This window comes from Cervus elaphus, chromosome 19 (genome assembly GCF_910594005.1).
Source record: "Cervus elaphus chromosome 19, mCerEla1.1, whole genome shotgun sequence".
In the NCBI taxonomy this organism is placed as follows: domain Eukaryota; kingdom Metazoa; phylum Chordata; class Mammalia; order Artiodactyla; family Cervidae; genus Cervus; species Cervus elaphus.
The window spans coordinates 11,945,045-12,017,133 of NC_057833.1; the positions used below are offsets into that span (position 1 = coordinate 11,945,045).

Consider the following 72,089-nt stretch of genomic DNA (forward strand, 5'->3'; position numbering starts at 1 on the left):
GGTGTTCGTTGGAAGGACTGATGCTGAAGCTGAAACTCCAATACTTTGGCCACCTCATGCAAAGAGCTGACTCATTGGAAAAGACCCTGATGCTGGGAGAGATTGAGGGCAGGAGGAGAAGGGGACAATGGAGGATGAGATGGTTGGATGGCATCACTGACTCAATGGACTTGGGCTTGGGTGAACTCCGGGAGTTTGTGATGGACAGGGAAGTCTGGTGTGCTGCGATTCATGGGGTCGCAAAGAGTCGGACACGACTGAGCGACTGAACTGAACTGAACTTCACATTCATATGTGACTACTGGAGAAACCTCTCTCATAACCACCCCACATATCCTGCCTCAGGACTGGACGTCACCAATGTCCCCACAGGATGGTAAGAGTATCATCATTTTCTCTGTCTCTGGTTCCACTCTACTACAAGCTGGCCTCCCTATTGCTTCCAATGGAATCTTAATAAAATGTAAAATGATCCTGTCTTTCCCCTACTTATAACCCTAACTGAGTCTAAGAGTTTCCAGAGACCATGCACCTATGGTCACCTAATCTATGACAAAGGAGGCAAGAATATACAATGGGGCAAAGACAGCCTTTTCAATAAGTGGTGCTGGGAAAACTGGACAGTTAACATGTAAAAGAATGAAATTAGAACACTCCCTAACACCATACACAAAGATAAACTCAAAATGGATTAAAGACCTAAGTTTAAGACCAGACACTATAAAATTCTTAGAGGAAAACATAGGTAGAACACTATTTGATATAAATTGCAGCAAAATCTTTTTTGACTCACCACCTAGAGTAATGAAAATAAAAACAAACATAAACAAATGGGACCCAATTAAACTTAAAAACTTCTTCATAGTGAAGGAAACCATAAACAAGATGAAAGGACAACCTTCAGAATGGGAGAAAATATTTGCAAACTGACAAAGGATTAAACTCCAAAATACACAAACAGCTCATGCAGTTCAATATCAAAAAACGACCCAAGCAAAAAATGAGTGGAAGACCTAAACAGGCCTTTCTCCAAAGTACAGATGGCCACAAAAACAGGAAAAGATGCTCAGCATCACTAATGATTAGAGAAATGTAAATCAAAGCTACAATGAAGATATCACTTCACACTGGTCAGAATGACCATCATCACAAAATCTACAAACAATAAATGCTGGAGAGGATGCAGAGAAAAGGGAGTTCTCTGACACTGTTGGTAGGAATGTGAATTGATACAGCCACTATGGAGAACAGCATGGAGGTTCCTTATGAAACTAAAAATAGAACCACCATCTAACCCAGCAAATCCTCTACTAGGCACATACCCAGAGAAAACCAGAATTCAAAAAGAGATATGCACCCCAGTGATTATTGCAGCACTATTTACAACAGCCAGGACATGGAAGCAATCTAAATGTCTATCAACAGAAGAATGGATAAAGATGATGTGGTACATATATACAATAGAATATTTTTTAAAAGAACAAAATCGTGCCATTGGCAGAGGCATGAATGGACCCAGAAACTGTCATACAGAGTGAAGTAGGTCAGAAAGAGAAAAACAAATATTGTATATTAATGTATGCATGTTTGTGGAATCTAAAAAATAGTATGTGCTGTTCTTTGCTCAGTCACTTCAGTTGTGTCCAACTCTTTGCAACCCCGTGGACACTATGATGTCCACCAGGCTCCTTTGTCCATGAGCTCCTCCAGGCAAGAATACTGGAGTGAGTTGACATTTCCTCCTCCAGGGGATCTTCCTGACCCGGGGATCGAACCCACATCTCTTACACCTCCTGCATTGAAATGAGGGTTCTTTACCACTAGCACTACCATGGGGCTTCAAAAAAAAAAAAGGTATAGATGATATTATTTGCAAGCAGAAATAGAGACGCGGACATAGAGAACAAATGTATGGATACCAAGGGGGATGGGGAAAGATGAATTGGGAGATTGGAATTGATACTATTGATACTATGTATAAAATAGATAAATAATAAAACACTGGGAACTCTATTCAACACTCTATGGTGAACTAAATGGGAAAGAAATCCAAAAAAGAGAGGCTCTATACAAACATATAGCTGGTTCATTTTGCTAAATGGCAGAAACTAACACAACACTGTAATGCAAATATACTCCAATAAAAATGAATTTATAAAAAAAAAAGAACCTGGAAAAATAGTTTCCAGAGAAAGTCAAAATTCCTTGGCCTAACACCCAAGCACCCAAGCCCTCTATGGTATCACCTGTGATTCAACTCTCATCTCATACTGCTCCCCCAACATCCCATGCACTGTTCCCTCTCACCACATGAACTGTATAAAGCAATGTATTTTCAAGTCTATATCCTTCATACATGCTGCCCTCTACCAAGAATAGTAATTCCTATTTGTTTTTCAAAACTCAATTCCAAAAAACTCACACACACACACACACACACACACACACGTCAGGCGTGGGTTCCATTTCTTAGTGAGTCTCCACAGTACTTCCTGCATGCTTGTTCAGTGTACCTACCAGAGTGTCTCATAAGCGGTAACCTATTCTCTTACTCTTTGATTAAACTAAGCTCTTTGAAGGTGGGGATTTTGCTTCAGTTGACTTGGAATTTTAGTATCTGGCCTCCCCCAGTATGCAGCACAAAGGCATTCAATAGATATGGTTCTCTGGTTTAACCAGTATTTTATAGTTTAGAAAACAACATTTTAATGGCTTATTGGCGCTCATAATTAGGACAACTGCCAAATCATAAAATTAACTCACAGCCCTTTAGAGTTTCTGCTCACAGATTAATCTCCGCACCTTAGACCCAACTTCTTGCTCAAAGAAAGCTAGAGTGAAGCACTCTGAGCTCTTAGGATGAAAAGAACTTTAGAACCGCAGAGCATTGTTTGGATTCTCCTGCAGCCCTGTTATGCCTTTGCTGCCATATGATTCCACTTTGAGCTGTATCTGTCCCATCTTTTATGGATCCAACATTGCTTCATTCCTACCCTCCAGTCCTTCTAGAGACTCTGAGGTCTCCAGGGTGGGCCTCCTTCTGAAGTCACCTGATGTGCCAAACCAAGATGGTTCCAGTATCTGCCTTGACATGCAGTCCTAAATCTTTAAGACATCTGTAAACAGTACTCTGAATTTCCATCATCATTTTATTTTGTCTACAGGAAGGGATAAGCACAGTGAATATTGTTTTTTGTGTGTTTTTTCTTTTTAAATATTTGAAGTCTTTTCCATGGTAGCAAATAGTGTTCATGTTTTCTCTCTTAATGGTTCTCCAAAATACAAGCCATTAAATACCTTTGGAAAACAACTGTTCTTAATTCCTGTTAGATTTTCTATAGTGGGAGTTAAGGTCAAAATCTGAATTCTAAATACAGAAAATCACCAGGTCAGTGAATTCTCAATGATATGTGGCATTTTCAGGCTCTGTCTCATCTGGTTCCATTCATACAACTTATTCACATGGTCATTCACTCAACAAAGATTTACTGGGCTACAGTGCTCAGGAATTGTGTGTTGTGGGTTACAGATACCCAGAGGGAACAATGCCCTCCCTGACCTTGATCGGGTTATGGCTTATTGGAGAAATAGACATGCAAAACGTTACAGCATAACATCCTGCTTAACTACAGAGAAGCCACTCGGTCCATGGGAGCAGAAACAGAGGACTGCACTTTGGGGAGAGGTAGTGGTGGAAGCAAAAAGGGGTCAGTTCAGCGTTTCAGAAAAAAGAATGATGCCTGAAGAATAAACAGATGCTGAGCATGAGAAAAAGGGTAGAAAGGGCAGACCAGAAGAGAGAAAAGAAAGAACACATGCAAAGGCTTAAGGGTAAGGGGTTCCAAGCTGTTCTGAATTGCTTGAAAAGAATAGCAGTAATGATGCTATTATTACTAGCATAGTAATAATATGGGGAGGTGGTCATGGGCCAGGTAGGAAAGTGTTTGATAAGCCATGTAAGGGGTTGCAATTCCTTCTGGCAAGAGACAGGAGCCACTGGAGAATTCTGAGTTTGAAAATGACCCAAGGGGACCTTTGTGATAAAAATGTCACTCTGATGACTGGGTGGAGGGTGACTTGGAAGTAGGCGAGATGAAGGGCATAAAGTAAAGGGAGCTGCAGTCCATGAAAGGAAGACAAAGCTGGAACCAAAGCAGCAGTGGAACTGGAGAGGAGAGGCGAGAAAGGAGAGAGACTTAGGAAGGAAAAGGGGCAGGATGGTGCAGTGAAGTCAATGTGGGTATTCAGAAGAGGATTCACAAGAAGATTGCAAAGTGGAAATAATCTGAACCGAAACCAACCATGTGACGGTTTGTTAACATCACCTGGACCCGGCAATCTTTAGGAGACGAAATGTAGGAGAGCCATTCCTTTCTTCACAGGAGTCATAATTTCTTGCATCCTTTCCTGATTACTCAAGTATCAGAATTTAGCACCTATATATACCAAACCCAAATCAACACATTTATCTACGCATTATTTTTGCAAACAAATAATGCAGGATGGGGTGGGGGGTGGCCTGGAGAGAAGGGATTAGTATTTCCATGCTCTGCAAATCAGCTCAGTTTGATTGGAGTTCTTTTTTTAATTTTTTTAAAATTTATTTTATTTTTGGCTGTGCTGGGTCATCATGGATGCACCTGGACTTTCTCTACTTGGGATGAGCAGAAGCTCCTCTTCATTGCAGTGCTCCGGCTTCTCACTGCAGTGACTTCTCTTATTGTGGAGTGCCGGCTCCAGGAGCACGGGCTTAGTTGCTCTGCAACATGTGTGATCTTCCAGACCAGGGATCAAATTCGTGACCCCTGAATTGCCTGACAGATTCTTAACCACTGGACCATCAGGGAAGTCCTGATTGCAGTTCTTTTATCTCCCAGTTTTCCTCTTTCTTACAGGATACTGCTAAGAAGTGGACCCACATTGAAATGGTTCAGTTGTCCAAAAATGGCCATCTTGTCATTGTTTTTAAAAATGCACATCATTTTTTTTTTGTTCTCAATTGTCAGCATGATTTAGCTCCCTTTTATACCATCTCAGATAAACAGGGAAATCTTTAAAAGTTTTTGTACTCTTAAATCCTTGAAATACTTTAGAAAATTTGGTTTATTCCAGTGCAATGATTTTAAAGTGTTGATAACTCAGGAGGTAGAAATATTACTTGCCTGTTACACTCTTCTGTTTAAAGAAATCAAAACTGTGTGATCCCAGAATTGTGCTCCTTCCTTGATCTTCCTAAAAGGCATAATTGTCCTAAAATATTTCTTTTTCTTTTCTAGTGTAGTTTACATTTTTTTTATTCAGAAATGATGGCAAACTAGAAACACCAAATAAAGCAGGTGGCATGTTAAGTTTAAACCCACTGAGAGCAGAAACAAGGTACGAATCTTGGAGGTAATGTATTCCTGGAACGGTCTATAATCATGGCAGCACGTTATGAGTGAGATATATAAACCCAAGCTCAACAGCCTTGCACCAATTCAGCCAATATCCATCAATTTTTTTATTCCCTGGAAATAGTGGTGATTGGAAGAAAGATGCATAGACTCAGAGAAAGATGCCTTATTGTAATCCAGACGGAAGATCTTTTCATTAAAATTGAGCCTAAAAGAAAAATTTAAAGCTTGCCTTTGCTTTAAGCCAACTAAAACACATGCTAACTTTAATTTGCATTTTTATACAAATAGTTTTGGGTACAGAAATAGCATAATTTTGCATTGGCAAATTCTCTCTGTATTCTTCTTTGATAATTCATTCTCTTGAAGGCATTTTTCAACTCTTAAATTTAATTTTTTTAGAAGAGTAATTCTACCTTCCATACAAAAGACAGGCTTTCCATTTATAAACCTGTTACCTAGAGGCACAATTAAAATGAAACATTAAATAGAAATAAAACATAATTCTTCAGTTCTTTTCATCCACCAGCTGGCTCATTTCATACGCTTCCTCTTCAGTGAGTTCCAAATACATCAGTAGTTAGTCAATTACCTATTTGCATATCTTTCAAAATATAAAATTTAATTGTCCGAGTTCCAATTCAGGTAATCCTAAATGTTTTCATTTTATAAATGAAGCTTTTTTGTGACTGTGATCTGAGACTTTAGACCAAGTTTCTTAATCACTGTTTTCTCTAGATAGATCTTCTCATCCCCCAATCTTCAAGAATTCCCTGTTGAGCCCTCCTATTCTCTCTCTGGCAGTGAGCCCACTGCAAAAATTCACCAGTCACTGGAAGTTTCTCATTAGCATCTCAGAGAAAATTGTAAATTGTTCAGAACAAACTTAAAATTAAAATATTCCCTTTTCTGTAGTGTAGAGAAGAATAATACTGATTATTTTTATTTATTTTTATTATTAGGCACCTTGAGGTGCCTCTGATGAGACCACACTGCATTGATTTAAATATGTGGTGTTGTGATAGCTGGTTATGATTTTCTGATGTCTTTCTGCAACTCTAACCATATGTAATTTTGAATTAAATGAAAGTTAAGTACTAAAACATTTTGCCCAAAGGGAATTCGGATTCTCAATGTGCTTTTAATAACTGTTTGTAAAACATTTAGGAAAATCTATGGCAACACATTTAGGAAAAAATCAAATTACTATTGCCTTAAGATGTTATTCTAGTGTCTAAACTTTATGAAACATCCTGTGTGGCCCAATTGTTGAACTAATCTAGTCAGTAATACTTTAGAATATACTGTGTATATAGAATCTAAATTTAATTTGTATAATATTTTTTAATAATATTTCTTTAAGAAACCTCTTTAAAACTCATTGAAAATGTTACATATGGTGCAAAAGACGTCTTGTCAAATATTTCTAGAAAATTGCATATAAGGTCTAATTAGAAAGCATATGAATTAATTAGTGGAACCAAATTAAAAACCATTAAACAATCACTTCTTTTTAAAAAGAAAAGTATATAGAGGTCCTAAGACATCTGCAAAATCTAAAATAAAATGTCATGGTGTATCCATGGCCTAAGATAAACAAATAGAATCTTCAGTGGACATTGGGACAGTGGAAAGGGGCTTTCCGAAAGGCTAAAGCTACCAGTTGGTTGTGTCGATGTTGCTTCTGAAGGTGCAATTTGAAAAATGAACTCAAGTTGAAATGTGACCTGAATTTCCATTTTCTCTCTCACAGTGAAATGACTATGTACCTAATTTGGGAAAAATTCAAACCATAACTTTCAATGTACGGCCCAGAATCTGGGCTAAAAGAGAATACTGGAATCACTTTTCATCTGGAAAGAGTGTCCTTGAACCTAAGCAGGAGATAATGAGCATTCTTCTCCTTACACTTGTAATCCCTCGCCCAAAGCATCGTTAGAATACAACCATCTCATACTATGGTTAAGTCATTTATTTTGCTATTTGTGCATGTCCTTATTTCCATCTATAGCCATTACAAAAACTTGTAAAATTTGCAATCCATATCTATCAGGAAACAAGTGAATTATGGTGATCTAAAACAGAATGGCAGCAAATCAGCTTTACTCTGAAAAGATCAGATTTTCTAAGTAACTGATATGTCAGAACCATCCCCAGTGAGAATCTGACCAGAATTTTTATCTATTACTCATTAAATCATGACACCGTGTGACTTTTTAAGTCCTGACTGAAACAGCAACCTTACTAAAAGGTTTATTTTTAAAATAGTTGGAAATATGGATATTCTGTTTGTTCTTCACACACTTTTGTATTATTTGGATGTTTTTTTAACAAGAATATATCAGTTCACTTTAACTGCAGTTCCTTTACCTCTCAGTTATATAACACTTTCAAATGTTTGTCATGCCTAAACATTGTTAATTGTTGAAGGTTAGTTTTAGGCACATGTGGGTTCATGTGTATTCTCCCTGACCTTATGAATCATGGGTATTTGACAATATCCATAATAAAAAGTTTTTATAGGATGATTCATTTTGGTAATTTAAAATGTGCAATTCTAGGGAAATGGATTTTCTGCAGTCTGTACAAGTTTATAACTTGACAGTATGCAAGGTGTTCATTGTAATTCCTTCTTTGTTTTAGAACTTGAAACTTGTATGAAATGCTTCCTTTGACATGCTCTCTATGGAAGGAAAAGTCAATAATGCAATCATGAAAATAAACTCCAAATAAAGTTGTTTACAAATATTGACATTTCATTGACTTGAAGCAGGTGTCTGAAAAATGCACTCTGAGGCTGGTTGAATTACCCCCAAGACTTTAAAATCTCTTGCAATGGGCCACTTAGGGTGTGAATACCCTTTCAGCCATTACCATAAAATGCCTGATCTTGCTGGACGTTTTAAGCACTCTATCTAGTAAGAAGAAAAGCTAACACTTCCCGAGGCCCCAGTGTGTAAGGTGTGTGCTAAGTGCTTCATAATCATTACCTCTTTTCATTCTTATGAAACAATAGAGTAAGTATTTTTATGCTCATTTTACAAAGGAGAGAACTGAGGTTAAAGGAGGACAAGAATGGAAGATCCCACAGCAAATCAATGCTGGATTGGGATTGTCCACAGGCAATCTGGCTCCAGAACCAATGCTCTTAGCCCAGCTGAAAGAGGGTAAACAAAATAAAAATAATTGTATGTGGTAAAGTGAGGCCAGACAAATTGTATGTGGTAAAGTGAGGCCAGACAACCTTAACAAAATATGATGAAAATAAATAATTAGCAAATGTGAAGTGCTCTAAAAGAAATATCAGTTTAAAGTACTTCCAGGTAGATCATCCCTTTGATCTTAACACTTATCACAGGTAAGGCAGAGCTCCCAGATTGCAGTCAGGCAGGGTAAGCTAGGAGCAGACTGGCTTATGAATATTTAGCAAGGACAGAGTCTGAATGCTCACCCTGGTCTTCTGAGTCCAAATCCAGATCCAACTCCACAACTTCACAGCTACCTTGAAAGCACGGCTTTCAGGGTGTACTCTTAACTTTGTGTTGTAATTATTTTGGCCTGTTTCTTCCCATATCTTTATAACCTCAAGTACTAAATTCTGAAAAATCTATTTTGAGGACAGGAAACAAGGCCCTCAGCCATTTCTGCATTCCCAAAGTCATTTGAGGTTCTGGTCTGGGGCAGGACTGGAAGGGTATTTCTTTAAAGGCTATTTCTTTAAAGCTCAAGAAATGATGCTGGTGGGCATGCTGGGTGCAGAGGTCCTGCTCCCAGAGGATAGCTGACACCCACCCTGCAAAGTTGAGTTACGGTGGTCTGGGAACCATGCAGAACATGTGAGAGAAACTCATCTCACAGGCATCCGCCTCAGGCCCAGGGAAGAAAAATAAAACAGCAGATCACTAGAAAAGTATATCTGCCCTCTTAACTGAGGGCACACAGAGACTCCTCCAATCCCTTCACATTGGGAAGGGATAGAGGAGATGGTAAGCACTTCTGGGTGCCCCGAGGGACATGCTTACTGATGTGACTATAATGTCATTAAAGTCTGATTATAGAGTTTATTCATTCTAAACTGGTATACTTTGTGGTCCTAAAAGCTGCTTGTTCTAGTCTGCAACATGGGAAACCAGAGCATTTGTAAGAAAAACATGAGCATCTATGAAGAATAGACTGCCAGGACTTCCCTGGTGGTCCAGTGGTTAAGAGTCTGCCTTGCAATGCAGGGGATGTGGGTTTGATCCCTGATCAGGGAACTTGGATCCCATGTGCTGCGGAGTAACTGGGTCCGCGCCCTGCCACTACTGAGCCCCTACACCACAGCTAGAGAGTCGTGCCCACAATGAAAGATTCCACATGCCACAACTAAGACCTGATGCAGCCAAATAAATAAATAAATAAAATTTTTTAAAAAGAACAGGCTGCCAAAGGGGATTAACATTTGAATCCACACCACATTATTTCTTGACTATTTGTCTGCTAAGAATTGGTCAGCAATTAGATTTGATACAAGCGAAAATATCTGCAGTACTAGTCCAGCCAGCTAGAGGGACAAATTGGGGAGAAAAATAATAAGAGGTTAAAAAGGAAGGAAGGAAGTAGGCCCTGAAAAGGGGAGAAGCATATCTGTTATGAGGGCTGAAATCTAAAGATGGACATCCCAAGTCTTGGTGAGGATGCAGAGAAATTGGAACTCATATATCACTGGCGGGAATGTGAAATGGCACCACTGCTTTGGAAAACAGTTTGGTGATTTCTTAGAAAGTTAAACATCCACTAACTACATGATCTAACAATTCTAGTCCTAGGTATGTATGCAAAGAAATGAAAACATTTGTCAGCACAAAGTTGAGAAGCAAACATTCATAGCAGAACTATTCATAAAAGCCGAAAAGTGAAAGCAATTCAAACATCCAATACCAGATAAATGGTAAATAAAATGTAAATATGAACTGAATGTCTATGTTCCCCAAAAATTCATGTGTTGAAATCAAATCCCCAGCGTGGTTGTGTTTGGAGGTAGGGCCTTGGAAAGGTAATTAGGTCTTCAGAATAGAGCCCTCATGAGTGGGATTAGTGCCCATATAAAAGAGTTATAAAAGAGACCACAAAGAGAGCCCTCACCCCTTCTGACCTGTGAGGGTGCAATGAAAAGACTGCCATCTATGAACAAGGAAGTAGGCTCTCACCAGACACCAAATTTCCTAGAACCTTGATCTCCACTTCCCAGCTTCCAGAACTGTGAGAAATAAATTTCTGTTGTTTATAAGCCACCAAGTCTGTGGCATTTTGTTATTTAACACACTGACAATATGCTGTATTCATATAATGGAGTACTACTAGGTAACACCTAGAGAAGGAAATGGCAACCCACTCTAGTTTTCTTGCCTGGAGAATCCCACGGACAGAGGACCCTGGTGGGCTACAGTCCATGGGATCCCAAGTGTTGGACAAGACTTAGTGACTAAACCACCGCCATTAGGCAACATAAAGGAATGAACAATTGATACACATTCATGGAAGAATCTCAAAAGCATCGCATCGAGTGAAAGAAGCCAGACTCAAAAGACAACATACAGTTTAATTCCATTCACATGAAATTTCTAGAAAAAGCAAAACTGTAGAGACAGAAAGCAGATCAGTGGTTGCTTGAGGCTGGAAGTAGGAGCAGGAATCGACTATAAGCAAACACAAGGGAACTTTTTGGAGCAAAAGAAGTATTTCAAACTTGGATTATGAGGACAATTGCACAATTGCAGAAATTTACTAAAAATCACTGAATTGTCCATTTATAATGAGTGAATTCTACAGTATATAAATTATACCTCAATAAAGCAGTTAAAAGTAAAAAATAAATAAATGAAGATAAGAGAAGTGAAGAATAGGAAGTATGGAGATGGTAAAAGTGTTCATGGAATAGGAGAAAAGAAGAGAAGTGAAGTGAAAGTCACTCAGTCGTGTCTGACTCTGCGACCCCGTGGACTATGCAGTCCATGGAATTCTCCAGGCCAGAATACTGGAGTGGGTAGCCTCTCCCTTCTCGAGGGGATCTTCCCAACCCAGGGATCAAGCCCATGTCTCCCTCATTGCAGGTGGATTCTTTACCAGTTGAGCCACAAGGGAAGCCCAGGAGAAAAGAAAGGCATGCACAAATTCACAAAGAAGACATCCCCACAGACTGTAGATACAGGCAAAGTGCTTCCTTGTCTTCTGTGTTTAATCCTTTGTGTTACTATTTTAGGCAAATTGCACACTACCAGAGTTTACAAAATTTTAAAAATATTTGGTATGAGCAACATAATTTCAAATGCTCTAACAGCTCAGGAAAATAGGCAAAGCAGAACACCATATAAATATCTGCCACTGCTTCTTCATATGTTGCATTTCTCTGAGCATGCTGCATTGCTTTGGTTTCTTGATTGAAGTCATGCACAGCATGTTACTTATGCAGCAAATGAATTATGCCAAAGTTTTACGCCGTTTTCAGTAGCTTTCATACCTATGGAGTTAAGTCGAATCACTTTACTGTACACCTAAAACTAACACAATATTGTAAATCAATTACAGTTCAGTTTCTTAAAAGGTAATGGCTATAACTCCCTGTGCTGTACAATATATCCTTGTTGCTTATCTATCTTATACAAAGCAGTTTGTACCCCTTAATCCCATACACATAACATGCCCCTCCCTCCTTCTTTCTCCCCACTGGTAGCCACTAGTTTGTTTTAGATTGAAGAATATCTTGGTGACTGATACTTGATATCAGTCATACTGGAAAATTTGTCTACCATTTGCTGAAAGCATAACACTATGTTCTATGTGCTCTTGACCCAAGGACTTTCACAGAGAAATAAATAGCAAATGTAAATTCTTTTTAAAGGAGAGTAGAAGAATAAAGTTATCTCGAAAGTCTTTTCAATGATGAGGCTAGGAGGTCTTTAGAATGTCTGGCTACATTCTAGTGCACACCTGTCTTGCATTCTGCAGGAATTTTGGCAGCTGAAACATGTACCATCCATTCTATGTGTGTGTGTGCTCATTCACTGCCTGCTTGATGCCGAGAGTCAGGGGTCCTCAACATCAGCACCACTGACATTTTGGGTCAGTTTGTTCTTTGCATAGGATATTTAGCAGCATCCCCGGTCACTACTCAGCAGATGTCAGTAGTCACGCCCTCTCCCCCAACCTCCATTTATGAATTGTGACAACCAAAATTGTTAATACCTCCTATGGGACAAAGTCACCTCCAATTGAAAGATTGTTACAGGGAATCCCCAGTCTGAACCTGTGGACCCCCAGACATGGCAATCATGGCTCAGTGGTGGGTAACAAAGACACAGCCAGAGCATTCTAGGGTTTCTACAAAAAGGTATGAACCCAGAGCTACACTTCTAGTCTAATCTAGAAGTATTTAAACACCCTGGGGGAGGACAGGATATCAACTCCTACAGCAGTTGCCTGATTACCATACCTTCCTTATGAACACATCTGAAATACTGGAATCTGACTCTTGTCAGGTTTAAGTTCCCCATGAGCTCTCAAGCAGCAAAGGGTACAAATATCCATAGCGGTGACTTTTTAAAAAGGGAAACAAGTGCCACATTTTAGCAACTGACAAATAAATGTTCCAATCTATCCAGTATATCTGTTACTGGATACTGTTCAATGTAGTTGAGGTTTTCTTTCCCTCTCTCTCCTTTTGAGAAATCTTATCAAGAGGTGTAAATGGTTAAAAATAATAAATTAAAGGATTTGACAAAAGAAACATGTGAAACCGAGCAGCTTAGCAGACAAACGAAAGTCTCTCTCTCTCATGGGAGAAAATAGGCTTTTGTTTCACTCACCCAAGCTTAATACACAGACATTTAAGAAAATCTGTCCCCAAATGGCCATTTCTTTCTTCATGACAAAGATTCAAAATATTTTTTGTTTGTGGGAAAAAAAAATACTAACAAAAAACAGTTGTAGACATTTTGTGATTCTTTTCAGAAAAAATAACTGAAAATACATAGTCTAATTCACTGCCGCTGAAATTTCATTTACTAACTAACCACACTAATGAGCGGCTGCCCAGGGACCTCTAATTAGATTCACTGTATTTCTGTCACTGACATTAATTTCCTTACTTCACCTTCTAGAAAAAGTTTGATGTTTTCTGGATTTCTTAAGTAGGAAAAATTTAAGAATTTCAACAGTTTATAATGAATCTTAACTTTTTTAACCGCTGCAATTTGATGGCATAATATTTCTGAATGGAAAAAGCACAGTGTTGACATTCCCATACATGTTTAGACTCATTTTACCAAGATGGATGATAAGCTTATATTTGAAACTGTTTCTCAATATGCTATTTTTTGCCCTTTGTGTATAGTCTGTGTAGGTCCAAAGATTAAGTTCATATAGCCACCAGGTCATATTCTCCAAATCAAAATTATATTCAAAGGAATTTCGGAAGACTGGCTTCCCACTAGCTTTCTAATTGCTTATTCCACAGTTGAAAATGCAATGTTGTTTTACTATCATTTTATTATAATTACATTACCCTGAATTTCCTCAGCATGAAATTGAAAGGCGTACAGTTCAAATGAATCTTCTGTGCATCTTCTATTACATGATTGACCAAATAAACACAATGCAAGCACTGCCTAGTTTATAAATACCAGTTTTACAAAGAACCCGTACATTTAAAAGCCACAGCTGCCCTTCCCCCGACACCCAGGCCATGTGCCAGCCCCTCTCTAGAAGCCATTGTGGAAAAGCTCAGAACTTTCAGGAAAAAAATGTGGAATACTAAATAGTAGGCACAAACAGATGACCCAGATACAGCCTATGTGGTGTCCACTCCCTTCTTGAAAGTATCTCTACAAGGTCTAAGTTTCCATATATCTCTTTATTACAGTGTCTAATATTCTTCAAATTACAAATCTCTTTGAATTAACAAGCTTCTTTAAAATGCAAATGACTCCTAGAGAGGTTATTATATTCTTTAATTAATTAAGGCAGATTACACTGCTCCTAATACCTAGCTAACGTTATCCAAAATGAAGGATTACCACGCGGTAGTAGCCACTGAGCAGTAGGAGAGGTCCAAGGAGCAGCTGTCATGAGGGTTGTGGAAGGGACAGCAGTGAGTACTGACTCAGACTTAGCCTCTGTGCTAAGTCCTCTATGTGGATTCACCCCATTTCACCCTCTCAAAAACCCTGGGAAAGAATTTCAGGGAGGCAAAGGATGGTTCCCAAAGTGTGGCCCCTGGACTAGCCATACCAGCATCACCTCGGAATGGTGTTACACATGCGAGTTGTTACAAATGCAGGTTCTCAGGCCTCACCAGAGAGCTCCTGACTCAGAAACTCTGGGCATGGGCCCAGAAGTCTTTGTTTTAACGAACCTTACAGGCAATTCCAATGCATGCTAAAGTTTGCTAATCACTGGGGTACATATTTGTAGAAAAGGGCCACATGCAAGCACACATGCATGTATGCACACACTCACACTAAATTAGAGTTTCTAGCTTATTTCTAAAAGAATACAGAGTCTGAGCAGAAGAGAGTTGGTTCCACAGAGCACATGCAGACTACACATCTCATAATTTACTTCCCAAGGCCTTGGAATCCCCAACAGTGATTAGTGATGTCTTATAAGTCATATCCAAAGAGTTAACTTCATGCTGGACTGCAGTTTACCCTTTCAAAGGAACTCAGATAACCTCTCTGTTACTAAGGGAAGTGGTGGGTGATGGCTGACCTTTCCTAGTTATTGAGATAAACTCAGAGACTGTGTTCTCAAACCAAGGAGGAAAATCCAAGTCAACCCTCACGGGCTTACAAGTGTGATTATCTGCCCTTAGCTGGGTGGAGTCCCAGAAACTCATTTCACCACAGTAGTCTTAGTAGAATCCCTATTTCACAAGTGCATAAACTCAACTCAGAAATGTTAACTGAGTAGCCCAATAGCGTGGATAAGAAATTGCAAAACCTAGACTAGAAAAACTCATGGTTAATCCCAAAATCCAAGCCCTAAACCCTTTATGGTTAAGGAGAAAGCATAAGTAGGTAACTGGAGAGCAGGAAGCATTTCACAAGGAGAGCAGGTTGTTCCCTCAGCAGTTGTTTTAGGACAGAATAGTACTCAGCAAGAGTTAGGGTGGGACCAGAATTATCTAGTTCAAAATCCACCAGAGCTAGTCCAGCACCGTGGGAAGGGAGAGGAGGTACCTCATCTTTGTCCTTCTTTCACCATATGACCCTGCTGTCCAGCCCTGCCCTACTGGTATAAGATTTCAAGTAAATGTGATTCCCAGAGTTTTAGAGGAGTGGGTGGAGATGAGAACCAGCATTTAAAAGGTATCTGGGAAGAATATACTTTGAGTTACCACCAAACAACTGAAAAAAACAAAGCTTTGGAAACATCCCATTCTTATAGTAAGGTCTGCACACTTAATCATTCATTTATCTTCTTTTACATTTAGGTTCCACGTATGCCGGCATGTCTCATGATCCTGCACTGGTTCCTCCCAGGGTGAACTCTATGCTGCTCCAGGTGACTGGCCCCTGTGCTTTACCTGGCTCCCAGGGGGTTCAGCAAATGGGAGACTAAGACAGGAGATCAAAGATTGGGAGAGCTCTGAGTAACTATTCCCTCCGCTCCTCTCTGCCATGCCAGCCTGACAGGAGCTGCCATCCTTCACCTGGAGCCACAGAGGCTGGAAGACCATGGCTATTGTTCTATTGTCTCATGGGGGCTATTATCTCCCCCATGGCTATTGTTCTTATGGAGGTCTGGTGACAGTTCCCTCCTCTTTTGACTTTGGGGTGCTAACAGCTTTCCCTGTTCCCAAGTGCTGGGTACTTCAGCATCTCTTAGTGATTCCCTACATCATGCCCACAACTTTGTAAGTGGTTCCATCATTGAACTGTTTCCATCTCCAAACAGAGTTAGCTATCTGTTTCCTGCTGAGACCCTGAATGATGCAGACCACAACCACAATGATGTTATAAGCATGATGCTTTCTACCAGATCCCTATTCTCTTTTTTAAAAATAAATTTTCTTTCAATGCACCAATTTGCATCATGCTTCCAATTGCAAAAGTCATATCACTCCATAAAGATTGTGTGAGCAATTTATGTAAAACATCTCACATAGTAAATGCTCAGTAAATGGCAAATGACATTATTATCATTATTATTACCATTCTTATCACCCTTGTTGTTACTAGTAATTAATGTTTATTACTAGAACTAAAGTCAATGGACATAATTTAGAGGAAGACATTTTGAATTAACAAGGATGAGTTTTTTCAATAACTAAAGGGTCCAGCAATGAAATGACCAGCATTCTAAACATAATTTATAAAGTACTTTCAGGTCTGTGCTCTCATATTATTTTCACAAAAACTCTATGAGAGTTGACGTACTCTCATCCTCTTGTTCAGATGTGGAAACTGTGATTTAAAGGGTTTATAAGGACTTACCCAGCAGCAGAGCTATTGAACGTTGGAGCCAGCACTGAAGTCTTGCTGCAGGTTTACACACAACATCCACCTGGAAGTCATAGGAGGCAGCTGACGAAGGAGCATTGTGGGGAGAGAAATGAGAGTCAGCACCTCTCATTCCCTCTGCCCCAACCTGCTTGCCTAAGTCCCAGTTAGACCCAGTTAGCTCTGGTTTGCCATGTTGTAAAATCTTGCTGTGATAAGAAAAAGGAAAATAAAATGGAGGTAGGTTAATGCTTCAATAGATTATCAAGTCTACAATGTCTCGGGCTAAGAAGGAATGAAGGCACTGAAAGAGAAGTATATGATAGGGTCATGATGAAATACATACTTCTTAAATATTTGACCACTGCCGAGAGCCACTTGGGAGACAATGAGTAATCCATGGCAAGCAACCCTGCCGAGTGAAGAGTGAGGGAGTACATAAAACAGCAGTAAGCCATGCCTCTTTTCATCTTAAATCTTTCCACACAACAGTGGAAAAGAGCTTCATGGGTAATGATGCAAAATTGACTGAGTGGATTGTCCTTCCTATTAGCTGGTCCTCTGTATCTGCATTTCCAAATATTATCAAGGGTCTCAGAAATTATGGTGCATATCATGAAATTTATGTTGTACAAAATCAAGAAGGGTAGTAGCCTTAGCAAACACATAATATTAGGTGGAAAAACCTTGGTGCTCAGCCTAACATTTGATTTTGTTAATATAAATAATATATTAACAAGTGAACAAGTTGGATTTGAGCCAAATCACTCTACTATAAGTGCTTTGCTAAAACTTACTGATGGTATTTACTTCTATAAATAACATCCATAATTAGAATAGTTTTCTAGATATATCAGTTTACATCTTATGACAAATACCCTTTTAAAGATCTTTAACATTGCAAGCATTTTAGACGAACCTTTGAATTAGATTGTTGGGGAGTGGTGTCTGACCACTCCTCATGTGGGAGGAAAGATTTCTGAGTTCAAGATTTAGCTGGGTCTTGAAGGATGTGTAGAATTGGGGCAAGTAGAATGGAAAGGGATAAGATCTTCCAGATTAGATGAAGTGCTGGTGATGAAGACTTAGTTAATATAGCAACAGTGATTTGAAAGCCAGAGTTCTCACTAATTAATAGACTCATAAATTGAGAAATTCCAGCCTTTTCTTCTTTCCTGGGTGAATTCATCTTCAGTGGCCACTCAGATGCCAAAGAACATTTTCTTCTGGAGACAGCAAGATACAGGGAAGAGAGGCCACTGGAGATCTGAAAGGATGCGAACTTTGTTGACAAAAAGACTGCTCCCAGGGTCAGCTTCCTGCCCCTTCCTGGCTGTGTGACCACGAGCAATTTGATTAGTCAAGTTCCAAATGGACTGTAAAAAGGGACTAATCCTGTCTCACAAAGTTAGGAAGATTAAACACAATTACTTACTGAGTATATTTGATGAAGGTTAAAACACTATGTGAGGGACTTTCCTGGTGGTCCAGTGGTTAAGACTCCATAGTCCCAATGCAGGGGGCCCAGGCTGGGGAACTGGATACCTCATGCCACAACGAAGATCAAAGATCCTGCATGTCACAACTAAGACCCAGCACAGCCAAATAATTAAATAAAAATAAATATTAGAACAATACTTAGATGTCTATCAGCAGATGAATTGACAAGGAAGTTGAGGTACATATACACAAGAGAATATTACTCAGCTATAAAAAAGAATGCATTTGAGTCAGTTCCAATGAGGTAGGTGAACCTGGAGCCTATTATACGGAGTAAAGAAAGTCAGAAAGAGAAAGACAAATACTGTATATTAATGCATATATATATATATATATATACATACATATATATATGTATATACATGAAATTTAGAAAGACAGTATCAATGATCCTACAGGAAGGGCAGCAAAGGAGACACAGATGCAAAGAACAGACTTTTGGACTTGGTGGGAGAAGGCGAGGGTGGGATGGTTTGAGAGAATAGCAGTGAAACACGTACATTACCATGTGTAAAATAGATGACCAGTGCAAGTTTGATGCGTGAAGCAGGGCACCCAAAGCTGTTGCTCTGGGACAACCCAGAGAGACACTGTTGGGAGGGAGGTGGAAGGAAGGGTTCAGGATGCGGAGAACACATATCCCTGTGGCTGATTGATGCTGATGTATGGCAAAAACAATCACAATATTGTAAAGTCAATATTCTCCAATTAAAAGAAATTAATTTTTAAAAAAGAAAAAGAACTGTTTCTTAAAAAAAAAAAAAAAAAAAAGCCGTATGTGAATGTTAGTTGTTCTTGCATGTGGGTGGAAAGGAGCATTACATTTCTTGGGAAAGTTTACTTCAATGCTGAGAAAATGACTCAAGGGGTCTCTTAAACTTGAGATAAACAGGACAGAATGATTAATGTAGCCAGAAGCTCTGCAGAGAGAATAACAATAACAATGACTGCTATGTATTAAGTACTTAGTATATGCTATTCACTTTATAGCCTTAAAATATGACTGTAATCCCACAAGGTACTTATACTCTCATTTTACATAAAAGGAAACAAACTCAGAAAGTCACCTGACTTTTTAAAGGGCACACATAGAAAATATCCAGCTAAGAGTGAACCCAGGGTTGTTTGCTTCAAATAGACCACATCTTTTAAACTTATTATGGAGTTCAATATTGTAGTGAACATAACTAGGCAATGCACAGGAGAAATAAATCTCCCAAGAACCATGCATTCTTATTAGTCATCCTCCAGATACTTAGAAAATAAAAGAAATAACTATGCCCATAATATAACGAGAACAGTAATAAACCATAATATTGGGTTGCTCAAAAAGTCTGTTCGGGTTTTTAAACCTGAACAACCTTTTTGGCCAACCCAATAGAAAAAAAGAGTATGAAAAATATTATATATTATACATAATATATATTCATAATTGAATCACTTTGCTGTATCCCAGAAACTACCACAACACTGTAAGTCAACTATATTTCAATTTTAAAGTATACATATATATTTAAAGTGAGGGCATACTGTACTAGGCTCTTCACATACTTTTTTATTCAACCTTCAAGAGCTTTATGAAGAGGATATTATTAGTGCCATTTTCCAGAAAAGGAAACAGACCTACAAAGGTTAAGAAACTTGCTCAAGGGCCTTGAACTACTAGACAGAGGTGCCAGGATTTTAAAAAGTGTGTCTTACTCTGAATGTTGTGCTCCTTCTCCTACTCCACAATGCCTTGTTTGAAGGCTCTACCAAACCTTCTGATGCCTGGACAGATGCATGCAAGTTAGAGATGGACTAAGATGTCCAGCGGCCTCTTCCAGAATCCAAACTGCTCCCGTCTCCACTGCCAGCATTTCTCCTCCAGTCATCAGCCCTTCTAATCTGGAAGATCTTCTCTGCTCCACCTACCCAGATCCTTCAAGCTCAGATCTCACTTCTCTAAGAAGCCTACTTCACCCACTCTCAGCCAGACCAATGTCTTTTATCCTTGACCTATTAAATCATCTTAGCTGCACCCATATACTTTAGCACTTAGTCATGTACTGTGACATAGACTTTTTGCCCATTATATGATAAAGAAGCAAGATATAGTGGAGTTCTATACTGAACTGACCACTAACTAAAACTGTGACCTCAAGTAATTCACTTAGCCTCTCTAAGCCTCAGTTTTCTCATCTTTAAGTAAGTATTCTCTAAAGTTCACTCTAATTTTAAAAATACCATTTCCATGGCCATATGTCTTTACTCCTTAAGAAAAATGCAACTTTTTAGATTTTTGTTTTTCCATGTAACATCAGACAGAAAGTACTGAATACTTATCAGTAGTTTCAAGTGATGAACAAAAAAATAAAATAAATAATATCTAATAGCATGAAGGAAAGGCTATGTAAGAGACCTAACGTAAACATTGTAGTTCTAGATAAGCAATCAGCAAAATAGTATAAATTTATTTTATCTGTAGTGAAAAATAAACTGAAAATTACTCAGTCATTATAAATAAAACCCCCCAAAATCAAACATTTTCAATGGACAAGGAAAAAAGAACCACCAACATAGACTTCACAGGGAAAAAGATAAGCATATATTTTGGTCATATGCCTATTATCCAAAATATGCATATCTCACAGATGAGAACCCACCTTTGTTATTTGTGGGGAAGGAAAATCAAGTTGTTCCAAAAAAGCACCAAGAGTTTGCCACTTTTAACATTCAACCAAAACTGAGGCAATACATTAACATTTTTTTTTTCTCTAGTTGGCTTCTATGTTAATGTATTCACAGTAAAAGATGAATGAAATTGTATTTTAAAGAGAATGAAAATTGTACACTTTAAACTTGCACAATCTTATATGTTAAGATTTTTTTTCCTAAAAAAAATTTTTTTAAAGAATGTATAGGTAATCAGAATACAAGTCTTGTTTTGAATAAAGCCCCAGTTCTGGTGCTGGTTCTCAAAAAGGAAGATAAAACTTTTATTCATTTACTCTCTGGGTTGTTTCTAAAACTGTTCATGAGTACTGGTCTTCCATTTTATTCTTTCATGTCAATAATTACTTTCATCTTAAATGTCACATGATAAGTACCTTGTAAATGATTATGGTTATAGCTATATTCATAAAGAAGTTACTGAGAAGTTAGACTCTGAAAACTGATACATTATAACTACCTGAAAGTTATATGATTTGTCTGTATCTGTTTATACAGACTGTGTGCCAAAAAAATAAAGGGAAGATAGGAGGAGCATTAAAAGCTTAGAGATCTTCTACCTTTATTTATATCTGTTAAAAACTGTTTTCAAAATAAATGTAAAATGGCAAAATATGATACAAAATACACACAATTATGTGGTGGATTGAATAGCAGTCCCCCAAGAAATAAGTTCACTTGGAACCACTGAATATGACCTTAAGATTGTAGTTAATTTAGTTGTGTATGTAGTTAAGGATCTCAGGATGAAATTATCCTGGATTATCCCAGTGGGCCCTAAATCCAATGACAAGTGCTCTTGTCAGAAGATACAAATGAGAAGAAACACAAAGCATAAGTTGATGTAAAGATGAAGGCAGAACTAGTCACAATAGCCAAGACCTAAATGTCCACTAACCTCATGCGAAGAGTTGACTCATTGGAAAAGACCCTGATGCTGGGAGGGATTGGGGGCAGGAGGAGAAGGGGACGACAGAGGATGAGATGATTGGATGGCATCACCGACTCGATGGACATGAATTTGAGTAAACTCCGGGAGTTGGTGATGGACAGGGAGGCCTGGCGTGCTGCAATTCATGGGGTCACAAAGAGTCGGACTTGACTGAGCGACTGAACTGAACTGAAATGTCCACTGACAAACGAATGAATAGAGAAGATGTGGTAAAATATATACAATAGAATACTACTTAGCCAAGAAACAGAACAAAATAATGCATTTGCAGCAACATGGGAGCAGCTAGAGATTACCATACTAAGTAAAGTACATTATCATACAAAGTGAAGTAAGTCAGAAAGACAAATACCATATGAGATCGCTTATATGTGGAATCTAACATATGGCATAAATGAACCTGTCTATGAAACAGAATCACAGACATAGAGAGCTGATAGAGAGTTTGGGATCAGCAGATGCAAATTGGTATATATAGCATGGATAAACAACAAAGTCCTACTGCAGAGCATAGGAAACTATTTTCAATATCCTGTGATAAGCCATAATGGAAAATAATATGAAAAAGAATATATATATACATACACACATATATATGTGAGTCATTTTGCTATGTAGCAGTAATTAACAAAACAGTGTAAATCAGCTATACCTCAATTATTTTTTAAAAAATTATTTGGAAAAAAAGTGGGTTTTCCCTAGTGACCCAGTGGTAAAGAATCCGCCTGCCAATGAAGGAGATGCAGGTTCGATTCCTGGTCCAGGAAGATCCCACTTGCCGAACGGCAACTAAGCCTGTGTGTCACAGCTGTTGAACCTAGGCTGTAGAAGCCGGGAACCACAACTACGGAGCCACAAGTACTGAAGCCTGCTCACTACACCTACAGAGTAGCCCCCGCTCATGCAACTAAAGAAAAGCCCACGCAGCCGTGAAGATGCAGCACAGCCAAAAATAAAATAATTTTTTTTTAAGTGGAAGCAGAGATTGGAATGTTCATAAGCTGCAGAATGATGAGAATTTCCAGCAGCCATTAAAAGCTAGGGAAAAGGCCATGGTGAATAGATTCTTCCTCAGAGCCTCCACAGAAAGAGCCAACACTGCTGACATCTTGATTTCAGACTTCTTGCCTCCAGAACTGTGACAGAATAAATTTCTGTTGTTTTAAACCACTAAATTTATGGCAATCTGCCTCACAGCCTTAGAAAACTTACACAAATCCTCACCACTATCTAATTCCAGAATATTTTCATCACTTCAAACAAACCATTAGCAGTCCTCCCCATCCCCTAAACCCAGCAACTGCTAATCTACTTCCTGTCTCTGTGTATCTATTCTGGATATTTAATATAAATGGAATATGTGGCCTTTTGTTCCTGGCTTCATCCATGTTGTATGTGTCGTAGCATTTATTATTACTTCAGTACTTTTTATTGACTGAATGATATAGGAATACACCATATTTTATTATTTATGTTATAACATATTTGACATTTATATTATTTTTACTTTTTGGCTACTATTAATAATGTTGCAATGACCATTCATATGCAAGTTTTGAATGGGCAAGTTTTCATTTTCTGTATTATACCATATACACAGTTGTCTTGAGTATAAACATACCCATTTCATCTTGGTTATCTTATTTGTTGTCATATAATTGTTCATAGTATTCCCTTATAATCCTCTTATTCCTTTTAATGTTTGCCAATGTTGCTAATCTAGTGAAATAAACAACTTCTGATTTTGTTGATTTTTCTCTATTTTTCTCTTTTTAACTCATTATTTCCACTCTAATCTTTATTATTTCCTTTCTTATGCTTCTTTTAAGTTTGCTTTGCTCTTATTTATCTAGCTTCTTAAGGCAAAAAGTTGGCTTATTTAGAGATCTTTCTTCTTTGTTAATATAAGCATTTACAGTTACGAATTTCTAAGCACTGCTTTAGCTGCACTCTGTAAGTTTGCTGTGTTTTTGTCTTCATTCTTATCAAAGTATTTTCTAATTTCCCTTGTGATTTCTCCCTTCACCCATTGAATATTTAGAAGTGTGTTTGATTTCCACATATTTGTGAATTTCCCAAAATTTCTTTTACTAATAAGTCCTAGTTTTATTCCACATAATTAGAGAACATTTGATTTTAGTCCTTTTAAATTTATTGACATTTGTTTTATGGCCTAAGATATGGTCTATCCTAAAGAATATTTTATATGTACTTGAAAAAAATATGTATTCTACTTTTAGGGGTGGAGTGTTCTATGCTGTTGGGTCTGGATGATTGATAGTGTTATTCAAGTCTTCTATTTCCTTGTTGGCCTTCTCTCTAATTTGCAATTCTTTAGCATTATTAAACTGGCTATTTTTTTCCTTTAATTCTATCACATTTTCTTCATTTGGGGTCTCCATTATTAAGTGCTTATAAGCGTCTATGATTTCATTTGTTGTTTGATGGTTGACCCCTTCATCATTAGAGAGTGTTTTTAGTTTTGCATCTAGTAACAATTTTTTTATAGTCTATTTTGTCTGCTCTTAGTATAGCTACTCTAGCTCTCTTTTGTCTACTGTTTGCATAATATATCTTTTTCTATCCTTTTACTTTCAATCTATTTGTGTCTTTGAATCTGAAGAGTGTCTTTTATATTCATCACATAATTGGATCCTTTCTTTTTATCCATTTTGCCAATCTCTGCCTTTCAATCCCTTATATTTACATAATTACCACAATAAGACAGGATTTATATCTACCCTTTTGATATGTTTTATATATGTCTTTTCTCTTTTTTGTTCCTAAATTCATCCATTTCTGCCTTCTTTTTGTGTTAAATATTTTGTTGGGTTTCAAAGCTACTGTAGAGCTGGTAAAAAGAAAATAAAAATAGGGCAAGTTAAAATACTACAAAGCTCAAAGTTCTTAACAAGATTCAGCTGTTTTTTTTCTTGAATGCTCCTTGAATTGTTGCAAGCCTTTGGCTAATATCAAGAGTTTTGAAAACATTGATTTTGACAGTTTTTGCCAGTGTTCCCACTGTTTTTTGGGGAGACTAGATTTTCAGAGCTATCTGCCATTCTTGCTAATATCATGTTATCTTTTACAATAATGTCATATGGAGACAAATAGAACATAATTACTATTATTATTACTCCCGTTCATTTATAGATGAAGAAAGTAGGTATCTACATTTTCTTTCACTGCTATAACAAATTTTCAGAGACTTCGTGGCTTAAAGCAACACAGATTTGTTACTTTGCAGTTCTGTAGGTAGAAATCTGACATGGGTTTCACCAGGCTAATATCAAGGTGTTGGCAGGGCTAATTCCTTTCTGGAGTCTTTAAGAAGAAAGTCATTTCCCTTCTCATTCAGGTTGTTCCTTACAGTTACAGAACTGAGTTCCTGGTTTCCTTGCTGGCAGTCTGCTGAGGGATGTTACCACATTCCTTGGTTTGTAGTCAGCTTCCTCCATCTTCTAAGCCAGCAATTATGGGTCAAGTTCCTCTCAAACTTCAAATCTCTTCTGCATTTTCTTCTGTCCTCAGATGTCTGTAATCGACCATCTGCCTTCCCCTTTCACTTTTAAGAACATTTAAATCTAGGATGCTCTCCCTATTTTAAGGTTTGTTACATCAACTCTATCTGCAAATTTCCTTTTTTTACGTAACATAATGTATGACATGTTCCAGAGGTTAGGACCTGCACATATAGCTGGGAGTGAAGAGAGGGCCATTCCTCTGCCTACCACACTGCAGCTCACAGAGCTTATGTGACGAGGCTGACAAGGGCAGAACTGGTGTAACATATAGACCGCCTAACTCTTCCTTCAGTGGTCTTTTCACCACATCTCTGATGCACAGTGACACAACGGTCTATTACAAACTGCCTGTATGATCTCCTTAGGGACAGTCTGGCCAACCTTGATCATTCTGAGTATATTTGTATGTTTATGTATGTGGTAGGTTAGTTACCTTTCTTGATCTTGGAAAAGTGGCCTTCTGTAGGAGATTTGCTATGCATCCTCTCATCGTCTTCTCCTCTCGTTACCCATGCTATATGCTCTAGAAGTTTCTCCTGAGAGGGCTGTGTGGGTACTTCTGTTGTGTTGGTTGACTATACGGACTGTCTGGTGGGCTTGGTTGGCCCCTAGTCTGGTTGGTTGCCAGGCCCTGCCTTGTTCAGATGCTGCTGCCTGCTGTTGAGCAGGACCTGGTCAAGGATTGGCTGGATGCAGAATCCGAGGGGGCCCAGGGTGGGCTGGCTCACTAGAGGGCAGTCAGGGTCACAAAGACTCTGGAGCTGTTCCCCACCCACTGGCAGTGAAGCCAGATCCTAGAGTTGGTGACAGACTACTAGCAAGCAGAGCTGGTTCCTGGAGTCTGGCTGCAGGGCCCAGGGATCCCAGAGTTTGTTTAAGACCAAGGGTGGTAGGTTTGGGGATGGAGGGGTTGTGTTTCCTGACACAATTGGTTATGGGGTTGGAGTGTCCTAAAAGTTGGGTTGGCCTATTAGAAGCAGGGCTAGGGCCCAGCTTGTCCTAGGGTAGGGTCTGGCCTGCATTTTGGAATCATAGTTTTCTTGCATCTGGTGTGTGCCCTCTGGTGGGCAAGGCAGTGGCAGTGTCTGGTGGTGACTGTGGGCTCTTTAGTCTTTTTTTTTTTTTTTTTGCCTCATTGCTAGGCATGTGGGATCTTATTTCCCCCAACCAGGGACTGAACCAGTGCCTCCTGCAATGGAAGTGGGGAGGACCACTGGACCGCCAGGGAATTTACCTGGGCTCTTTAGTCTTTTGGCAACCAAGGTGGATGGGGTGCTGAAGGGTGGGGTCTGCCATATATTTTTTATATTTTGAGCACATTCATGCCTGGGTGCTAAGTCACTTCAGTTGTGTCTGATTCTTTGTGACCCTATGGACTGTAGCCTGACAGGCTCCTTTGTCCATTGGATTTTCCAAGAATACTGGAATGGGTTGCAGTGCCCTTCCCCAGGGGATCTTCCCAACCCAGGGATCTAACCTGCGTCTCATGACTCCTGCATTGGCTGGTGGGTTCTTTACCACTAGCAGCACCTGGGCAGACCAGCCATGTCCCCAGCCAATGCATTGTTTGACCTGAGAGGTCCCAGCGTGGGTGCCTACAGGATGTTGGGTGGGGCCAGGTCTTGGCACTAATGAGCTAGAGCGGCGGTCCCCAACAATTTTGACACGAGGGACCTATAATGTACTGATCAAACCAGTCCCTCCTAAAGTAAATCAACCCTGAATATTCATTGGAAGGACTGAGACTGAAGCTGAAGGTTCAATATGTTTACCATCTGATGCAAAAGCCGACTTGGAAAAGACCCTGATGCTGGGAAAGATTGAAAGCAAAAGGAGAAGGGGGGCAACAGAGGCTGAGATGGTTAGATAGCATCACCAACTCAATGGACATGAATTTGAGCAAACTGGGAGATAGTAAAGGACAGGGCAGCCTTGTATGCTGCAGTCCATGGGGTCGTAAAGAGTCAGACACAGCTTGGTGACTGAACAACAACCAGTAATGTGAGCAACGGGCAGTGATGGGGAGTAGCAGATGAAGACTCGTTCACTTATCCACTGCTCACCTCCTGCTGTGTGGCCTGGAACTGGCCTCAGGCCTGGGGGTTAAGGATCCCCTGAGCTAGAGGGACAGTCCTGTTCACCTTAGCACCAGTTTCTACTGGGTAGAAAGAGTTCCCAAATACAGCTGCCACCCAATACAGCTGCTGTCTATGTCTACGTTTCCAAGGTAGGACCACCGCCCCGTCCTCTTCAGGAAACTCTCCAAGGCCAGCAAGTAGGTCTGGTCCAGGCTCCTATCAAATTACTGCTTTTGCCCTGGTTCCCTGAGCCTGTGAGATTTTGTGTGCACCCTTTAAGAATCAAGTTTCTAGTTCCCTCAGTCCTGTTCAGCTCCTAAAATTAAGTCCCACTGGCTTTCAAAGCCAAGTGCTGTGGGGGATCTTCTTGCCAATGCTGGAACTCTGGGCTGGGGAGCCTGACATGGCATCCAAACACTCACTCCTGTGGAAGAACCTATGATATAATTATTCTCCAACTTGCGTGACACCACAGGGGGTGGGAGAGGGGCATCATGGAATTGGAATATATCACAAGTCTACCCTTCCTACCTGTCTCCTTGTGGCTTCTTCTTTATGTATTTAGTTATATGGGATACTTCCTAGAAGGTTCCAGTTTTCTTTTGTGAGGTAGTTAGAGTAGGAAAAAGGAGTCCAAAATGGCAGTGGCTAAAAGACAAAAAAAGGGGAAAGCCCGCAAAAACAGAACAAAAGAAAATCTACGGAACAGAGTGAGAACTTCAGGGGAAACAAATACACCCCCCTCTTGGCCAGCCCAATTTGCATCGGGCAGGCCGAAGGTGGGGAGGAGACAAACACATAAAAGGAGGAAGCCAAGGCAGATTGAAGCCTCTCCTTTGGGGGCGGCCCACCCTCACACCTCAGGGGTATACAATCCTTTGTTTTTCCAAATAAAACTGAGCTGTAACCAAGCTGTAACACGATCAGCCATTTCAAATTTTTGCTGTGGCAAGACAGAACCAAGGAAACTACACATTCCCCCGACATATCTGGTGCTGTGACTCGGATTTAACCTGCCTGAAACAACCTCGGCTCAGTCCAAGGTGGAGGCCAGGTGCAGCAGAAGCCCAACTGGGCGAAACGTCACACAGTGGAAGCTGAACACGAAGAAAACCCAGCGGAGTGGAAGTGACAAGAAGCTCAGTGTGCTGGAAACTGGGACAGCAAAAGCAAATTCGGCAGAAAGCTCACACTGCTCAGTCTCAGATTCCAGAAGGCCTCCAGTTAAGGTAGGAGGTCCTTACTCCTGTGGCTGGAAGGACATATGACTAACAAAATCTTAATTCCTTTTCAGTCTCTTGTTTCTTGGTTCCTTGAACCCCCTGCAAACAGGTGAGTGGCCGTGGGTTCAAATAAGGGACTCTGGAGAGACTACCACCCAGTGTGTCCCAAAGGCTCCACTATCCTCTGCATTCTAGTAGCTGTTTCCCAAGCAGGGGAGGGTTCTTCTGTCCTTAACCTCCTTTGTACCAAGGATCAGGCCAATGAAAACTGTGGGCATAGGACAGGTATTTAGCAGTTTTTCCAGCAAGTTAAGACAAGGGTTCCTCAGCATGCTTTTCCCCACTGCTTTTTCCTCCTGTCCTTCAGCTCCTTTCACCATATATGCCACTGTTTACAAAGTACTAAGCAGGTCGTCATCTTTCCATTTCTGAAAGTTGTGTTTGAGACTGTTTACGTAAGGTTGGGACTCAAACCCACGTGGCAGGGACTCTGTGCTATGCTTAGTCACTCAGTCATGTCCAACCGGGATTTGAGCCCAGCCAAAACCCACAGTGCCTGGTTTTAGGATCTAATGAAGCTCTGGCTCTTGATGTCTCATTGCAAAAAAATTCAGTGAGAGACAGCAATAGGTAAGAGGTGGACTTGTTCAGATTTAGAGACAAGCATTTAAATGTAGAGTTCCAAAGAATAGCAAGGAGAGATAAGAAAGCCTTCCTCAGTGATCAGTGCAAAGAAATAGAGGAAAACAATAGAATGGGAAAGACTGGAGATCTCTTCAAGAAAATTAGAGATACCAAGGGAACATTTCATGCAAAGATGGGCATAATAAAGTAGAGAAATGATATGGACCTAACAGAAGCAGAAGATATTAAGAAGAGGTAGAAGAATACACAGGATAACTGTACAAAAAAGATCTTCATGACCCAGATAATCACAATGATGTGATTATCATCAACACTCACCTAGAGCCAGACATCCTGGAATGCAAAGTCACCTGGGCCTTAGGAAGTATCACTACCAACAAAGCTAGTGGAGGTGATAGAATTTCAGTTGAGCTATTTCAAATTCTAAAAGATGAGGCTATGAAAGTGCTGCACTCAATATGCCAGCAAATTAGGAAAACTCAGCAGTGGCCACAGGACTGGAAAAGGTCAGTTTTCATTCCAATCCCAAAGAAAGGCAATGCCAAAGAATGTTCAAACTACCATACAATTGCACTCATCTCATATGCTAGTAAAGACATGCTCAAAATTCTCCAAGCCAGGCTTCAACAATACGTGAACCGTGAAATTCCAGATATTCAAGCTGGATTTAGAAAAGGCAGAGGAACCAGAGACCAAATTGTCAACATCTGCTGGATCATCAAAAAAGCAAGAGAGTTCCAGAAAAACATCTACTTCTGCTTTATAGACTACACCAAAGCCTTTGACTGTGTGGATCACAAAAAACTATGGAAAATACTTAAAGAGATGGGAATTCCAGACCCTCTGACCTGCCTTCTGAGAACTCTGTATGCAGGTCACGAAGCAATAGTTAGAACTGGACATGGAACAACGGACTAGTTCAAAATTGGGAAAGGAGTACATCAAGGCTGTATAGTGTCACCATGCTTATTTAACTTAAATTCAGAGTACATCATGCAAAATGCCAGACTGGATGAAGCACAAGCTGAAGTCAAGATTGCTGGGAGAAATATCAACAACCTCAGATATGCAGATGACACCACCCTTAGGGCAGAAAGTGAAGAAGAACTAAAGAGGCTCTTGTTTAAAGCAAAGCAGGAGAGTGAAAAAGTTGGCTTAAAACTCAACATACAGAAAACTAAGATCATGGCATCTGGTCCCATCACTTCATGGCAAATAAATGGAGAAATAATGGAAACAGTGAGAGACTTTATTTTGCTGGGCTCCAAAATCACTGCAGATAGTGACTGTAGCCATGAAATTAAAAGACGCTTGCTCCCTGGAAGAAAAGTTATGACCAGCCTAGACAGCATATTAAAAATCAGAGCCATTACTTTGTCAACAAAAGTCCATCTAGTCAAAGCTGTAGTTTTTCCAGTAATCATGTATGGATGTGAGAGTTGGACTATAAAGAAAGCTGAGGGTAGAAGAACTGATGCTTTTGAACTGTGGTGTTGGAGAAGACTCTTGAGAGTCCCTTGGACTGCAAGGAGATCCAACCAGTCCATCCTGAAGGAGATAAGTCCTGGGTGTTCATTGGAAGGACTGATGCTGAAGCTGAAACTCCAGTACTTTGGCCACCTGATGCAAAGAGCTGACTCATTGGAAAAGACCCTGATGCTGGGAGGGATTGGGGGCAGGAGGAGAAGGGGACGACAGAGGATGAGATGGCTGGGTGGCATCACCAACACAATGAACATGTGTTTGAGTAAACTCTGGGAGTTGGTGATGGACAGGGAGGCCTGGTGTGCTGTGATTCAAGGGGTCGTAAAGAGTCAGACACAACTGAGCGACTGAACTGAACTGAAACTGCTCTTATGGAGGACTAGGGGATGAAATCAGGGATTTATGTTTCACCAGGTTCCCAGTCTCAGGGCACAAGCTTGGATTGCTTTACATCATGTTATCTATTCCCATCCATGGTGGACAAACCAGTAATGAATTAAGATTACAACCCCTTAATCCTACCCAGCACTAGTCATGATGGAGATCTTGGGGATGCCCAACTCCGGCCTGGGGTTTAGGGGGGTCCCAGAAGGTCGTCCTGCCTCAACCTGCCTAGGGATCTGGTCTTCCAGAGGTTGTCGCACCTCAACATGCTCAGGGATCCACCAGTCCAGGGGTACCAGGAGGTCGACGCACCTCGACCTGCCCAGCGATTCCATCTCCAGGAGGCTGTCATGCCTCAACCTGCCTGGGGATCTGCACCCTGACCTGGGGACACCTGGCTCTCAGGTTGCAGCAGTACTGCATAGGATAAGCTTCAAGAAGACTCACCCCTAAGGAAGTCCATCCATGGAAATACAAGGAAGTCTATTAGTTGTGGGACTGTGCCTGGTCTCAGCAATAACTCATGAGTTCAACAGGAACCCCATTGCCTTTCTGGAAAGTCAAAAAGAGGCCCTCCAAAAGTTTACCAATCTAGACTTAAACTCTTACGAGGGACAGGTGATTTTAAAGGACAAACTCCTGTCTCAAAGTGATTCAGGTATCAGGATAAAGTCACAATAGCTACAGCAGCAGGCCCCGCTGCCTCTTTAGATTAGATGGTCCAAACAGCCACCAACACCTTTTATAACAGAGAACAGGAGAGGGAGGCCAAGGCCCAGGAAAGGGAGAGAAGGAAAAACACAAGACATACCCAGATGCTGGCCACCCTCCAGGGAAGCCCTATGGCAAACCCCAAGTCCTTTGAAAGACAAGGCATGAGGCAAATGCCTAATCTGTAGACAGGAGGGACATTGGACCAGAGAGTGTCCAAACCATGACAAATCTCCTAAAATGGCTTTCTACAAATGCCATCAATTGGGACATTGGGTGGCACTCTGCCATGACCCAAGAACTTCAAGATCAAGCACCAAGCCTTCACTCATGATGGTTCAACAGGACTGAAGCAATCAGCTCCAGCCAGCCTACCTGTCAGGTCTAAGAATTTCTTGGTTGACACAGGGGCTACCTACTCTGTCCTGACCTCCTACTCCGGAGTCTTCTCCTCCCAAACCTGTACCATTTTGGGTGCTAGAATAAACACATTTACAAAAAGATTCACCTGAGCACTTCTTCGCTGCTGGGATGGACAAATATTTTCCCACCAGTTTCTGGTGGTCTCTGAGTACCCTACTCCTTTACTGGGAAGAGATCTCTCTGTGTTTTCGAAAGCTTGCAGCTATTGCAGTCCTGATAGAAGATGCTTTAAAATTCTCTTTGGGGGGCAAACTAACTATTTTTACCAGGCACCCAGTGAAACAACTCCTGAATGGGAGAGGCCATTTATGGATGTCTGATCAAAGGATCCTCAAATATCAAGTAGTGCTGATGGAAAATGCAGGCCTTACTATATTGCCTTGTGAGGTTCTTAGCCCAGCTACCTTCCCACCTACTCCCAAGGGGTCTCTCTTCCCCTTCACTCTTGCCTAGAGACCTTGGACCACTGGACAAAACCCCAAGAGGGATTGTCAGAAGATCCTCTGACCAATTCTGAGGAAATCTGGTTCCCTGATGGAAGCAGCTTTGTCTTAGATGGGAAAAGAGTCAGATATGCAGTAGTCTCTAATGTTGAGACCACAGAGGCTAAATCTTTGCCAGCAGGTACTTCAGCCCAATTAGCTGAGCTCATAGCCCTGACTCAAACTTTAGAGCTGGGAAAAGGAAAAAGAGTAGCCATTTACATTGACTCCAAGTATGCCTTTCTGGTGTTACATGCACATGCTGCTATTGGGAAAGAAAGAGGCCACTTGACCACCCGAGGGTCCCCAGTCAAGTATGGTGATCAAATCCTTAGGCTCTTGGAGGCAGTCCATCTGCCCACTGAGGTTTCAGTCTCCCACTGTAAAGGACACCAAAAACAGAGCACAGAAGTGGCACAAGGGAACCAAGCAGCTGATCAGGCAGCTAAGATAGCAGCGTTACAGAACCATGACCTAATAGGGGTTGCCACCTTAGTTCCACAGACTAATTTGCCAGAAACTCCTTCATATACTGAAGGTGAGACTCTTAACGCTGAGTGAGGGCTTTCAAGAAGATCAAATGGGGTGGTTCCAAAAGGATAGACTCCTTTTTCTGCCTGGAAACCTCCAACGGAAGTTGGTTAACTCCTTACATGCCACCATTCATTTAAGGGAGAAGGCCCTCCAAAGATTACTAGAAAGGTCCTTCAGAGAAACAGGCTTCCAAACGACTATAAGGCAAGTGGTCTCCTCTTGCCCCACTTGCAAATTAAACAACCCCCAAGGAGCTCAAAGATCCCAGCTGGCCCAGCCCATCCAACAGTGTGGGACCTACTCAGGAGAGGACTGGCAGATGGACTTCACCCAGATGCCAGTTTCTCAAGGGCATAAATACCTATTAGTCATGATAGATGCATTCACAGGATGGATTGAAAGCTTTCCCACCTAGACTGAGAAGGCTGAGGAGGTGGTAAAAAAAACTGCCCCATGAAATCACTCCAAGATTTGGTCTGCCCAGGTCATCATAAAGTGACAATGGGACATCATTTACATCTAAGGTCACCCAACAGGTCTCTAAGCATTGGGCATTACTTATTGTCTCCATTGTGCCTGGAGGCCTCAGTCTTCAGGAAAAGTAGAAAGAGCCAACCAGTTCTTAAAATCAGCAATAAAAAAGATAACCCTGGAGACCTCCCTGGGATGGAAGGAGGCTTTACCAATAGCTCTCCTCCACACCCTTATTGCCCCTAAGGAACAGGTTGGTCTTAGCCCTTATGAAATGCTATATGGGAGATCTTTTCATTTATGTCAATGACCTTTTCCTAGATCCAGAGGCTTAGACCCTCTGATCTTATACCATGGCCATTGGGCAATTCCAAAAGGATAAACACATATGGGGTGTCAACCAGGACCCAAAAGATTCTAAAGAGCCACCACTATATGCTCCAGGGACTCAAGACCTAATTAAAGTCTGGAAAGATGGGTCCCCAAAGGCTCAACTCCAGCCCACATGGAAGGGCCCCTACCCTGTAATACCTTCTACCCCCACAGCAGTCAAGGTACCAGGACACAACTCCTGGATTCTCTACTCACAAGTCAAGCCATGGAAGAAAACAGAAGAGGACATTCAGAACACCTGTGAGCCCCTGGGAGATCTCAGATACCTATTCAGGACTACAAATGAGTGCCACTCTAACAAACATACCCAAAATTAAGTTTCAGAGGATAAGATTTCTCAGGATAGCTCTAAAGAGCCAAAAGAGCTTGGCAGAGGTTCTACTCCAAAATGGACAGGAGACAGATCTCCTGATCCCTGAACAAGGAGGCACTTGAGCCATCTTGAATGAGACATGCTGTTTCTGGGTAAATACTCCCAGCCAAGTTCAATAAAGTCTCACAGTCCTCAAGAAAAACATTCATATCCTACAGGATCTCAAAGAACAAGATGGAGAACTCTCAGGGCAGCTACAATCTTCCTTTGGGGACATCCTTCTCCTGGCCAGGAGGGATTTGGAGTTGGCTAATGTCCCCACTAATCCCTGTTGTCACCATATTGATGCTGCATATGATTGCTCTGTGTATTATCAGTTGTCTAACTCATTTTGTCTCTGCCCAGGTCAACAAGCTACAACATGCAGTGCCAGTTCAACAAGGATATATAAACCTACACCCTACCACAGAAAATATCACTCACCCTTAGATGGACACTGCCATAAGGACTCTGAGGCTTGAGAGTAGCAAGAGGGGCAGGCCCAATGCCCCTCACCATCCCAGCTCAGCAGGAATTAGCCAGAGAGACCTTGATGTCCCTATTCCCAAAGAATTGGGCCTCCTATCTCTTGAGGGGGGAATATTAGGTCATTAGAAAAAGAAGAAGAGTCCAAAAGAGTGGTGGCTGAAAGACAAAGAAAGGTAAAAGCCTGCAAAAACAGAACAAAAGAAAATGCACAGAACAGAGTGAAAACCTCAGGTGAAACAAACATACCCACTTCTTGGCCAGCCCAATTTGCATAGGGCAGGCTCAAGGTGGGGAGGAGACAAATAAATAAAAGGAGGAAGCCAAGATGGATTCAGGCCTCTCTTTTGGAGGCGGCCTGCCCTTACAGCTCGAGGATGTACTATCCTTTGTTTTTCCAAATAGAACTGAGCTGTAACCAAGCTGTAACACTGGTCAGCCATTTCAAATTTTTGCTGCAGTGAGACAGAACTGAGGAAATTACACATTCCCTCAACACTTTCACCAACCATTGTTCTGAAAAGAGTTGTAATTTTGGTGTACTCCTGAGAGGACGTGAGTTGAGGGATTTTGGGTTCTGCCATCTTGGGTGCTCCTCCAGCCCAGACCTCCGTGGGGGCAGCTTCCGACTGAGCAAGGTGGGATGCAGTGCAACAGAACACCAGCTAGGCAGAAACAGCAGAGGTGCCCGAGCACCAAACACAGCCAGTCCCGCCCCAGTGTGTGGTCCCCAGTGTGTGGACCACTGGCTGCCTCCTCTTGCTGCTTCTCCAAATGAGTCTAGAATCATAGAATGTTATGGCTTTAATGTTATAGAATGTCCATCATTTTGCAGATGAAGAAAATAAGGCTGAAGGAAATTAAGATCCCAGGCTTGTTTCCTAGAAAACCCAGACCCACAATTAAGCCTGGGCTTCCCAGGTAGCTCAGTAAACATCCGCCTGCCAATGCAGAAGACTCAGATTCAGTCCCTGAGCCAGGAATATCTCCTGGAGAAGGAAAGAGCAACCCACTCCAGTATTCTTGCCTGGAAAATCCCACGGACAGACAGACAGACACAACTTAGCAACTAAACAACAATCCTCTCCTGACTTTCAACTCAAGTGGTTTTGCCATTACAGAATTCTTTCAATTAAATATACATCCTCTAAAGACAACACCAACTATTTAAAGTGTTAAACCTTGTTAACACTCAACTATGAATAACCATTCAAAACTTGGCCCATAAAACTGAAATTATCCTTGCACTGTCAACCACTTTCTGCTACTTATGCATTTAAATCTTCCCATTTAAATTTTATAACTTAAACATCTTCTTACACCTGCTCTAAACCACCATATGGTGGTTTATAGATCTCCCTCACAAAGGGATTGAAGAGGAAAGACTATATATATATCCTCTATTTCTTTTCTGTGTGCTGATTGATTTCTGTTAAATCCCACCTAGAGAAAGCTTTCCTTTTATGATTCCTCTAAATGACATCTCAAGTTGCTTATAGTAAGCCAGAGAGAGAGAGACTGCTCACACAATCATTCCACACCCCCAACCTGAGTCAGTCCTATAGATCCTATAGGCTCTGAGGCCAAGAGTTGTGGGAGGGCCACTTAGCTGAAGTGACTGTATTTAGACCTGTCCAATTAAGCCATGTCAGGCTACAGTGCAGTCCATTCAGTCACTGCACTCACAGAAGAGGAGGCACATGGAAGCCAAATACCACTTCTCATGGATTGATATGATTTTTCACACCATACTAACCTTAATGCATTTTTCTCTAGGTTGATCCATAAAATCCATAATTACCAACCTGATAGCTCTGGTGGCTATCCAGTTCAGCCCAGCCCTTCCCCTGACACCCCAGTCTGAGCTTCTAAGTATCGCTGGGGTGGGGGGGGGGGAGGGTCTTAACTATAATTAGTTGTCCTCATCTTTTTTTTTCCTTCTCTTTTTCTCAAGAACCGACATCTCTCCTCCTGTTCAAACCTAGCCCTCCCACTTGTAAACTCACTTCATTCCTTTCCATTTCCCCTTTCTATATGAACTGTACTTTTTCTGTTAACCTTTACCTTGCCTCTGGTACCTCTCTTTTGCCTTAAAAACTGTTCATTTCTCCTTAAATTAAAAAAAAAAAATCAATTCCCCCCCTCCTTCCTTCCCTGTGTTGACAGAAGTTCTCAAGGAACAGACTGAAACCCCTATTTTATTCATGCACTCACCCCTAATACATTATAACTTAACTTCTATCTTCAGCTGTTTTATTGACATTGCACATCTAGACATCAAAAATTACCTCCTAATCACCAAATCCAATGTTCTTTATCATTTTTTCTTTCACTCCTTTGCTCCACCCCCACACCTAAGCTGTTACCAACTCCTATGCACTCTCTCTTCAGCCTCTAATGCTTATTTCCTCCTTCCTGCTCCTACTACAACTATCCTATAGCCAGTCAAATATATACCATTCTCCCCAATCTGAAGTTTACCTCTTCCTGTTTCTAACTATTGAAATGCAATCCCATGCTTTAAAACCTTTCAAGAATGCCCACGCACTGAAGGTCAGAGCTCTGTCTTCCTCATCCTTGAATTCTCCATATACACATATTAACTACTACCACAAATGCCTCATACATAAGGCGTTTAATCAAGATCTGGAGACTGATTGACTTGTATAAAGGGGGAGCTCCTTGGAAATACTATTCTTATAAGGAAAAGCTGTTCTAGGATGAGAAATCTTTTGTCGGACAGCCACACAGTGTATACCCACCTGCAGGTTGTTAAGAATCACATGTATTCCAGTATCTGTCTATTTCATTGCCCTCATGTCCAGAACATTCTTTCATTCCAATACATAGTTGAGTTGGAGGAATAGTTGTGAGTGTCAAATACTCCAAAAAATTTCCAAGTATAAGTAACAGAAAAGATACACTTTTTGCTAACGTTGATCTTAAAAGCAGAAGACATTACTAACTAGCCCAGCACAGCACCATAGGCACCTGGAACAAATATAGTTAAACACTGGATACAACATGAAAAAAGATTCCTTAAGAGTCAGATTATTTCTGTATACTATTTCTGTTTTGGCCACTGATTTGCCTCATGACTATTTTGTAAAGTAAGTGGAACCAAAGTGACAAAGACATTGGAATTGGCAATTCCTCTGTATAAACAAGTTTATACAATCTAGTTTTGCAAGCCTAAGGATACTCTGATTAAAAAAAGAAAAAGAGGTGGTCCTTAACTGAAAACATGCTTTTGTTATTGAGGACTCTTTTTTTAATGTTTTAGCAATGAATTATTCAATACATAAAATAGCATAATGAAAAAAAGGTGAACATTTTTTAAAGATACCTACTTTCAGCATATTCTAGAACCATGACCTTTTAACTATCATGTAATTCTGTAAAGCACAAAGTTATTAGAAGTCAGAATCATAGTACCAATTTGTAATCATACTATTCTGAATGCATTTCAAAGCCTTTTCAATAATAATCTGTAGACATTTAAACAAATAAAAATTATTCGCCAAAAGCCGCAATTAGAATTACTCATTTTGTAACACCAAACCCTCAAGCTTAAGAAAAAGCAGAGGAGACTTGAAAAAATTTAAATTAGGTAGTGGAACTAAAAGAAATTAAATGTATGTGGCTCTTCCTCATTCCCTTTTATTAGACCATCTTGGGCAATCAGCTTATGAAACTAGAAACTAACCATACCTGAGTTACATTATGCTTATTACAGAACAAAGTGTAGGAAGGAAAACTTTTTCTAAAAAGGGAAAGAGGATTAAAGATGGCATAAGTATTGATAAGTTCTGAAAATGGAATGTATACAGAGCTATTGAGTATTTCTTTTTAAATTCATTTTATTTTTGGCTGTGCTGGGCTTTCTCTAGTTGTGATGAGTGAAAGCTACTCTCTAGTTCAGGCTACCCTCTACTCCAGCACAGGCTTCTCACTGCGAGAGCTTCTCGTCTCAGACCACGGGGTCTAGACGGAGGGCTCAGGAGTTATGGTGCACAGGCTTAGTTGTATGACATGTGGAATCTCCCTGGGCCAGGGATTGAACCCGTGACCTTTGCATTGGCAGGCAGATTCTTAACCACTGGACCATCAGGGAAGTCTCCGATTGAGTATTTCAGGTTAGCAAACATGTGTGAGTTTCAAGGCTTAGCACCAAAGCCAAGTCATTAGTGTCACCGACTGTGAAGGTCATTCCTGAGCTGCAATGTTCTGACACTTCCTCAATCACAAACACACAGCATCTTGGAATCAGCTGATGTATCAAAGGAATGCAGGCTTTAGAGTCAGGCATTCAGATTTAAATCTTGGTTCCATTACTTACTAACTTTGTGACCTTGAACAGATCGCAGCCTCTTTACCTGCACAAAGGAGTTAATACCAACTTCAGAAGGCGGTTGCTAGAATTCAGTGAGATCATGTGTAAGGCCCCAGATACACTTTCCTCTTCTCTCTGGAAAAGTGTTGGAACTGCAGCCTGGGAAATGACAGCTCGCAACATTAGAGGGTTAATAAGAAGTTATTCTAAGCTGCTGGTTCAGGGATAGGCATCCTGTCCCAGACAGCCCATCAGCCCCACTAATGGGATTTAAAACAGTGGCTACCTCTTCCTCAGTCATGTAATGATTTCTGGACAGCCTGAGAGGCCCATTATCTGCAGTCCCTACTTCTGCTCCCTCTGGCGATAATGACTTCTTAGCACAATAGCAGGGCCGTGGTCTTCCACTTCCTGCTGCACCAGTTTGCAAAGGACCCTTGTTGAAGTCAGAGAAAAATTGTCATCTCACCACAGAGGCCAACAGCCTGTGAAATGCTGCCCACCGACTGCCCCAAGAGCTCCTGGAGAGTTGTCCTCTAAGGCAAGGGTGCCCTCTGAGGGGTTTCCTAGGAGAACATGAATATGATAGATGAGTGCTTTCCGGTGAGAAAATGCTATACCAGCATCCCCAGAGGGCCTCTGAGGTTGATGTCGATGTGCCAGGAACCTCCCAGCCTTTGCCTTGCTGTCTCATCCCACTCAGTTCTTACAAACTGCCTGCAGAACCCAAGGGCAAAACAAAACAAAACAAAACAAAACTAGCATATAAAAAACTGCCACCAAACTCTGATTTAAAAAATCAGTGCCCAGATGTTATAATTAGCTTAGGCTCCTATTATCAATTTTCCCTTGTTCTTTGTATTCTTTATCTTACTGTTTTTGTTGTTGTTGTTGTTGTTATGTATAAGTCACCTCAAATCTGGTTTAGTAGTAGGCAAGATATAAATTCTAAATAAACAAAACAAATAATAAATTAAGGGCTTCTACCAGGCTTGAACAGATCCCAAAAGAATTCTTGGCATTAATCATGGAAAGAAATTCTCACCCAAATTAAGGAAGATATAATGTGTTCGTTCTAACAGCATAATTTGTCAATAATGCTAATATAGGACTCCAAATGAAAGAAAGAGGATGTACTTGGCTGTGGTTATAAGATGGATGCAAATGAATCTTTTGAACTGATTTGAAAGTAGGAGAAAAACTTTCTCGTACAGTTAGATAGCTACCTAAAAAATTTTCTCAACTTACTGTGTAAGGTAAATATCAGATATATTAAATAGTATCTCTTGCTTTAATAAATAAATGTATATAGTATAAAAACATTTGCCTGGTGAAACAAAGTCATGTCAAGTGCTGGTTGAATTTAAGTGTACCTTGTTATAACCATTTTGGAAAGCAACCTGGCATTGCTTTAAGTGTCTGAAAAGATTAATTCCTATTGTTCCATTTCTGGGAATCTATCCTAAAGACATAATCCCAAATTCAGGAAGAAATTATGCAGAAATAACAGGGAAAAATGAAAACAAGCTGAAAGTGTCCCATTATAGGGAAATAATTACATAAATTATGGCATTCCTTTATGATGAAATGGCAGTAATCATTAAAATTTTTTAGTGATGCAGGAAAAGTAACTGAAAGTAAGTAGAATTTAAAGTGTGAATACAGCATAAGATGAACTATGTAAAACAAGGAGAAGCATAAAAATGCAAGCCATAGTTAGAGGTAGGTAACTTTAAATTTGTTATACATATTTTTCCAAAATTTCCAAATCGTCTGCATGAGCGTGAATTATATCTATAATCCAGAAAAATAATAATACTTACTTGTGAAATACAAATGTGATTAATTTGCAGAAGAAAATATATTATTTTTACTGACTGACATAGCCAGTGCAGGCTTGGTCACCAGGCATTCTGAATGCAGAAAATGAGGAGCCAAGCAGAGGAGAGGGAAGTAAGCTAGGAGTATGAGGGATCTGGTTGGAAGGACCACCCAGCTAGAAGACTGGCCCCAAAGTGGACGGTCAGCTCCGAACCACTAGGTCCCACAGGGCAGGTGAACTGAAGTGCAAGCTAGAAAGCCTGGCGTGGTCACAGAGCGGCCGCGTTGCACGGATCCTCCTACGGCAAGAAAGCAAATCAGCTGAAACCGGCCAGAGATGACACCAACAGTACAATTAGTAGCTAAACACTAAAAGTCGTTGTAACTATACTTCATGTGTTCCAGAAGCAAGAAGAAAGAATGACTGTGTTAAATAAAAATATGGGATATTTTTATATTCCATAATAAAAAGGTCCAAGTCAAACCTCAGAGATTAAAACTACAAGGTCTAAAAAATTAATAATGATGGAATGGGATTAAAATTAACATATTAGACATTGCAGAGGGGAGAAAAGTTTAATAAACTTGAAAGCATAGTAATGGAAACTACCCAACATGAAACATGGAAAATAAAGGGAAAGGAAAGAAGGAACAGAGGAAGGTAGGACAGAAAATGAACAGAACAACTTTAAGTGGCCTGACATACTAATAATTGGAGTCCCTAAAAACAAGGAAAGAGAGTGGAAGGCAGAAAAAGAACTGAAGGAATATTCTCTCAAATTTCATGAAAACTATAAACCCTCAGATCCAATAGTTCAAAAGCAGCTCAACAAATTTGAAACACAGAAAATTTAAAAAAAAAACTATACCAGGGCACATAATCTTTAAATTATCTTAAATCACTAATAAAAGGAAAAGTTTAGGCAGCCAGGGGAAAGAAAGACTGTATGTTACATATAGAGGATCAAAGAAAAGGGAAATAGATTTCTTATTGGAAGTAATGCAGAAGAAAAGACAATAGAACAATAGTCTCAATGTATTTTTTAAGTCAACCTAGAGTTCTACAGGGCTTCCCTGGGGGCTCAGAGGTAAAGAATCCACCTGCCAATGCAGGAGATGCATTGGGTTTGATCCCTGGGTCAGGAAGATCCCCTAGAGGAGGAAAGGGCAACCCACTCCAGTACTTTTGCCTGGAAAATCCCATGGACAGAGGAGCCTGGCAGGCTACAGTTCATGGGGTTACAAAAGAGTCAGACACACTTAGAGACTAAACAACAACAACACGGAGTTCTATACACAGCAAAAAGATCTTTAAACACAAAAACAAATAAAGACTTCTTTGGACCTGTAAAAGCTGGAAGAATTTATACCATAAGTTCTTCAGGAAGAAGGAAAATGATAGCAGGTGAAAGTATAGATACATACAAAGGAAAGAAGAGCACCAGATATCCAAGGGTTAACAGATCTTTTTCTTATTTCTAAACCTGTTTAAAGGATAGGTGACTACTTAAAACAGAAACGATAGCAAGGTATTATTAGGTTTATAACATATATAGAAAGAAAATGTTAGATAAAAATAGCACAAAACCCAGGAGGGGAAAAGGTAAGTATACTATTGCAAGGTTCTTATACTCTGAGCCTGACATCCAATATGTGAAGTGTGGCATCTCTAACTTATCACTATAAACCCTAAAGCAATTTTACAGCTAGTAAGCCATAACTAGTAAGTCCTGAAAAATAGTCAATCCAGGTGGAAGCAAATAAAGACAATAAAGAAGAATAAAACACAGATTAGAAAATAGAAAATCTACTGGAAAATAAAATTTTTCATTGGTAAATGGTAAACTTAAGCCTAAATATAGCAAAAATCACATTAAATATGAATGGTCTAAATATCCCAAATAAAAGCATCAATTGGTAGATTGAATTTTTTAAAAGAATCAGACACAAAGGCATAGCCTGGTTAAAAATTAAAAGATGAAGGAAAATATACTATGCTAACACTGATTTTAAAACCTGGAGTGGCTATAATAATATCAGACAGTAAATATTGCTTTTTAGAGCAAAGAAATTACCAGTGATAAAGAAGGCCATCTCATACTGAAAAAGTGTTAATTCATCAAGAGATGAAAACAAGCTTCAAATGCTTATGCTCCTAATGAAAAACTTCAAAAACTGATAAAACTGCAAAGAGAATTAGATGAATCAATTTTCATAGGCAGAGATTTCAACATTATCACTCAATAACTGATAGAACAAGTAGAAAATCAATAAGGATATTGACCGAAGCAGACTATCAGCCATTTGGTGTCATTTAAAATAATAGATAATTACATTCAATAGGCTTCCCTGGTGGCTTAGACAGTAAAGAATCCGCCTACAATGAGGGAGACCTGAGTTTGATCCCTAGGTTGGGAAGATCCCCTGGAGGAGGGCATGGTAACCCACTCCAGTATTCTCACCTGGAGAATCCCCATGGACACGGAAGCCTGGTGGGCTGCAGTCCACGGGGCCGCAAAGAGTCGGACACAACTGAACAACTAAGCACAGTGTACACTCAACAGAATCATTTTCAAGTGCAAGCAAAACATGCAGCAAAAGAGACTGTAATCTGGGCCATAATTTCAGCTTCAATATTTAAAAGGACTCAAATTATATGAAGTATGTTCTCTGAACAAAATAGAATTAAATTAGAATTAAAATATTAAAATATCCAGAAAAATCTCAACTATTTGAAAACTGGACACTTTCAAATAACAAATTTATCAAAGAAGAACTCAAAAAGGAAGTTAGAAAGTATCTGGAAGTAAATGAAAATGAAAACACAGTGTGTCGAAATTTGTGACAAGTGGTTAATGGCAGTTACAGGAAGTTTAGAACACTAAATGCCTGTAATAGACAAAAAGAAAACCCTCAAACTGATGATCTCATTTTCTACCTTAAGAAACCAAAAAAATGAGGAGTTCCTTGGTGATCCAATGGTTAGAACTCAGCACTTTCTCTAGGTTCAATCTCTGGTTGGGAAACTAAGATCCCTCAAGCCACATAGCTTAGTTAAATACTAAAAAAAAAAAAAATCAGTTAATATATTTGGCCAAATTAACAGATAAAAAAATGAAAGCCATATGAACCCCTCAATAAATCAGGGAAGTCATTTGACCAAATCCAACACCCATCTGTTATAAAATTTCCCAGAAAACATGGAATAGAAAGGAACTTTCTCAACCCAATAAAGGACATCTACAAGAATACTCACAGTGAAGATCATACTTAATGGTGAATATTTGAATGTTCCCCCTAAAATCAGGAATATGATTTAAGAAAATGATTTAAGAAAATAAAACTGTCTTTATTAGCAGACAGCACGATAATTTAATGTATGTAGAATATCCTACAGAATCTATGAAAAAGCTATTAGAACAATAGGTAAGTTTAGCAAAGATACAAGATCAATATACAAAAATCAACTGTATTTCTATTACTTGCAACAGACAATTGGAAATAGAGATTTTTAAAAACAGTATCATTTACAATAGCACAAAAATGTGAAATACTTGGGAATACTTCTGACAAAAGATATGCAAGACCTGTATATTGAAAATCACAAAACATTGCTTAGAAAAGTTAAAAGAAGGCTTAAATATATGGCCAGATATTCTTTTTTAAAAATTTTTTGATTTGTATTGGTGTGTACCTGATTATAGTTGTGATAGTTTCAGGTGAATAGCAAATGGACTCAGTCATACACATGCATGTATCCATTCTCCCCCAAATTCCCCTCCCACTCAGATTGCCACATAACATTGAGCAGAGTTCCATGTACTATATAGTATGTCCTTGTTGGTTATTCATTTTAAATATATCAGTGCATACATGTCCATCCCAAACTCCCTGTCTATTCCTTCCCCCATCCTATCCGCCCAGCAACCATAAGTTCATTGTCTAAGTCCGTGAATCTCTTTCTGTTTTAAGTAAGTTCATTTGTATCATTTCTTTTTAGATTCCACATATAAAGGATGTCACACAATATTTCTCCTTCTCTGTCCGACTTATTTCACTCAGTATGACAATCTCTAGATGGACATATATTCCATGTTCATGGATCAGTGCAACTCAATATCCTTAAGCTGTCAGTTCTGCCCAAATTAATTTATAGATTCAGTGTCATCCTAGTCAAAATCCCCATAGGCTTTTGTGCAGTAATTCATAAGCTGATTTTAAAATTTATATGAATTGTAAATGACCTAGAATAGCAAAAACAGCTTTTTAAAAAGAATGACCTGACTTCAAGTTTTATACTAGTGTATAAACATAAAAATAGATAGCACCAGAAGAGACCCCAGAATTAGACCTACGTATATAGCAAATTAATTTTGACAAAGATACAAAAGCAATTTGGTGGAGAATATTCTTTTCAACAAAGATAATAAACAGTTGATATTCATGGGCAGAAAAGAAATATTCATACGTCACCATATAAAAAAACCAACTCAAAGTGGATTGTACACCTAAATGTAAAACCTAAAATTATAACATTTCTATAACAAGCTATAGAAGAGAACCTTTATGACCATATATTAGGCAAAGATTTTCCAGCCACAGTACAAAATGCATGATCTATGAAAGAACAAATTAGTAAATTAGACTTTATCAAAATTCAGAATTTTGCTCTGAGAAAGACACTGTTAAGAGAATATAAAGACAAACCTTGAGCTAGGAGATATCATTTGCAAATCACAAATGTGATAAAGAACATGTATCAAAAATATATAAAGAAGTCTCAAATTTTCAGTAATGAAGAAACACTCAATTTTTAATAGACAAAATATTTAAATAGACACTTCAACAAGGAAGTTACACAGTTGGCAAATAGCATGAAAATATGATTAATATTGTTAGTCATTAGAGAAATGAGCATTAAAGAGACAGCATTATGTATCTCTTAGAATTTCTAAAATTAAAATCAATAAGACCAAGACTTGGACCAGATGTGGAGTAACTGGAATTCTCACAAACTAGTGACAGGAACGCAAAATGGTACAATTACTTTGGAAAACAGTTTGACAGTTTCTTTAAAAGTTAAACAGACATCTACCATGTGACCCAGCCATCTGTATTCCTGCATGCTAAGTCACTTCAGTCATGTCAGACTCTGTGAACCTATAGACTATAGCCCGCCAGGCTCCTCTGTCCATGGGATTCTCCAGGCTAGAATGTTGGAGTGGGTTGCCATGCCTTCCTCCAGAGGATCTTCCTGACCCAGGGATCAAACCTGTGTCTCTTGTGTCTCCTGTGTTGGTAGGCGGGTTCTTTACCGCTAGTGCCACCTGGGGAGCCCCACCATCTGTATAGTCTAGCTAAATATCTAAAAAATATGGAAACATATTTCCAGACAAAGACTTGTGCATACTGCTCATAGCAGTTTTGTTTCTATAAGCCCAAACTTAGGGGTCTCCCTGTGGCTCAGATGGTAAAGAATCCGCCTGCAATGCGGGAGACCTGGGTTTGATCCCTGGGCCAGGAAGATCCCCTAGATGAGGGCATGGCAACCCACTCCAGTATTCTTGCCTGGAAAATCCCCATGGACAGAGAAGCCTGGCAGGTTACAGTCCATGGGGTCTCAAAGAGCCAGACATGACTGAGCGACTAAGCACGCACAGAAAACAACCCAAATACCCATTAACAAGTGAAGAGATAAACAAATTCTGATACATCAGTACAATGGAATACTGCTCAGTAATAAAGAGAGCAAATTACTGATGCTCAAAACAGCAAAGATGGATCTCAAAATAATAACACTAAATGAAAAAAGCCAAACCATAAAACAGAATATACTGTATGATTCCATTTATATAAAATATTAGAGAATAAAAACTAATCTATGTCTGTTGAAACAGCAGTAGTGTGAGGATAGACTGAGGTTCAAGCAGGAGAGGAGATTACAAAGAAGCATCAAGAAACTGGTTGGTGGTTGATATGTTCATTACCTTAACTGTAGTGATCGTAGGAGTACATATATGTCAGAAATTATCAAACTATACTCTTTAACCAAGGGTGGTTCATTGTATCTCGATTACACTTCAATTAAGGTTTTTACTGAAAACTCAAAACATGGAACATTAACCAAAGAGGACAACTCAGGTGAGGTGCTCTAGATGTGGGAAGGAGAAGTGGTGAGGAAACCTAAAAACGTCATAAAGGGAGTGAGGATCAGGGAGGGTGCCGATGGAGAGGATCTCTGCAGACAGACTTATCTGTTTAACAATTTTGTCTAAGCAGCAGCAACACCATCACTGGATGAATGCAAATGTCAAGTTCAATTAAATGCTGTACTTGGCTATATATAGTCAACAGGATTCTCCAGACAAGAATACTGGAGTGGGTTGCCATTTCCTTCTCCAGGGGATCTTCCCAACCCAGGTATCGAACCCAGGTCTCCCCCATTGCAGGCAGACGCTTTAACCTCTGAGCCACCAGGGAAGCCCTATAGTCAAGTATAGGCCTGGTTTAATTTTTTTCAGCCTGGAAAACCAAGCGGACTTGCCTGGTTGTTAAATCACATAGAAAATCTAAAATGATAACACTGACCTAAAGGAAGACTTTATGACCATGTCCAGGCAAAAACATGTTTACGTACGTTTGCCTCTTTGAGTTCAAGAACAAGTGGTGACCAGCTTTTCCACTAGCTTTTTGAGAGTGTAAAATTATTGACACTCATATAAATATTGGAGAAATAAAGGAATAGAAAAGAATACACAATGAAAATGATCAGAAAGGTGACTTTATAACAGGAGAACTAGAAATCATATGCTGTCTAAAAGATAGCCACAAGAACATAAGATAAAATTTAAACTTTCAACTATGTCTGAAATCTATAAAGCTTCAATCAGATCTACTATTGGCAAGCCTCAAGTACTTTGTGTGACATAAGGACAAAGGCAAAACAATCCTTCAAAATTGGAATACCAGGCCTGGCTGCTGATGTAATAGGGAACAATGATTAAACTATCAATCAAGCAGATTTTTTAAATATGTTGCATGTCATAGCCAGAGATCTCAAATCCAGGCCAAAATCTGGTGTTAGTTACAACAGAGATGAATTGGGTGGTCTCTTAGTACACAGATGATCACAGAATCAGCATAATGTGGAAATCAATTCAAGGACTCCTCTCTTCATCTCAGCTCATGAAGATTCCAAATTAATAAAAGCAATGTTATAAATTTATGAGCCATGGCCCTGCAAAGTGTTTTATGCTCTTTTCCAAGTTATTTACCATGTTTCAAAGCAAAATCATTTAATATGAACTCCATTCTCTAACTATACCTAAATATCTTTACTTTTTAAACAATTGAATTTGTGGTTATTTTTTCCAGATGCAAGCACTTCCAAAATAAAAAAAGTAAATAAAATTTTTAAACTGGGTAAATTTCATCCATGAACCATCTGGAGAGCCAGAAGAAATGGAGTTGGTCTCCATGCCAGTTCTCTCCAGAGCCTATTTTATGCTTCCTCATATCCAATTGAATATCCCTCCCTACATGGGAATGTTTAATTGAAATATTACAAGGTCCCATGTGATCACTTCCTCCTCAAGTTCATTTCCAGGGAAAACTCTTGTTCTGCAGTTGAATGTTGCAGGCTGCTTTATCAGAAAATGAAAGCACGTTGTGATTTTCTTCATGTTACAACTGCCAGAAACCAAATCCAAATTTCTTGCTTGGCCTTGGTGCCTAAAAGGAGGGAAACTTTCTCCTTCTGGAATACAATTTCTGTTTCTTAACAAGTATTCCATTTCAGTGTGCAAGCCACTGTAAGAACTTTTAGAAGTAGATAAAATAGGCAAATAAAAGAGATATAATTGAGAGACAAATATTAAATGTCCCTTCATGTTTATAACCTACAGCAGCTTTTATCCATCCCACAAGTATTTTGTGTTCATTATTACATGTTAAGTCCCATATTATGGGCTCCTGTATGCAAATGAACAAAACTTGGTTCCCACCTCAAAGGACTCATAGGCTAATGAAAGAAACACAAGAAAAATGAAACTTCTATGGATGGTTGCAGAGCTTCACAAGAAGGAAAGCATTTTAGAGATTCAAATATCTCCTTTCATCCAAAGCCATGAAACTTTAGAGAGAGTGTTATTACAAGCGAGAGCATCCTTCTGCTTTGTCCTCCAATCCTAACACTCCATTTCATTCAACATCCACTCATCTGTCTTCAAATACAATGGCCCCAATTTCAAATATTCATGTGCAATCCTCAGACGTTATACCAGATCATAAGCTCCATGTCTCAGAAATGCAATCATCAGATGCATTCATTCTTACTCACTCCCTGGCTCAGGCTCTCCCCTGACACTCAAAAAGCACTTTTGCCTCTCCACCATTTCTTCATTCATCCAAATCTTAAGTAACCTTCAATGACTACAGTAAGTACCATTGTTTTCCCTTGTCATGCCTTTTGTTGCTACAATGGTTTACCTTCTCTGTTTTCCGAACCCCTATGCACTTATGAGAATTTACACCCATTTTTATCTCTAGTTGTTCCTATACATTGGTTTTACCTGTGCAACTAAACTCTTAAGTTCCTTCAGGAACCAGAGGTGCTCCAATAATGCTCAGAACCCAGAAAATGCTTGAAGAAATATAGGTTAATCCTAACTTATGCACAAATTGAGGTAAAGTGAGACTATAATTTTCCCAAGGTAACAGTGCTAAATAAAAACTACATGTCAATTGCTGCCATTTATCAAGTACCAATATGCCAAGTGCTATGTAATTCAAAATTAGAGCAAAAAGTAGATTCTGGGCTCCCTAGCTTTCAAGCAAACATGTATATCACATGTTTCACTTAAATCTACCATATTATTATGACAATAAGTTTTATTTGTTGAATATCTACTTTGTGCCAAGAGTAGTATATCAGCGATTTCATTTAACCTTCATAAAATTATATGTAATAAATATGATTAGATTCCTTCAGAAAGGTCAAATAACTTGGCCAACAAGTGCTCATGCATGGGGTCAATCCTAACCCAAGTCTCTCTGACTACAAACTTTTTGTTCTTCCCCACTGTACACCATCTTGCAATTACCAAAACAGTACACTCTTACATCAATTCATTAATTAATAAAAAGTGTATGAGAAGTGTGTATCCAATTCATACTATCCTGAGCTCATACCTAGGTCCACTTGATGGAGCACAAATGGAAGTGTCTGCAGTTTTCTATAACATTTTCGTTCTGAAGATGTTAAACTCCCAAATAACTAGCATTTGTAAAATCTGTGTAATCAGTCACCTGAGTGATCCAGGTTCTCTGGACAATGAGCAACTAAGAACTGTACTTCATGTAGTTCATTATCCCATACCTGGTGGTCCAGAATTTAAATTGTTTTTCTACAATGTTATTTGTGTGTGGGTGTTGGTGTTATTTGTTTAGATAAACTGATAGCAAATCTTCCAGATTTTATCCTGAAGCGCTTATTTCTTTGGCCTTTTTCTTCTGGTCAAATCATTTCATCTAATTAATTGTGCATGTTTGGAAGTGGGTTTTTCTCCCCCCAGTTCACTGCTAGCTTCACAAATGATATAATAATTACCATTGGATCAGGAAAATTTATCATAGAATGCATTGCTTCTACACATGCACACATTTTATTAATGCAATTGGTAATTATTTACTTATTTATGATCAATAGTGTCTCAAAGTCAGTGAGACCTTAATTACTTCCTAATTATCCAGACCCCTATTTCTTTATAAGACAGACTTGAAAAAAGCAGTTCAATAGCTCAGACATTTTACCACTAACATCGATTTCTCCTCCCTCCTCATTTATTGATGGGTCATTCTTTCTCTTGTATTTCTTTTTCTCTGATAAAGTTGTAGATGACTCTGTTTATTCTTTTTAATTCTTTCAGTTTGCACTAGCTCATTTGGCCTCTTTATTTTCATTGTCTCTTCTGGATGTACTATTTCTATTGAAATGCTTTTGTTTGAATCCTTCGCTGTGATCCGTTTTCATAAATGTTCCTTTTGCATTTAAACTTGAGTGTTTCACATCCTATAAATTCTGTGCCCCCAGCCACAAAATTATGCTACAGAATAATAACCCACACCTCATGCCAGCACACACTGTTTTTTAATTGTCCCTTTTTTCCGTTCTTTACCTTTAATATACCTAAAAGTTGCAGATACTCTATAACTTATATTTCCACAGGAAAAAAAAACAGATTCGTCAATGAATAGCATATGTATGCACCTTCAGTAGCCTGGGGAAAACAGAAACAACCAGAATAACTTTATAAATAGAAGCTTCATCAGTTTAATCTTTTCAAAATTTCCACAAACATAGCCATTCTGCCCAAGGTAAGATTCTCTTCCATGATTCCTTCTGTCCACAGCTCAAGACCCTCCTCCATTCTCATTCCAGACTCTGACATGTGCTTCTGACAGTGAGTAGTCTCTGCCCAGTAAGATGGAAAAGAAGGTAACTTTTCCATTTAAATAGGAGAGATATTTCTTTACTAACATCTACACCTTGGGTGGTGTGTGTGTGTGTATGCTCAGTCATGTGTGACTCTTGCGATCCCGAGGACTATAGCCCACCAGGATCCTCTGTCCATGGGATTCTCCAGGCAAGAATACTGGAATGGATAGCCATTTCCTTCTCCAGGGGATCTTCCCAACTCAGGGATCCAACCCATATCTCCTACATCTCCTGCTTTGCAGGCAGATTCTTTACCGGCAAGCCACCAGATAAGCTTGGGTGGTACGGTATTGTTTTATCAATAGTTTCCTATTGCTGCCATAAGTTACCATAACTGGGGTGGCTTAAAGCAGCACAGGTTTGTTATCATACAGTTTGGGAAGTCAGAAGTCTGAAATGGGTCTTACTGGGCTAAAATTAAGGTGGTAGCAGGCAGGTCTGCATTCCTTCTGGAGGTTCTAGATGAAAGAGAATTTGTTTCTTTACCTTCTCCATCATCTAGAGGGTGCCTGCAGTTCTGGCCCCTAGCCACCTTCCATCTTCAAAGCAAGCAGGGCAGGCCGTCTTTCTCACGCTGCGTCACTCTGATACTGATTCACCTGCTTCTGTCTCACACATAAGAACCCCTGGGCCCATCTGGATAATCTAGGATACTCTCTTCATTCCACAGGTTAGCAACCTGAATTCCTCTTTGCCATGAAACATAACATATTCACAAGTGCAGAGGGTTAAGATATGGATATCTTTGGAGGACCACTATTCTCCCTATCACATTACTATGAATGAATATCTATAATTTTTTTAAAAAGACTTGCATTTTCAAATGAATGTTATTCCCTTCAAAGGCAGCATCTGGGCAGACTTCACACTCTAATCATGCTAGAAATGCTACAAACTCCTTTTGGGGCACTGTCTTCAAGCTCAATGGGTCATTCTTAGAATATCCACAAGCATAGCAAATTTTTATTGACTTAAATATAAATTTGTGAAAATAGCCAAAAACATAGAAAAGCAAATGTGTTGACTATGGCAAATAATCAAATGAGAAAGTATCATTTTTTCACAAGGTGAAACCAATAAAATAATGAGATTAGTTTCCCTGTAGACTAATTTTTCTATGAATAATAATAATAATATGTTATAACAATAATAAAAATAAGTAGCTTACTGAGCACTCACCAGATTGATGCCCAGTACTGTTCTAGGAGCTTCACATGAATTATCTTAACAGCCCTGAGACATAGTTACTATTATTTGTCCCATTTTACAGATGAGTTAAACTGAGTACCAGGGAGTCTAAATACCTTCTTTAAGTTTGCCAGTCTAGGAAGTAGAAGAGCTGGGGTTCCAACCCAAGTAATCTTCTCTTAACCCTGTCACAAGCACCAGTTCCACATAATTTTATGTTACTCCCCACCCACATCTCCCATTTATTTCATCAGCAAAACAGTCTGTTAAAAAGCAGGAAAATTATTAAGTATAATACTAAAAATAATAAAAATTTTAAAAGTCAGATGACATGTTTATTTAGTTTATGTTTTGTGACATTTAATTTTCAAATAGCATTATAACCATAAAATTAGACAGAAATGAGACAAATACCAAGGGATAACTCCAAGCAGATTCATTAAAATATTCATCTAAAAAAAAATGTAATGCTTCAGATTTTCTTCCCAGTGTTTCTGGGAGTAGACATTAAGTACTCAAAAATTTAAAATGCTACTCTGCTGTAGAAAGATCATCTCTAGCTGTCATATCTATTGACAAGTTGGGGGGAGGTAGGGCTTTCAGTCCCGGAGGTAAGTCAGAAAGACACAGACATCCACAGTGTGACATCTCAGTATCAGGGAAAGGCTGAAAAGCCAAACCAGCCTGGCAGGCAAACTAACTCTGAGGCTCCTACATGGGCAGCAATATCATAAAGCCGTTGAGGCAACTTAAGCCTAGAGGGCATTAAAACCAAAAGGAGCAGATTTATTTAGTCACATCTTATCCCTACTAAAATAAGTGTGTAAAGTCAAATTTATCCCTATAAATATTCAGCCAGTTACCCTATTCCTTGAGATCACAAAAAGGGAAATTCAAAGCCACCTCCTTGTGGGAATTCCATGTCCTCCCTGGAATTTCTGCAAGTTCCCAGAATCCTATTGTCATTAACTCCTTTGGCAATCAGCTCCCTCCTCTGGCTCAGTTAGTTCAGGTTAAGGATCATTTTGTCTTCCCAGAACCAAAGTTGTTTTCCATACCACACCAACCCAGGCATAGATCTCAGTCCCTTTCCATAACTTAAACACACACACACACACCCTCATACACACAGTAAGACACTCACTCATGACAGCATAGCATCTGTACCTGAATGTCTGAGGACTGGGAAAAACTACATCACACAAAAATGTACATTTAATATTGGAAATCTCCAGTCATAAAAGTTCTTGGTATCCTTTATTTCTCCTCTAGCCTTCTCACATCTTCCCTCCTGTGTCAACTCAATCAGGACCAAAAAAGTAAAAAGGTAACACACACACACATGTATTATACATATATACATTTCTGTCACATCCTTGTGCAGAGTAATTTATTTCCCTGCACTTTCCCTGGATTCCCTTGGAGTAACCAAAATCCAGAACTCTATTACCATTGTAGAAACCCAGATTAAGTTCCTAGACAAAGATCATTTCCTTCACTGAGATGGAATGGGAGGTTCTATTTACATCCAACAAAGTAAAGTAATAATGGAGGGCATTATCAACTACACTAGTTCAGTTCCCATCTTGAGTGTGTTACCAAGCTGTGCCATATCCAAATTGTCCCTTGGAATTGCTCTCTTGCATTCCATACCTCCCAGAACCAAGTGAGTAGTACCTGGATCATCAACACCCTCCACAGATTCCATTATCTCCTCATCCAACCCAGAAACTACTGCTGGAATCACCTTCACAAAGACTTGTTTTATAATCTCATGCTTTATAATCTCATTCTTTGGTTTAAGAACACAAAAGTCCTCTATCTCCAAATAGATTTTTTCACATGTGAGCTAACGTTTGTTTGAACATTTATCTAATCAACCTCTTCATTTCTTACTTTGCTATACAAATCCACATCTGGGCAAACAAATGTATTTTCAAACCCCAGTTAGTATGATTCATTTAGCTTCAGAAATGTTTGTTTTTACCTGCATATCAGTTTCAGTACCTGAAATATTCCTTCTCCTTCATCCACACACTGGTATTCAAAAAATGAGGTCAAATTTCCTTTCCTATAGGATATTGTCTCCGATTGAAGCCATATAACTGGGACCACTACTCCGCCCTCAGCCCATTTAATCAGTTAAAGATTCTGTCATCCATGAGTGTTAATCTAACCAACATAGCTAACACTCTTTAAGCAAGCATTGTATGCTAAGCACTTTGCCTGGGGATTAGATCATGTAATTCTCATTTTTTAAAAAAACAACTTTAAACATGTGTACTGTTATCCCCATTTAATAGATAGCTGATGTTCAAAGAGATTAAACAGTTGTCCAAACCCACCTAGCTGAAACATGGCAGAACAAGGTTTTGATCCTACACCCTCTGAGTCCATCAACCATGCCTCAACCACAATACTATAAAACTTTCAGGAAAATTAGTTATTCAATAACAGAATCACTTGTTTAATCTGTTAATCCATATAAATCACAAGCTATTGAAGGTAATGGATTTTTTTTCTACTTTATTTATATCCCTTGTCCTTTTCTAAAAAATATTTGACTTGAAAATATGAGTGGGGGAGGCAATAAAAGAGGAATGATGTAATATTTATTCTTCTCATAAATGAAATGTAGTTACTATTGCGACTAATCTATCAGTACCAGGCATCCTTTAGTTAAACAGATTTCAGGAGTTATCAATCATTTAAAGGTGATAGATTTATACCTAAAACCACCACAAGTTGGATTCCTGAAGTCTTCATCAGGAAGAATTGGAAATTCTGCAAACTCAAATTCTTTCCACACGGCATAGGAATATTATCTGCTCTAGTCCCTTATTTTCAAAGAGTAAAAATAATAAATGTAGCATTTCTGTTAAATCAAAATTCTTCAGAAAAAAAAAACTGAAGAAAAGTATATATTTCTAAACTAAAATACGTAAAAGTCAGTATCAGTTTGCAAAAGTCCTCAGAGGAAGTAATCCATCTTTCCTCCCAGAACAAAATTAAGAGTACATAACAACCTTCTTGATGATATACCTGAGTAACCATTGCCAGAATTTATTATATAAAGGGTCAAATATTCCATTTCTTGCAACCATTACTCTTTGTAAGCCTTTAGAGTTTGAATAGCCTTACAGGAATAAAATTAATCAAAGAAAACAAAATCATATTTCTTCCCCAAAATTGTAATAGGAAAAAATTTGCAAAAGGGATGGAATAAGCAAGTAAACAAGATTTATTTTATACTCACCACCCTCCCAAGGCCCACTTCCACTAAAGCAAATCTTAAAACCTCTGTAGAAAATGGATCTTTGATAAATGCAGAACTTATTCTACCAGTTCTTATTGGTTACATAATGATAACTACATTCAATTTTTAACTACCAACTAGCAGAGCTAGGTTTGGAGATTTACACTGGTGAATTTGTAATCCCCCCCACCTGGTAATTAGTCTGCTCAGAAAGATGCAAAATAATCTTTATATTACTTTTTTATAAAGAACATAAAGAAATAAGTCCACTGGCAGGAAAAACAGTTGTGTAATATGTTCTAAGATATCTAGCGGAGGAGGGAGCTAAGATGGCAGAGGAATAGGACAGGGAGACCACTTTCTCCCCCACAAATTCATCGAAAGCTCATTTGAACGCTGAGCAAACTCCACAAAACAACTTCTGATCCCTAGCAGAGGACATCAGGCACCCAGAAAAGCAGCCCATTGTCTTCAAAAGGAGGTACGACAAAATATAAAAGATAAAAAGAGAGACAATAGAGTTAGGGACAGAGATCCGTCCCGGGAAGGGAGTCTTAATAGAGGAAGTTTCCAAACACCAGGAAACCCTCTCACCGGCGGGTCTGGGGGAAGTTTTTGAATCTCCGAGGGCAACCTAACTGGGAGGAAGAATAAATAAAACCCACAGATTACATGCCTAAAAGGAACTCCTAGCAGAAAAGTACCCCAGACGCTCGCATCCGCCACCAGCAAGTGGGGGTGGAATGGAGAGGAGCAGTCGGCAGTGCTTAGGGTAAGGACCGGGCCTGAATGCCCTGAGGGCAATCGGAGGGAGCCAACGTGAGAAAGCAACTTAAACTGTGGGATAGCGAGAGAGAATTAACCTGCGAAAAGCCCTAAATTTAGGCACTACCCGCCCGTCCCCAGAACAAAGGACTGAGTGAATACCAGAGAAGAGCTAGCCGAAGCCGGACCGGCCCATCCGCCACCGGAGGCAGGAGGCAGGGAGGAGGGGAAAGGGGCAAACTCGGCCCCAGAGACGGCACCCCTACCAAACGGCAAACAGGCTCCCAGCTTCTAACCAAAGACTTCCTGAGATTCTGGATGGTCGACATCTCCCGGGAGGGTGGCAGCCAGAAATCAGCTTCCCAGAAGAGACAAAGGCGCACCTGAGCAGCACGCGTGGAAACTGAGGCGGGGACCGCGGAGGGGAGAAGGCGCGCTGCACCCGGGCAGAGTGCGCTCGTCAAGCTCCTGGCTGCCTGAGGCCCAACTGAGTCTGCGTCTTTGTGGAGCACCCGAAAACCTGAATCTGAGCAGCTTAGGCCTGGGAAGTGCACGCAACTCAGGGCCCGCTCCCTGTAGAGCAGCCAGGAGCCTGAGCAGTGTAGACGGGGAAAGCACACGCCCCTGAGCGGGGGCAAACCCAGTGTGGCCGGAACACCGCGAGTGCTCCCCACACAGGCCGGTGCCATTTGTCTGCAGCGCCCCTCCATCGCCGCAGCTCGACTGAACAAGCGAACCTGAACAAGAGACCATCTCCGCCCGCCCGTGTCAGGGCGGAAATTAGACTCTGAAGAGACCTGCCAACAGAAGCCAAATAAACAAAGGGGACCGCTCAGAAGTGACCGCTGCAACAGATTAAAATCCCTGTAGTTAACACCGACTACACCGGAAGGGGCCTATAGATATCGAGAAGTGTAAGCTGCAACAAGGAGCTATCTGAAACTGAACAGAACCCACACTGCCCGCAACAGCCCGAGAGAAATCCCTAGATATATTTTTACTATTATTATATTTTTAATTAAAAAATTTTTTTCTCTTTCTTTTTTAAAGTCCTCTATTACTCCTCTATTACTCCTTAATTTTCATTTTTATAACCCACTATAACCTGGCAAAAAAAAAAAAAAGGACCCTATTTTGCTTTTTTTTTGCTTTTTTTTTCCATTTATTTTTATTAGTTGGAGGCTAATTACTTTACAATATTGTGTGGTTTTTGCCATACATTGACATGAATCAGCCATGGATTTACATGTATTCCCCATCCCCATCCCCCCTCCCACCTCCCTCTCCACCCGATCCCTCTGGGTCTTCCCAGTGCACCAGCCCCGAGCACTTGTCTCTTGCATCCAACCTGGGCTGGTGATCTGTTTCACCATAGATAATATACATGTTTTGATGCTGTTCTCTCTAAACATCCCACCCTCGCCTTCTCCCACAGAGTCCAAAAGTCTGTTCTGTACATCTGTGTCTCTTTTTCTGTTTTGCATATACGGTTATCATTACCATCTTTCTAAATTCCATATACATGCGCTAGTATACTGTATTGGTCTTTATCTTACTGTCTTACTTCACTCTGTATAATGGGCTCCAGTTTCATCCATCTTATTAGAACTGATTCAAATGAATTCTTTTTAATGGCTGAGTAATATTCCATGGTGTATATGTACCACAGCTTCCTTATCCATTCGTCTGCTGATGGAAATCTAGGTTGCTTCCATAGGACCCTATTTTTAAAGCAAACTTTATATATATTTCTTAATTTTTTTTTGTTTTTGTTGTTTTTTAATATTGTATTTTTAAGAGTCTAACCTCTACTCTAGGTTTTTAATATTTGTTTTTCAGTATTTTATATCAATTTTGGACATTTAAGAATCCAACCTTCAGTACCCATTTTTACTCAGGAGTGTGATTACTAGTTTGATCACTCTCTCCCCCTTTTGACACTCCTTTTTCTCCCCCAGATTACCTTTATTTCCTCCCTCCCCCTTCTCTTCTCAATCCAATTCTGTGAATCTCTGTGGGTGTCTGGGCTGCGGAGAACACTTAGGGAACAGAGTATTGCTAGATCTGTCTCTCTCCTCTTGAATCCCCCTTTTTTTCCTCCTGCTCACCTCTATCTCCTTCCTCCCTCTCCTCTTCTTCATGTAACTCTGTGAACCTCTCTGGGTGTCCCTCACTGTGGAGAATCCTTTCACCATTAACCTTGAAGTTTTATTATCAGTGCTGTCTGAGAAGTCTTGAGGCTACTGGAAGAATAAGACTGAAATCCAGAGGCAAGAGGCTTAAGCCCAAAACCTGAGAACACCAGAGAACTCCTGACTACAGGGAACATGAATTAATAATAGATCATCCAAAAGCCTCCACACCTACACTGAAACCAACCACCACCCAAGAGCCAATAAGTTCCAGAGCAAGACATACCACGCAAATTCTCCAGCAACGCAGGAGCATAGCCCTGAGCATCAATATACGGGCTGCCCAAAGTCACACCAAACCCATAGACCCATCTCAAAACTCACTACTGGACACTCCATTGCACTCCAGAGAGAAGAAACCCAGCTCCACCCACCAGAACACCGACACAAGCTTCCCTAACCAGCAAACCTCGACAAGCCAAACATCCAGCCCCACCCACTGGGAGAAACCTCCACAATAAAAAGGAATCACAGACTACCAGAATACAGAAAAGCCACCCCAAACACAGCAATCTAAATAAGATGAAAAGGCAGAGAAATACCCAGCAGGTAAAGGAATAGGAAAAATGCCCACCAAACCAAACCAAAGAGGAGAAGATAGGGAACCTACCTGAAAAAGAATTTAGAATAATGATAATAAAAATTATCCAAAATCTTGAAAACAAAATAGAGTTACAGATAAATAACCTGGAGACAAACATCGAGAAGATGCAAGAAATGTTTAACAAGGACCTAAAAGAAATAAAAAAGAATCAATTAAAAATGAATAATGCAATAAATGAGATCAAAAACACTCTGGAGGGAACCAACAGTAGAATAACGGAGGCAGAAGATAGGATAAGTGAGGTAGAAGATAAAATGGTTGAAATAAATGAAGCAGAGAGGAAAAAAGAAAAAAGAATTAAAAGAAATGAGGACAACCTCAGGGACCTCTGGGGCAATGTGAAATACCCCAACATTCGAATCATAGGAGTCCCAGAAGAAGAAGGCAAAAAGAAAGGCCATGAGACAATACTCGAGGAGATAATAGCTGAAAACTTCCCCAAAATAGGGAAGGAAATAGTGACTGACACGAGTCCAAGAAACCCAGAGAGTCCCAAACAGGATAAATCCAAGGCGAAACACCCCAAGACACTTATTAGTCAAATTAACAAAGACAAACACAAAGAACAAATATTAAAAGCAGCATGGGAGAAACAACAAATAACACACAAGGGGATTCCCATAAGGATAACAGCTGATCTTTCAATAGAAACTTTTCAGGCCAGAAAGGAATGGCAGGACATACTTAAAGTAATGAAAGAGAATAACCTACAACCCAGGTTACTGTACCCAGCAAGGATCTCATTCATATATGAAGGAGAATTCAAAAGCTTTACAGACAAGCAAAAGTTGAGAGAATTCAGCACCACCAAGCCAGCTCTTCAACAAATGCTAAAGGATCTTCTCTAGACAGTAAACACAGAAAGGTTGTATGAACACAAACCCAAAACAACAAAGCAAATGGCAACGGGACCATTCTTATCAATAATTACCTTAAATGTAAATGGGTTGAATGCCCCAACCAAAAGACAAAGACTGGCTGAATGGATACAAAAACAAGACCCCTATATATGCTGTCTACAAGAGACCCACCTCAAAACAAGGGACACATACAGAATGAAAGTGAAGGGCTGGAAAAAAATATTTCGCGCAAACGGAGACCAAAAGAAAGCAGGAGTCGCAATACTCATATCAGATAAAATAGACTTTCAAATAAAGGCTGTGAAAAGAGACAAAGAAGGACACTACATAATGATCAAAGGATGAATCCAAGAAGAAGATACAACAATTATAAATATATGTGCACCCAACATAGGAGCACCGCAATATGTAAGGCAAATGCTAACAAGAATGAAAGGGGAAATTAACAATAACAAAATAATAGTGGGAGACTTTAATACCCCACTCACACCTATGGATAGATCAACTAAACAGAAAATTAACAAGGAAACACAAACTTTAAATGACACAATGGTCCAGCTGGACCTAATTGATATCTATAGGACATTTCACCCCAAAACAATCAATTTCACCTTTTTCTCAAGTGCACACGGAACCTTCTCCAGAATAGATCACATCCTGGGCCATAAATCTAACGTTGGTAAACTCAAAAAAACTGAAATCATTCCAGTCATCTTTTCTGACCACAATGCAGTAAGATTAAAAAAACTATTAAAAATTCCAACATATGGAGGCTAAATAACATGCTTCTGAATAACCAACAAATCATAGAAGAAATCAAAATATGCATAGAAACGAATGAAAATGAAAACACAACAACCCAAAACCTGTGGGACACTGTAAAAGCAGTGCTAAGTGGAAGGTTCATAGCAATACAGGCTTACCTCAAGAAACAAGAAAAAAAGTCAAATAAATAACCTAACTCTACACCTAAAGCAACTAGAGAAGGAAGAAATGAAGAACCGCAGGGTTAGTAGAAGAAAAGAAATCTTAAAAATTAGGGCAGAAATAAATGCAAAAGAAACTAAAGAGACCATAGCAAAACTCAAAAAGCTAAAAGCTAGATTTTGAAAAGGTAAATAAAATTGACAAACCGTTAGCCAGACTCATCAAGAAACAGAGGGAGAAGAACCAAATCAACAAAATTAGAAATGAAAATGGAGAGATCACAACAGACAACTCTGAAATACAAAGGATCATAACAGACTACTACCAGCAGCTCTATGCCAATAAAATGGACAACTTGGAAGAAATGGACAAATTCTTAGAAAAGCGTAACTTTCAAAACTGAACCAGGAAAAAATAGAAGATCTTAACAGACCCATCACAAGCACGGAAATCGAAACTGTAATCAGAAATCTTCCAGCAAACAAAAGCCCAGGATCAGATGACTTCACAGCTGAATTCTACCAAAAATTTAGAGAAGAGCTAACACCTATCTTACTCAAACTCTTCCAGAAAATTGCAGAAGAAGGCAAACTTCCAAACTCATTCTATGAGGCCACCATCACCCTAATACCAAAACCAGACAAAGATGCCACAAAAAAAGAAAACTACAGGCCAATATTACTGATGAACACAGATGCAAAAATCCTTAACAAAATTCTAGCAAACAGAATCCAACAACATATCAAAAAGATCATACATCATGACCATGTGGGCTTTATCCCAGGAATGGAAGGATACTTTAATATCCACAAATCAATCAATGTAATACACCACATTAACAAATTGAAAGATAAAAGCCATATGATTATCTCAATAGATGCAGAAAAAGCCTTTGACAAAATTCAACATCCATTTATGATAAAAACTCTCCAGAAAGCAGGAATAGATGGAACATACCTCAACATAATAAAAGCTATATATGACAAACCCACAGCAAACATTATTCTCAATGGTGAAAAATTGAAAGCGTTTCCCTTAAAGTCAAGAACAAGACAAGGGTGCCCACTCTCACCACTACTATTCAACACAGTTTTGGAAGTGTTGGTCACAGCAATCAGAGCAGAAAAAGAAATAAAAGGAATCCATATAGGAAAAGAAGAAGTAAAACTCTCACTGTTTGCAGATGACATGATTCTCTACATAGAAAACCCTAAAGACTCTACCAGAAAATTACTAGAGCTAATCAATGAATACAGTAATGTTGCAGGATATAAAATTAACACACAGAAATCCCTTGCATTCCTATACACTAACAATGAGAAAACAGAAAGAGAAATTAAGGAAACAATACCATTCACCATTGCAACAAAAAGAATAAAATACTTAGGAGTATATCTACCTAAAGAAATGAAAGACCTATACATAGAAAACTATAAAACACTGATGAAAGAAATCAAAGAGGACACAAATAGGTGGAGAAACATACCGTGTTCATGGATTGGAAGAATCAATATTATGAAAATAATTATACTACCAAAAGCAATCTATAGATTCAATGCAATCCCTATTAAGCTACCAATAGTATTTTTCACCGAACTAGAGCAAATAATTTCACAATTTGTATGGAAATACAAAAAACCTCGAATAGCCAAAATAATCTTGAGAAAGAAGAATGGAACTGGAGGAATCAACCTGCCTGACTTCAGACTCTACTACAAAGCCACAGTCATCAAGACAGTATGGTACTGGCACAAAGACAGAAATATAGATCAATGGAACAGAATAGAAAGCCCAGAGATAAATCCACGAACCTATGGACACCTTGTCTTCAACAAAGGAGGCAAGGATATACAGTGGAAAAAAGACAACCTCTTTAACAAGTGGTGCTGGGAAAACTGGTCAACCACTTGTAAAAGAATGAAACTAGAACACTTTCTAACACCATACACAAAAATAAACTCAAAATGGATTAAAGATCTAAATGTAAGACCAGAAACTATAAAACTCCCAGAGGAGAACATAGGCAAAACACTCTCCGACATAAATCACAGCAAGATCCTCTATGACCCACCTCCCAGAATACTGGAAATAAAAGCAAAAATAAACAAATGGGACCTAATGAAACTTAAAAGCTTTTGCACAGCAAAGGAAACTATAAGCAAGGTGAAAAGACAGCCCTCAGATTGGGAGAAAATAATAGCAAATGAAGAAACAGACAAAGGATTAATCTCAAAAATATACAAGCAACTCCTGCAGCTCAATTCCAGAAAAATAAATGACCCAATCAAAAAATGGGCCAAAGAACTAAACAGACATTTCTCCATAGAAGACATACAGATGGCTAACAAACACATAAAAAGATGCTCAACATCACTCATTATCAGAGAAATGCAAATCAAAACCACAATGAGGTACCATTACATGCCAGTCAGGATGGCTGCTATCCAAAAGTCTACAAGCAATAAATGCTGGAGAGGGTGTGGAGAAAAGGGAACCCTCCTACACTGTTGGCGGGAATGCAAACTAGTACAGCCATTATGGAGAACAGTGTGGAGATTCCCTAAAAAACTGGAAATAGAACTGTCATATGACCCAGCAATCCCACTCCTGGGCATACACACTGAGGAAACCAGATCTGAAAGAGACACGTGCACTCTAATGTTCATCGCAGCACTGTTTATAATAGCCAGGACATGGAAGCAACCTAGATACCCATCAGCAGATGAATGGATAAGGAAGCTGTGGTACATATACACAATGGACTATTACTCAGCCATTAAAAAGAATTCATTTGTATCAGTTCTAATAAGATACTCTGTATAAACTGGAGCCCATTATACAGAGTGAAGTAAACCAGAAAGATAAAGACCAATACAGTATACTGATGCATATATATGGAATTTAAAAAGATGGTAACGATAACCCTATATGCAAAACAGAAAAAGAGACACAGATGTACAGAACAGACTTTTGGACTCTGTGGGAGAAAGTGAGGGTGGGATGTTCTGAGAGAATAACATTGAAACAAGTATACTATCAAGGGTGAAACAGACCACCAGCCCAGGTTGGATGCATGAGACAAGTGCTCGGGGCTGGTACACTGGGAAGACCCAGAGGGATGGGATGGAGAGGGAGGCGGGAGGGCGGATCAGGATGGGGAACACATGCAAATCCATGGCTGATTCATGTCAATGTATGGCAAAAACCACCACAGTATTGTAAAGTAATTAGCCTCCAACTAATAAAAATAAATGAAAAAAAAAAGATATCTAGCAATTTTTTTTCAAAATATATGTTACTTTGGGTCATCCATTTTTAGCTCTCCTTTACAAACAGAAAATGGAGTTGATATACTTGGATATGGATTTCTTTTTTTCAAAATCTGTGTGTAATAAAATGAACTGAAATACTTTCATAGGAATTACATTTATTTTAGATTAATATAGAAGCTGGCTTTTTTAATTCACAATTATAAAAACATTTTACTGTTAAACCCTCTTAACTCATTTAATGACTTTTAAGACTATGCCATTTTTATGTACCTAGAGGTTTTTGCATACTTCATTATGAAAACAGAGTTTTCCAGTCTTTCTTTGATAATGTTGACAAAGATCACTTAAATGTATAGAATAGTCAATGGGACTTTGGATTGTATTGTATTGAACCCATACACAAAAGAGAGCATGATTAATTCTCAAAATGCTCATACCTTAAAAGATAGTTAACATTATGTAAATGTGATAAGGACTAGCCAATTCATTTCATGGTGATTTGAGCAGAAGGCAATCAGCAGGCAAGAGGGAAAGAGAGCATATTGATCCAAATAAACATTTAGTTGTAAGGAGGAGGAGGAAGAAGACAAGGGGAGTAGCTAATGCTTCTTGAGCACATTTGATTTGCTATATATCACTCCAACTATCTTTAATATGAATTACTGCATTTAAGTCTCTTGAGCTTTACAAAGTAGGTAATAGAATTATCCCCATTACACAGATGAGGAAACTAAATAGTAGGAAGCTCGTGTTGACTCTCCTGTTTTTTCTAATTCTTTTGAGTAAATAGCTTGATTGAGGAGAGGGGGAAAAAAGAAAAGGGAGCAGAATAAAGTGGCAACTAGAAACAATTTAAATGTTTATAAAATGGGGATTGGACAAATAAAATATTGTATTTAAAAATATAGTATTTGATTGAGTCCATTTGTGATGAAATACTGTAAGACTGCTAAGAAGAATAGATAAGTTGTACACAGTATCTACATAAATACATCTCAAAACACAAAGGTAAGTGGAAAAAGCAGAAAAAAATTGCAGAAAGAGAAAAACAGTGCTCCATTTGTGTAAACTTTAAAAGTATACAAGGCAATACTTGAGTCATGCTGTCCAGTAGGGACATGTGACTATCGAGCATTTGAAATGTAGAAAGCATGACTAAGAAACTAAAATTTTTATTTCATTTATTTTAATTAATTTAGAATGTAAAACCAAAGCAGTATAAAATATGTTTTTCCATTAAGCATTAATATTTTGTTGATACTACAGTTCGCTTTATCTTTTATCAGGTAACATATTGTTGTACTATAGTGAATGAGTACTTTTTATTTTTTAAGAGTGACTGTTAGAAAATTTTAAATTATACACATGGCTTGCATTATATTTCTACTAGACACTATTGCTATAGATTCTTCTTAAAGAAGCATTGTTGTTGTTTAGTCACTAAGTTGCATCCAACTCTATTGCAGCCCCATGAACTGTGCCAGCCAGGCTCTTCTGTCTATGGGATTTCCCAGGCAAGAATACTGGAGTGGGTTGCCATTTCCTTCTCCAGGGGATCCTCCCAACCCAGGGATCAAAACCACATCTCCTGCATTGGCAGGCAGATTCTTTACCACTGAGCCACCTGGGAAGCCCTAAAGAAGTATAAGTGTATTTAAAGGAATTTTTGAAATAGACTGAAAGGACTCATACCAAATTCATGATATTGGCTGCTTCTGATCAGGAAGGGAGGGGAGAATGAGAATAAACACGGGAATTAAAACAAAATGAAATTCCACTTTCTGTGATTTTGTTTCCTTTTTTCAAAACTGACAAAGTAAGTGGGTAGATGAGGCAAACACAGCAAAATCTGGGGTTACATGGAGGTACATGTATAAAAATTCATCCAGCTGTGCACTTAACACATTATTGACCAGGAAATTTTTGCAGAAACTAGTGCCTGTGGGGTTAATATGTCTCCAGTCAATTAAGTGTTAGGATTGTGCCCTTCACTGTGAGTTATCCTTCAATAAGAAAGTTAAATTTTTTTTTTTTTATTTAGGCTCTTCATGTGCATGTTCATAGGAGAAAGAGACCGTAGTTTTCTTTTCTTGTGTTATCTTGCCCGGTTTTAGCATCAAGATTACACAAGCCTCAACATAAGCCTGACATCTTTCACCCTTTAAATGTATTTTGAACCATGGAAGAACTTCACGGAATCATTGTAAGAAGCAATTAAATAATATATGAGTGCATGCTGAATAACAAAAAGCTCTGAAACATATAAGGAATCATTCTCTTACCATTACCATCACATTACAGTTCTTCTCTTATATATGAACTATTTGCTTCACATTGGAAACCATTGCTGTTTGGCTTCAACAAGGACAACCCTAAAGAGTCTGAATAAGTTTTGTTTGGAAAAAGAGAGTGTCAGAGCAGGGTTTATGGATGTGAATATCAAATACAGATAATCAGAGTTAACATAGAGATAAGAATCAAGTCCTAAATGTGGTTTGGATAAAAATAAATGAGCACTCACTTGTACTTGACTCTTAGCCTAAAAAGGGATATTAAATAAGTTATGTTCCATTTCAATTTTCTTTAATTGTGGCATATTTGCTGCTCTCCAAATTGCCTTTAATATGAAGGATGAAATCATTTCAAAACACTAGTATTGAACACTGAAATGATGATATAGATGCCTTCCTTTAATAATTCTGGCATACTTTCCTGAGCCCTAAAAAAATAAAATGTGGTATTTAAATATAATTATAATGAGTGAACAAATCACCACATTTTTATAAATTTTAGCTACTCTCAGGATTGAGACTTGAGTGGCAAACATCCAGGGAAAGTATTAGAAGAATTGGCAAGGAGAGCTAAAGTAGGGCCAGGGGCTTTCACATTACATTTAAGCACAAGAAAACCCCAGTGAGGAAAATATTATCCCCATTTAATTACAAAGAAACTGAGATCAGAGGTTAAGTAACATATGAGCAATCATAAGGCCGGGAGACTCTCCCATCAGGCCTTGAATCAAGATCTCTCTCCTGAAAGGCACACCCCCTTTCCACTTATATCAACCAGAGAGAAAGAGGTTCCCACCCCATTTGAAAGTAAACTGGTGAAAATTGAAAAGTGACTCAGAGTAATCACAGATGAACAATATTTGCTGTAACAGGCACATTTGAATGTCATCTGAACATCTTGTGGTTTAGAAGAATTATCCCTTTTCCCAGGACGAGCAAAGTCCAAGCCCATTACATGCCATACATCTTCCAGAAGACATAAATATTTTCCCTTGTTTCTTCATTTCTCCGACTTGTCAAACGTAATGAAAACAGAACAGCTTACTCATAAGTGCTGGTTTCTCTTTTTTTCAGTAGATTCTATTAAAGCTTAATTAAGTGACAATCATAAGACAATTAAAAATTAAAGAATGATAAAAGTTAAATGTTTTCAATACATTCAGAAAAACCACGGGTAAATGTAAATCAGAGAGAGAGGCAGGGAAAGAGACAATTGTTTAAACAACAATAAATCACCAAGTGTACCACTGTTGAGAGACTTCCCAATGAAGCAGCTTCATCAGGTCACTTCTAGTGTGTCCACACCAACATCGTGGGGCTGGTTGGTCCAAAGCAGTCAGAGTTCCTGGGTGGAGATCTGTGTTAAGTCCAGTCATGGTGTGGCCTTCGATAAATCACAGAAGCAGAACTGCGGAGGGCAACTTGGGAACTCAGCCCTGGGAACTCCTAGCCTAATCAGCACACAAATCATTTAGCAATCATTATTATAATCACTGCTAAATTATTGTTGTGCTGGGGGATAGGGAGAAGGCCTATTTTTGCACTCTGATTTCACTGAAGATTCCAAGATGACTATTTAAATTTCCAGAATAAATAATTTCCTTTCCCACGATTGTCTCAGAGAAGCCAAGTCTTCCCCTGTGACTTTCAATTCTAGTTCTTTAATCTTAATTTTTCAGCGGCCTTGGGCAAGGCATTGGAGTGCTCAACGCCTTAATTCTTCTAGTCACTAAATAGCAATAATGATACCTGCTTTTTTGGGGACGTAGACGGATAGCTTAAGGATTGCTAACTACTTTGAAAAACAATTCGCTGTGGGGGGAAAAAGATTATCCTCTTTAGGGGAAGGCACAGTGTAACCAGCATCTTTGAGTCTTTGATCGGCCTCTTTCAATTTATTCTGAACTTTTCTCAGGTCTGTAAAGCCATTCAAATTGTTCCCTCCTCAGCTCCCTCCCACACTTGAATCCCTCTGCATGAAAAATGATTCCCTAGTCTTGTAGCTGCTCCCCATCCCCTGATAAACTCCTGTATTCCCTCCTGTCTTAGCTTAAGCGACCCTTCCTCAGGAAATCTTCATGAAGGCAGGCTCAGGGTTTGTTTTGGTTACCACCGAATGGCTAGTGCCTAGCACAGCACCTAGCATATGAAAAAGGCTCAGTCAATCTTTGCGTCTTCCTTCCTTCCTTCCTTTCTTTTCTTTCATGAATGTACGTGAGATCTTGGGCAATTCATTTGATCACTCCAGGCCTTAACTTTCTCATTCAAAAAATAAATGACTAAAATGAATCATAGCCAGTGTCCTTTCAGCACTAACATTCCAGGATTATGATTTGGGGATCAGTATCCATCCTCTCATTGATCTTAAACCATTTTAAATGTTTTTTCTGCCTAATGGAATTCACTTCATTACCAAGCTCACTGTGACGGTTAATTCTTTTGTCAACTTGACTGGACCACAAAGTGTCTAGATATTTAGTCAAACATTATTCTGGATGTTTCTGTTAGGGGTGAGGTTAATATTTAAATTGGTCAACTTTGAGAAAAGCAAATGTCCCTCCATAGAGTAGGTGGGCCTCATCCAATTAGTAGAAGGCCTGAATATAGCAAAAATTTCAGCCAATGCCAAGAAAGACAATTTTCAGCACTCTGGGCTTCATCTTCAACATCAGCTCTTCCTAATTCTACACTAAACTGCCTTCAGATTTAAACTGGAATTCTAGTTTTCTTGGGTCTCCGGTCTGCCAACATACCCTGCAGATTCTGAACTTGACAGCCTCCATAATCACATGAGCCAATTCCTTATAACAAGTGTCTATCTTTTATCTGTTTGTCTATACACATTCTATTGTATATGTATACATCTACTGACAATAAATGGGCTTCCCTGGCGGCTCAACAGTAAAGAATCTGCCTGCAGTGCAGGAGCCTCAGGTGATGAAAGTTCAATCCCTGGGTCAGGAAGATCCCCTGGAAGAGGACATGGCAACCCACTCCAGTATTCTTGCCTGGAGAATCCCATGGACAGAGGAGCCTGGCAGGCTACAGTCCACGGGGTTGCCAAGAGTGGGACATGACTGAAGCAACTTAGCATGCATGCATGCATTGGTAATATATACATAACCACGTTCTTTTGGTTCTGTTTCTATGGAGAACCAAAATTTTCATTGCAAAGCAAAAGAAATAGCAATGTAAAATCAAGGAATATAAGTGAAAACTCAGTCATCTTGACATTACATTTTCCAGCTCAATACCAGAAAAACAAACAACCCACTCAAGAAGGGGGCAGAAGACCTAAACAGATGCATCTCCAAAGAAGACGAACAGATGGCTAATAAATATATGCAAAGACGCTCAACATCACTCGTTACTAGAGAAATTCAAATCAAAACTACAATGAGCTATCACCTCACACTGGTCAGAATGGCCATCTTCAAAAAATCTACAAACAATAAATGCTGGAGAGAGTGTGGAGAAAAGGGAACCCACTTGCACTGTTGGTGGGAATGTAAATTGATAGTGCCACTTTGGAGAACAATATGGAGATTTCTTAAAAAGCTAGGAATAAAACTACTACATGACCCAGCAATCCCACTACCAGGCATGTACCCTGAGGAAACCATAACCGTAAAAGACACATGTACCCCAATGTTCATTGCAGCACTGTTTACAATAGCTAGAACATGGAAGCAACCTAGATGTCCATCAACAGATGAACAGTTAAAGAAAGTGTGGTACATATATACAACAGAATATTACTCAGCCATAAAAAGGAATGCATTTGAGTCAGTTCTAATGAGGTGGATGAACCTAGAGTCTATTATACAGAGTGAGGTAAGTCAGAAAAAGAAAAATAAATATCATATAGTAACACATATATATGGAATCTAGAAGGATGGTACTGATGAGCCTGTTTGCAGGGCAGCCATAGAGACACAAACTTAGAGAAGAGACTTGAGGACACAGTTGGGAAGGGAGAGGGTGCCCCGAATTGGGAAAGTAGCACTGAAACACTTACTTTACTGTATGTAAAATGGAGAGCCAGCGGGAATTTGCTGCATGATGCAGGGAACTCAAAGCTGGTGCTCTGTGACAACCTAAAGGAGTGGGATGGTGGGAGGCGGGAGGGAGACTCAACAGGAAGGGGACGTGTGTATACCTATGGCTGATTCATGTGGTTGCATGGCAGAAATCAACACAGTATTATAAAGCAGTTATCATTCAATTAAAAAAATTTTTTTAAAGAATACATATTTTAGTCTGCTGAGAAGGCCTACTGGCAATGACAATCAAGAAGTAATGAGTATTCCTAGTGCCCAGCTTGTGGTGTCTAAATACAATTTTTGCCTAAAAGGAATCAGGGCTTCTTGGACAGATGGCTGATTTCAGGTCTGGGGCAGAAAACATTCAAATCAATCCTACAGCATTTTGTTGTACCAGGAAACAAAGAAGCTATCACAGAACACTGGAGTCATACCAAAAGGAAAAAATAACCAATTTGAAGGGAATAGCAATGGTCAAAGGAAAGGAAATTTGAGCACCTAAAAGAATAAGAACCACAATAGATTGGAATACATCAATATATAAAATTTATGACTTCATAATTATACCAAAAAGAAAGAAACCTCTGGAAATTGCAAGTGTACCAACTTATTATTCTCAGCGTTAGTAAAGAAAAATAATCAAGCATATAGTCTACCTTTTCTCAACAAACTCTGGTTTGAGGGTAACCAAACAACTAATAAGGGGCAATTCTTTATTATAAAGGAATTCTAAATCATAAAAACGAAAGAAATGATACCATTTTTTAAATGACACATTTTATACTTTATGATAAGATAGTGGATATAGACTGTG

The 72,089-nt window shown here is 39.2% G+C and overlaps 1 long non-coding RNA gene across 1 annotated transcript; it reads right to left on the minus strand.

Annotated features, from left to right (window-relative positions):
- Nucleotides 1-16,873: 16,873 nt before the first annotated feature.
- LOC122676165 lies at nt 16,874-57,332 on the minus strand. The gene is made up of 3 exons (XR_006335457.1): nt 57,249-57,332; nt 40,031-40,127; nt 16,874-17,082 (listed from the first exon to the last, which is right to left on the minus strand). It is a non-coding gene; the product is annotated as an uncharacterized LOC122676165 (long non-coding RNA).
- Nucleotides 57,333-72,089: the final 14,757 nt, after the last annotated feature.